The sequence below is a fragment of the Musca domestica genome, unplaced genomic scaffold, assembly GCF_030504385.1.
Source record: "Musca domestica strain aabys unplaced genomic scaffold, Musca_domestica.polishedcontigs.V.1.1 694, whole genome shotgun sequence".
NCBI lineage: Eukaryota > Metazoa > Arthropoda > Insecta > Diptera > Muscidae > Musca > Musca domestica.
The window spans coordinates 49,142-121,230 of NW_026712381.1; the positions used below are offsets into that span (position 1 = coordinate 49,142).

The following is a 72,089-nucleotide window of genomic DNA, read 5'->3' on the forward strand; positions in this document are numbered from 1 at the left end:
TTATATTTGGCTGGAAAACGACAAGTGGCTATCGTTAGAGCACTCCAGCATTTAAATGAGAATAAATTTTTTGTGTCTCGTACCATCGCTCGTTACCGTGATACTGGTTGGGTAGCCCGACGTCAAGGAAGTGGACGGAAGAAAACAGCAACATCAGCAGAAATGGTTCGAAAAGTAAAGAAGCGACTTGATGGAAACCCGCGTCGCTGTGGCTGAAAAATGGCTCGTGAGCTGAACATATCGCAATATTCCATTCGGCAAACATTGAAAAATGAGCTCGGGGTAAAGCCAAGCCAATAAAATTCCAAAAAGTGCAAAAACTTACACCGCAACAGGAGGAAAGAAAATAGACTCAAAAGAGCTAAAGAGTTTCTTCGCTTGGCCGAAAATGGTGAACTGCCGAATTTGATTTTATCCGATGAGAAAAGATTCGTTGTCTATCAGTTTATAAACAAACAAAATGATCGTGTTTACTTGGCAAAGAGGTCAGCTGAAAATGTGCACCTTCGGTTGGGCACTAGAACTCAAGTGCCGGCGCCAGCTGTGGGGATAGTGTGGGCTGCCATAACAGCCGATGATCACTCTCCGCACATGTTAATCGACAAAGGCATCAAAATAAATGCCGAATATTATCGCGAAAAATTCTGGAGGGTGTATTAAAGCCTTTAGCACGCGAACATTTTGGCCGCAGACCTTGGACATTCCAACAGAACTCAGCACCATGGCACTCAGCACGCGTCACCCAAGAATGGTTACAAAATGAGCTTCCTCGCTTCATTTCCAGCGCACAATGGCCACCAATCTCCAATATCCGGATACCAATCCGTTGCACTATTGTGTCTGGAGTATTTTGGAGAGCGAGGTTGGCACTAAAAAATACCGAAGTGTCGATCATCTCAAGCAAGCGCTTCGCCGGGAATGAGCCAAAATACCGCAGAGCAACATTCGGGCAGCGTTTGACAGTTTCATTGGCCGTTTGAAGGCCATAATTCGTGCCAAAGGTGACCAATTCGAACAAATCTAAACTTATTTAAAATTTGATTCTATTTCCGACATTTTAAGCTTTCATTCAAAAAAACTTAAAAAAATGTAAAAATTATGGCGTTTGACTTTGTTGCAGTTTTTTATCTCACCCTGTATTCTTGATCAGCGTAAAATTCTAAGCCGATTTAGTCCTATCCTTCAATCCGTCAGTTGTAATCGCGCTAGAGTTAAAGCAGGCAGGTCAAGTTTGAAGATGGGCTATATCGGTCCACGATATCGTATAGCGTCCATATAACGGTACCCCCCGATATTTGCCATTTTGATGGTTGTAGCCAAATTTTTCAATTAAATTTTCTGAAAATCCACAAAAGCTCCTGGAAGAGTGTTGTCTATACAGGTCCACGATATCGTATAGCTCCCATACAGGGTGCCACCCTATATTCGGCATTTTAATGATTTTAGCTATATTTTTCAATGGAATTGCCTAAAAATCAATACTAGAAGTTCTTTCTAAGCACCTTACCCCCTGGAATTGTAATGTCTATATAGGTCCACGATATCGTATAGCCCACATACAACGGTACCCCTCGATATTCGATATTTTGACGATTTTAGGTACATTATTCACCGGAGTTGAGTTCAAATTTCGTATTTAGAGTTCGTAATGGGTACTACAGCCTATGAAAAAAATTGCGTATGCAGGCCCAGGTCTTCGTATAGGCCCCATATTTCAGTACCTCCCTATATTCGGTATTTTGACGATTTAGGTACAATACTCACAGAAATTGTTTGGAATTTCGTAATTGAAGTTCCAAATAGGTACTACTGCCTATGACAGAAAATTGTCAGTCCTGGTCCAATTCTTCATATATCGCCCCCATAAAACGGTACCTCCCAATATTCGGTATTTTGATGATTTTAGTGGCATTATTCACCGGAGTACTTTCAAATTACGTATTTAAAGTTAGTAATGGGAAATACAGCCTATGACAAAAAATTGTGTATGCACGCCACGTCTTCGTATGGCGTCCATATAACGGTACCTCCCTATATTCGGAATTTTGATTATTTTGGCGAAATTATTTACCGAAGGTATTTCAAATTTCGCAATTGAAGTTCCTAATAGGTACTACATCCTATGACAGAAAAATGTCTATGCAGGTGCAGGTCTTCGTATAGCCTCCATATAACGGTACCTCTCAATATTCGGTATTTTGATGTTTTACCGACATTATTCACCGGAGTTGTTTCAAATTTCGTATTGAGACTTTGTATTGGAAACTACAGTCTATGTCAGAAAATTGTCTATGCTGGTCCAGGTCTTCGTATAGGCCCCATATATCAGTACCTCCCTATATTCGATATTTTGACAACTTTAGGTACAATATTCACCGAAATTGTTTGAAATTTCGTATTTGAAGTTCCTAATAGGTGCTACAGCCTGTGACAGAAAATTGCCTATGCAGATCCAAGTCTTCGTATAGCCCCGTTGTAACCGTACCTCCCTATAGTCGGTGTTTTGGTGATTTGAGCTAAATTTTTCACTGGATTTTTTTCAAGTTTTGTATTTGAATATTGTAATGGCTTATAACAAAAGCTGTCGTCCGCACAAATCCGATCCACATCGTCGTATAGACCCCAATATTACAGCTATATTTGCTATTTTTAAGATGTAAACAGAATTTTTAACGGATTTTTTTTAAATTGCCAAATTCGTTTCAATTGGTGGGGATATTCAAAGTTCGACCTGGCCGAACCTTATAAACCTTATTCAAAGACAGCCTCGATACCTTATTCAAAGATTTTTAATAGCTCGTCCAAAGGTTGAAAGTTAATCGTCAAAAGCTTGTCTTTTTCCTGTAGATTACTCGCCAGTAGCTACTCGATGGCTCGCATGTAGCTCGTTGATAACAAGTCAATACATCGCGATAGTTCAACAAAAACTTAGTTTGAGAGAGAAGAGGGCGAGAGAGAAAGAAAGTTGAGAGCTTTGACAACCGGACGTCGATAGTTCAGAAATTTAAATTTACAATCGTTTCAAATATTCTCCAAAACACTGCATTTTTAATAAAACACTCTGATCCTCGTTACAAAGTCTTTAATCGACAACAAATTTCCAACTACAATTCCCAGCCAACCCACCAAAGATTTGTGCGGACGACTAATTGTGCCAATGCCCAATAAATGTATTATTAGCCAAGATCCTTTGTTGACTTAACTGCAATGAAGGGAATTGCATATCCTCTTTATAATTATCCTGTACACAAATCCTCTCAACGCAGGCAGACACGTACACTAACACACACAACGCCATAATGCCACTAAGCGATTCCGAAGAATGAAAGAAGCAATTGTCTGTGCATCTCTCGACTAATAATAATGCCAAGGATTAACTGCGTAATAAGGCAATTCCTTGTTGCCATTTGCCGCATCGACTGCAGTCAGCATCTCTTTGTTAACAAATCCTCTAGTTATGATTACATCGATACGAACATCGGATTATTGCATTTAAATTAGCAGCAGTTATGAGAACAAAAAAGAGTATGAAACGAGTTTTATAAGTGTGCCGGTTGGGTGAGTGATACAAAAGTCGAGAATAGAGAACTGTGTAGCACTTAAAGTCGATTGCTGTGAAAGGCAATTAATTCTATGAAGGAAGCTAGTTAGAAAATATGTAGGGTGTAAACTGCAGAAAAAAAACAAGTAAGCAAAGGCTACAGTCGTGCGGGGCCGACCGTTGAATACCCTACAACACCATAATAACCGATACAGTTTATATAGGCGAGATACTCCAAAGAATTCCACAAGATATTCTGACAAATAATAAAAGAAAACCATCAGGTTTCGTTCTTTAATGTTCAAATAATAGCAACTTAAACTAATTTGCTCATATCCAATTTATTGGTAGATGTTGCACTTAAATGGTCTTCCTAGATTTGGAATCAATATTTCCCAAAGACCTATAATCTCTCAGAAGTGGCAAAAGATTAACATTTATTATTGGTTTTTGACTTAAACGCATCTATGTGAGATACAGACATTCGACTATATTCTTCAACGAAATCAGCGTTAACGAAATAGTCAGAAGTGCGTCTTTCCTGTATTTGTGAATTCTCCAAAAAGTCACTGGAATGGACATTTTCGTATTTTGTCTACAAAAGTTGGCAAACTGTTCACACATTGAATATTTTTGGATGGTCATCCAAAACTGCTTGGTTTTTGCAATGTCCGGTAACCCCCATTCAAATGTGCGTTTGGATCGGGCGATAATTACGACCTGCTGACAATTTTACAGTTTTTTTGGTCCATTTCAACCCCTAAATATATGGCGATTATCTCCAAAAAAAGTAGGCTTCTATTCTGACCCTCATCTTATCCCCATGCAAAATTTCGTAAGGATCGGGCCATAAATGCGATCTGTATATGATATCCTGATATTCTAACTACTTAGTTTTGTTAGCTGTAGAAATATTACCAAATGTTTAATTCAAAATGAAAATATGACAAAATTGAAAAAATATGAGAAAAAGTTACAAAATCAATATTTTCATCTTTAGAGAGATATTTTTATGCGATTTTTTAGACGTTTTTTCTTTCCTGCCAAGAGGCCATTCTGAATTAATGAGAACTGTCGAAATCAGTTAAGCCGTTCTCGACATATAAGAGATCTTTCAAGCATATCTCCTTTAATAGACATATATATCGCACATATTTTGCTATATATCCGATTTGTTGGATATTAACACCAATGTAAAGATCAGAAGTAACCTTGTCATGGCTTTGTGATTTCGCCGGGATTTAAAATATTCGCGGTTTAATGAAAATTTTTGAATTTTTTCAACACAAAATATATGGTCTATTTTACCCGCTAAATATTATCCGATGACCACCCAAATTGGTAGGCTTCTTCCCCGTCCTAAACTCTAGCTACATGCGAAATTCCGCGTCGATTGGTCTATAATTGCAACCTGTATAGCTACTGCAAAATCCAACATTTTTTCAGTATTTGGTCCATTTCAACACCTAAACATTTGGCGATCATCTCCAAAGAAATAGGCTTCTATTCTGACCCTAACCCCACCTTCGTGCAAAATTTCGTTAGGATCGGGCCATAATTGCGACCTGTAGCGTGATTACAAATTAACATGGACAGACGGACGGGCGGACATAGCTAGATCGACTCAGCTCGGCGAGCTAGGAAGATCCATATATACTTTCCTATATGGGAAACCAATATTTCGAGGTGTTACATAAATTCTGGCCCAATCAAACTTATAATACCCCCAACACATACTGTTGTAGGGTATAAAAATGATGTTAGGCTGATATTGAAAATTTTCTGATTTTCCCTATATTGGGTTATATCAGGATTTTCTGTGGATTAGAGTAAAAGAGAACGCTATATGTGAGAGTGCTTTCCTTATTTCGCCTGTAAGTTTTATTTGATTTTCGTGAACGATCACAGTTTTTAAGTACAAAATTGTAAAGCTAGTATAATATAGTGCCATATTGCAGGTTGGATTCCAAATCAGTTCATATATCTTAGAAGTAGGTAAAATCAAACCCATGCTTACAATTGCTTTAGAGCTTCATTGGTAATCCCCATGGCGCCCAACTGTTCTAATTAAATATGAGTCTCGACTTTAAAACAGACCCTGTAGCTTTTCGCACTTGGGCCATAGTGTGGGAACTTGATTGTTATATGGTTATTCCCATTTCATTGTTCATATCTGAATAATTATTCGAATATGTTTGTTGATTTTTATACCCGCCTCCATGGAAATATATATGATTCCGTTTTAACGCCTCACAATTTTGATCAACAAAATATTCTACATCGATTTTGTGATGCCCATCTGTATGTTTATTGGAATTACAATACAGGCCACTTTATTTGACATAGAAATTTGACAATTTGAAATTTGACAAAATAGTTTGTATTATTTTTACCGTGGTTGGAATGTCCACATTTCTGAAAATACTAACCGAAAACACCAGACATTAAAAGAGAGCTCAATATCAAATTTCGTGATTACAGCTCTATACATTTACTCAGTACTACATTTAGTAACATTTAGTACTTTTCGTATAATTCTAGTACACATTTGCAAAACCGTTCCATACCTCAATCCTAGGCACCAACACTTATCGCAATACAAAACTCCACGGTATTGGGCGAAGCAATACCAAATTTAGTTCAATTTAGTACTTTTCGAACAGTAAGCATTAAGTACCATTTAGTACTTTGCGTACTGTTATAGTACACATTTCCAAAATCACCTCCAAATCTCAAACACAGATACCAACCGAGACCTCAGCATCATATTTGAGGATTCCAGGTCTATCCCTTCATGCAAGACCACATTTAGTAAACTTTAGCACTATTCGAACAAGTATAGTACGCACTTCCTAATTTCAACTTCAGATACTAGCTCTGTCCCTTCAAATCAATTTAGTACTACTAAGTACTTTTCGAACAATTATAGCACACATTCCCAAAACCACCTCCATATCTTAACCACAGACACCAATATTGACATCTATATCAAATTTCAGAATTTTATCTCTATTACTTCACCCAATACTAAGTTAGTTAAATTCTTTAGCACTTTTCGAACAACTATTGTACACATTTCCGAAGCCACCTCCAAATTTCAACCTCAGATACCAACAGTTATCTAAAAATCAAATTTCAGAATTTTATCTCTACCCTTCAACTAAGGCCATATTTAGTACTTTTTGTACAATTATTGTTTACATTTCTGAAAACACCTTCAACGTCCAGGTTACATATGAACAGCGACCCTAATACCAAATGTCAGATTTCATGCACTATCAGTTCACCCAATGGCAAATTGTAACAAATTTAGTACTATTTAGTACCTTTTGTGCACTTGTAGTACACATTTCCAAAACCATTTCTTTATCACACACACCTACCACCAACAGGGAACCGAATACAAAATTTCAAAATATCACCTTTATCCGTTCACCCTAAACCAAACTATTCCAAATTCAGTACCATTGAGTACAGTTTGTATACATCTCCTAAACCACCTTTTATCTCTATCCCTTCACATAATACCAAATGATAGCATTTTAGAAGTTTTCGTAATCTTAAAGTTGGAATTTCTATTTAATACAGTTAAGTGCACTATTTCATAACTACCTACACCATAAAGTCCAATAGAAATCTTATTTTCAAATTTCAGGATTCTAACTCTACCGGTTCACGCAAAATTTAAATTGTACCAAATTCAGTACTATTTCGTACTCATAAGTACGTATATCCACAAACTACCTATATACCTCAGTAATACAATGCCATAGTAATCTTATTTCCAAATTTCAGGATTTCAACTTTATTGGATCTCTCAATATTTAAATTTTTCCAAATTTAGTACCACTTAGTACACATAAGTACGAATTTCCAAAACTCAGTCCTCCTCAGTCCTACTATGCAATAATAATCTTATTTTCAAATTTCAAGATTCCAACGATACCGGTTTACCCAAATTGAAATGGTACCAAATTTAGTACCACTTAGCACTTTTCGTGCACATAAGTACAAATTTCGATAACTACCTCCATATCCCAATTCTACCCATCCGACAGTAATGTTAATTTTAATTTTTCCAGCTAAATTCGTTACTCCAAATTCAAATTGTACTAAATTTAGTATAGTATAGTACTTAGTACTTTTCTACTCCTCAACCTCAAATCAAAATTTTCATATTTCAAATTTTTAACTCTAACCGTCCACGTGATACAAAATCTTACCAAATGTATTAAATTTTAGTACTTTTCGTACACTTATGATGCGAATTTCCAAAAACCCTTTTTTACATCTATCATGCACTACATCAGTGACCCTCATTCCAAATTTAAGAGATTTAGCCCTACTGCTTCCTCAAATATAATAGGTGCCATATTTATTATCTTTTTATACCATTCGTACTGAATTTCCAAAAACCCAGTTTTATTGATCCCTTCGGACCAAGAGTGATCCATACAAAAAAATTTCAAGATTCTAGCTTCAGTCACTGAATTACTTTACTGTTTTACAGGGTGAGATGAAAAAAATGCAACATTCGGCAAATATTGAAAAATGAGTTCGGGGTAAAACCATTGAAATTGCCAAAAGTGTAAGAACTTACACCGCAACAGAAAGAAAATAGAATCCAAAGAGCCAAAGAGTTGCTTTGCTTGGCCGAAAGTTGTTAACTGCCGAATTTGGTTTTCTCCGATGAGGATGAAACATTCGTTGTCCAGCAGTTTGTAAACAAACAAAGTGGTCGTGTTTACTTGCCAAAGAGGTCAGCTGAAAATGTGCACCTTCGGTTGGCCACCAGAACTCAAGTGCCGGCCATGGTGATGTCGTGGGCCTCCATAACAACATTTGGTCGCCCTCCGCTCGTATTAATCCACCGTGGCATCAGAATAAATGCCGAATATTATCGCGAAAATATTCTGGAGGGTGTATTAAAGCCTTGGACACGCAAACATTTTGGCCGCAAACCTTGAACATTCCAACAGGACTTAGCACTCAGCACCATCGCACTCAGCACGAGCCACCCATGAATGGTTACAAAATTAGGTACCTCGCTTCATTTCCAGCGCACAATGGCCAATAAAATCTCCACATACCAATCCGTTGGACTACTGTGTCTGGAGTATTTTGGCACTAAACAAGTTAAAAAGCAGGGCCGAACTTTGAATACCCCCCACCATTTGGAACGAATTTGGAAATTTTAGAAAAATAAAATCCTTAAAAAATTCTGTTAAAATTTTAAAATACCGAATATAGCCGTTATATTGGGGTCTATACGACGTGGACCTACATAGGTATTATTGCCATTAGCCATTACCATATTCAAATTCGAAACTTGAAATAAACGGTGAATAATGTAGCTAAAATCATCAAAATATTGTATATAGGGAGGTACCGTTATATCGGAGCTGTGCGAAGACCTGGATCAGCATAGACAATTTTCTGCTATATCCAACGTCAAATACGATATCTCAAACAATTGCGGTGGATATTGTACCTAAACTTGTCAAAATACTGAATATAGGGAGGTACTGATATATGGGGCATATACGAAGACCTGGACCTGCATAGACAATTTTCTGTCACAGACTGTAGTTCCCATTACGAAATCTAAATACGTAGTTTGAAACAATTCCGGTGAATAATGACGCTAAAATCATCAAAATACCGAATTTTGGGAGGTACCGTTATATGGGGGCTATACGAAGACGTGGACCTGCACAGACAAATTTCTGCCTTAGGCTGTAGCTTCTATTTCGAACTTCAAATACCTAATTTGAAACAATTCCGGTGAATAATGACGCTAAAATCATCAAAATACCGAATATTGGGAGGTACCGTTATATGGGTGCTATACGAAGACGTGAACCTACATAGCCCATTTTCAATACCAAAAGTCCTGCAGACATAATACATATTTGAGTAAATTTTTATCAACCTACTTCACTTCGTGCGGAAGCTAGAGTGATTTCCACAGGCGGACAGACGGACAGACAGACGGACATTTATAAATCGACATAGAATTTTATGCTGATCAAGAATATATATACTTTGTGGGGTCTAAAATGTATATTTCGAGGTCTTACAAACGGAATGACAAACTTAATTAATAAACTATGGTGGAGGGTATAAAAATGAGCTCGGGGTAAAGGTTTATTAAAGCCTTGCACACTCAAACATTTTGGCCACAGACCTTGGACATTCCAACAGGACTCAGCACCATCGCACTCAGCACGCGCCACCCAAGAATGGTTAAAAAATGAGGTTCTTCGCTTCATTTCCAGCGCACAATGGCCACCAAAATCTCCGGATACCAATCCGGTGGACTATTGTGTCTGAAGTATTTTGGGAAGCAAGGTTTGCACTAAAAAATACCAAAGTGTCGAATTCGCCTGGAATGGGCAGAAATACCGCAGAACAACATTCGGACAGCGTGTGACGGCTTCATTGGCCGTTTGAAGGAAATAATTCGTGCCAAAGGTGACCAATTCGAACAAATCTAAACTTATTCTAAAATTTGATTCTATTTCCGACATTTTTTACTTTCATTCAATACATTAAAAACGAAATGTAAAATTTATGGCGTAAAAATTATAGCCATATGGCTGAGGGTATAAAAAACGATCCCAAAAGACCCCTTTGTTGACTCGCTTGAGGGTTAACATTTTCTACCAAAATAATCCTCGTATTTGTTTATTTGTAATATTGCTGAAGACACTATATACCTAAAATGCACGGATTCCGAGGAATCTTAATCTGAAAATTTAAAGAAGTGTGGGAGAGGGGGAAACTCTCCCCCTGTTATTTAGGTTACTTTACGATATAAACTTTCAAAACGCTAATACATGTATCTTATATTTTTAACTCTACTTTCATAATTTGCTGGATTTCCCTGTAATTATTGGAAACTTGAAATTTGTCGCACAGTGTCATTGTACCTGGTGGCGTATGAAGAGTGACATAACACATACGTTCCATGGTCCCAATTACTAACATTTTCATTATAGGTTGAATATTTTCCAATAATTTTTTTTATACTCTCCACCATAGCATGGAGGGTATATTAAGTTTGTCATTCCATTTGTAACACCTCGAAATATACATTTTAGACCCCACAAAGAGGGGAGTCCATCTATCCGTCTGTCCTTCTGTGGAAATCACTCTAGCTCCCGAACGAATTGAAGTCAATAGATAAAATCTTACTCAAATGTATATTATGTCTGCAGGACTTTTGGTATTGAAAATGGGCCATTGGGGGTCCACGTTTTGGTATAGCCCCCATATAACGATACCTCCCTATTTTCGGTATTTTGATGATTTTAGCGACATTATTCACCGGAGTTCTTTAAAATTAGGTATTTGATGTTCGTAATGGATGCTACAGCCTATGACAGGAGATTGTCTGTGCAGGTCCACGTCTTCATATTGCCCCCATATGAAGGTACCTCACGATATTCAGTATTTTGATGATTTTAGCGACATTATTCACCGATTTTTTTTAGGTTTCTCATTTGAATATTGTAATGGCTTATGACCAAAAGCTACCTATGCAGGTCCACGTCGTCGTTTAGACTCTAATATGATGGCTACATTTGGTATTTTTATGATTTTAAAAGAATTTTTAACGGATTTTATTTTAAAAAAAAAAAGCCAAATCCGTTCCAAATGGTGAAGGGTATCAAAGTTCGGCCCGGCCGAACTTACTGCTTTTTAACTTGTTTCAGTTAGATTGTAGATCCTTTCTTCCTTACGTCCCCCAAGAAAATACCCCTCACTCACACTCAACATTTACGAGAAGTTTTTATTTTCCCAAAAAAAGTATTTCGACAACAATTTCCATTTGGTATGTATGTATGTAGGTCTATACTATGTAGATAGCTAGGTAGGTAGGTACATGTAGGTAAATGTGCAGATATTCCCAAAAAAGTTTATCTACATGAGATAAATTCGTTATATAAATCAGATAATCTCAAGAATTACAAACAGCTAAGTTTTAATCAGCTAACCAAAAGAAATGGCGAACTTCTTCCTCATTCGATGGCCGGCAATGGGGTGGAGTTTTATCTGGGGCACCGGCCGAGGTCAGGGACATACGTAGATCACGCATAGCCTTCATGTTACGTTCTGTGGCCAAGGTCAGATCAATCATGGGACTGGGATAATGGACACCGATGAGACATTCCGCCTTTTCCTGCTCCTCCAGGGGCATGCGCCAGGGTTCATGGCTGGGAATGGAAAAAATTTTAATTTCTTTTAAATAATTTTTGAATTTTCTACTCACATAAACAGTTGCGGAACCTTGGCCAATTCGGGTACATATTGTTTGATGTAGGTGCCCAAAGGATCCAAGCGTTTGGCCAGGGCCACGGGACAGGTGACCAGCGATGAATCCAATAGACGTTCAAATGCCGATGAACTAACCCACATCCAATTTCCGGCACAAACCGACCAATCGGCATCCAGAAGATGTTTGAGGAAATATCTCAAACCATGTTCCCAATTCTGCCAAAGACCTCCGCGTGTCAAAAATGTGGCAACTGTATTTCGCAGCGTATGATGTAGCCAACCCTCAGCCAACAACTGACGCATGGCAGCATCAATTAATGGAAACCCCGTTTGACCCTCCGTCCAACGATTTAATTGCTCAATATTTGTGGGTGCCCAGGGTATGGTTAAACAGATGGCATTACCTTCCATGCGATCGTAATAGGGATTATTGACTGACATTGTATAGAAATACTCCCGCCATATAAGTTGGCCGGTAATATGGGCACCACCAAACATTTGCATGCCGAACCCCTCCGCCTGCAGTTGTACCGTTCGAAAGAGATCATGGACATCCCAATAGAATTTCCTAACCGATAGGCAGCCGAAGCGCAAATGAGCACTCATCGATTTCGGAGATTCGAGTATATTCGGACTAGCTTGATTGGGTAGATAGCGGCCACAGCGAAAAGCATTCTCTTCGACATTGAGACGTTCGCGCAAGTGTAGTAGAGCTTGGGTCTCACCACCAATCCATTTGGTTTTGGCCAAATAACTGAGTTTTTCGGGAAAAATGTTAAATTGTTCCGGCGTTGGAAACTGTGGAGGGGGGGGGGGGGGGGGGGGGTAGTTTTGAAATCAATTTTAAATGGGTTTTATTCTCTGCCCTACTTACCTCCAGAAATCCTCTTAGTTCCTTAATGAGATTCTCCTCGATTTGTATGAATTCCACATTTGTCCAGTCGGGATCATCAGCTGGTCTGGGTGGCAGACCAATAACCTGAACCGTGTGCTATCAAGAGATAGAAATTCAAAAGCTTTTCATATGCACCAGAAAAAGTCTGCGGAGTCAGATTTTCGTCATGGAATCTTTACTATAACTATTCGAACATTTTTAAAGATATTTTTCGATTTTTTTCGAACAATGAATTCCCCTTGCTCTTATACAATAAAGCAAGGCAATAACTTAAGTCGGTAAAAAAAATTTAGGCAATCAAAATGGCGCCCAACGGTTTTTAATTTAATGCATCAGTTGATTTACAATTTCACCAGAACTAATTAACACTACACGAATCACATCACTTACCAAAAACATTTGATATGTCAACGGTGGTATACCACCATTGGTATCAATAACCGTCTGTGGATCCCATAGTGTGTGCGAGATTTTCTCCACAGCTTCTATACCCAAATCATGACAAAGTGCCTTCACCGAATTATCTCTTTCATTCCAAATTGGTTCACAATCCTGTTCGAAACACAACTTGTGAATACGGAATTTTTCATGTAGGCTACGAAATATTTGCACTGGATTTCCTTGAAAGAGATAGAGGCGGCCACCATTGCCACCGCTAATGGCACGAAATTGATCATCGAGATCTTTGAGTGAGTCCAAGAGAAACTTGAAACGATTATAGCCAACACATTTGGTGCCTGTAAAAGAGAGAAAAAAAATAATTAAAATCACTTTGAAATACTTATGTAATGCTGTTGGGTGCAAATGGCGCCCAAGATGAAAAATAACAAAGAGAGTTATTTTCAGTGTGGAACTAAGGGGCATCAAAGTCCTTATGGAAAAAAATTACTTCTAAAGGGTGATTTTTTAATAGCTATAAGAAAATTTTCAAAAGAAAAAACAAATAAACATTCAATTCGAAAAAATGTATGAAATTTTGAATAACCTGTACCATTTGGAATAAACTTACAAAATTTTTATAAAACTTCGCTGAAAAATTATTTAAATACAGAATATTTGGTAGAACACGTATTTATCTGTCAATGTAAATGGTGCCTATTGTGAACTGCAAATACCAATATTAAGTTAATTCCGTTGAAAATGTGGATAAAAAACCGCAAAATATCGAATATCGGATGGTATGGTTAAATGGCGTCTAAGAAGACGTGGATTTGTATAGGAAATTTTCTGTCATAGGAAGTGCTGATCAATTATACACTCTGTGGGGCTTAAAATTCTTATTTCGAGGAGTTACAAACGGAATGACAAAATTTAAATGTAGTTGGGTATAAAAACAATCGGCCATGTATATACCGGGTGAGATGAAAAAACTGCAACCAACTTCAGACGGCTGTCATTTCTAAGCTACTCGTCCGACAACTTTTAAAATTATTCCTTCGCCAGCTCATTACATTGTTTACAAGTGTACAAAAGCATTTTGGTGAGATTTTCCAGAAAAAAGTTATTCGTGATGGAATTCAAGCGTGATAGTGTGATTTCTTTATATTTGGCTGAAAAACCACAAGTGGCTATCGATAGAGCACTCCAGCATTTAATTTTCACTCCAGCGAATTTGGTTTTCTCCGATGAGAAAACATTCGTTGTCCAGCAGTTTGTAAACAAACAAAATTATCGGATTTACTTGCTAAAGAGGTCAGCTGAAAATGTGCACCTTCGGTTGGCCACCAGAACTCAAGTCACGGCTATGGTGATAATGTGTGCCGTCGTAACAGGCGATGGTCGCTGTCCGCTCGTATTAATCGACCGTGACATCAGAATGAATGCCGAATATTATCACGAAAATATTCTGGAGGGTGTATTAAAGCCTTGCGCACACAAACATTTTGACCTTGGACATTCCAACAGGACTCAGCACTATTGCACTCAGCACGAGCCACCCAAGAGTCGTTACAAAAGGAGGTTCCTCGCTTCATTTCCAGCGCACAATATCCACCAAATCTCCGGATACCAATCCGTTGGACTATTGTGTCTGGAGTATTTTGGAAAGCAAGGTTGTCACTAAAAAAATACCAAAGTGTCGATCACCTAATGCAAGCGCTTCGCCGGGTATGGACCAAAATGCCGCAGAGCAACATTCGAGCAACGTGTGTCGATTTCATTGGCGGCTTGAAGGCCATAATTCGTGCCAAAGGGGACCAATTCGAACAAATCTAAACTAATTCTTAATTTTGATGCTATTTCCGACATTTTTTGCTTTCATTCAATAAAATTAAAAAAAAATGTTAAAATTATGGCGTTTGACTTTGTTGCAGTTTTTTATCTCACCCTGTATATTCCTGATCAGAATAAAATTATAAGGCAATTTAGCGATGTCCGTCAGTCTTTTGAAATCCCGATAGAGTGCACATTATTTAATCTAGAGCTTTGCAATTTAGCAGGCTGATTGATATTGGAAATGGGATATATTAATCTACGTTTGGGTATAGCTCTCATCTAACGATATCTGCAGATTTTCAGTATTTTGAAGGTTTCTGCCACAATGTACAACCAAATCAGCTGAAACTTTATATTTAGGGTTCTTGTTGGTTGGTGGTTCACTCCTTGCAAAAAAAGTTTGTTTCAGCTCCACTGATTGGTATAGCCCCCATAAAACGATACCTTCACATTTTCAGTATTTTGAAGGTTTCTGCCACAATGTCCAATCAAATTTTACGACACTTGACAATTGGGAATCTCAGTAGGTCTGTTCTCTCTTTGCAAACAATTTTCGATTTAGGTCCACTAATTAGTATAGCTCCCATATAGCAGTATCTCCGATTTTCGTTATTTTGGTAGCTTCTGTCACCACTTTCAACCAAATCAACTAAAACTTGACATTTGGGGATATTAACCATTATTTGCTCAATAAACCTGAAATCAGATTAAGGATATATGTATATGGGAGCTATATCCAAATCTTAGGCAATCTCAATAAAATTTGGTAAAGGTATTTCCGAGCTCTATAAGATATCTGATACCAATTAAGATTGTTGTCGAATGCATATTACGAATGTGAGGGTCTTAAACACCAAATCGGATGAAACATATATATGGGAGCTATAGCTATATCTGAACCGATTTTCACCTAATTTTATGTACTTGTTTCCAGACTGAATTCGATCGGATGAGCCAAATTTCAGGTCATATTGACCGATATTTGACATTTGGTGCACATTAACCCCACAATCGGTTGATGATATATATGGAAGCTATGTCTAAATTTCAGCCGATTCTCACCAATTTCAATAGGGCCAAACAAATATTGTTTGGAAAATTTCACCTCAATCGGATAGAAAATGCGATCTGCATTTTGTTCACAAAAATACATGGACAGAAAGACGGACGGACTGACATGCATAAAGTGATTCTATGAAGATCATCAAAAGTAACTATGGGTCTATCTTGCTTCCTTCTCCATGTTACAAACAAATGCACAAAGACATAATACCCTGACCACTATGAGGTGTAGCGTATGCAAATCTTGGCGATGAGATTATTTATGCAATAATGGATATATTGGAGATATATTTCCTGAATTTTAAAAACCTACCTATTTCTTCTCAGAAACAATATATAAGTTCGAGTACCTAGTCTCAACAAAATTCATATTTTTCCCTAATTATGGAGATTACCAAAAGTTCGAACCCGTCGTTAATAGATTTTTACTTGCTGATGGTCCTTTCAGCTGTTTTAGTTTTTATTACCATAGTATGGAGGGTATATTAAGTTTGTCATTCCGTTTGTAACACCTCGAAATATACGTTTTAGACGCCACAAAGTATATATAATCTTGATCAGCATAAAATTCTATGTCGATTTAGCGGTGTCCGTCCGTCTATCCGTCAGCTTCCGAACGAATTGAAGTAGATTGATAAAATTTTACTCAAATGTACATTATGTTTGCAGGACTTTTGGTATTAAAAATGGGCCATGTAGGTCCACGTTTTGGTATAGCCCACATAAAGCGGTACCTCCCGATATTGGGTATATTGATGATTTTAGAAACACTATTCACGGGAATAGTTTCAAATTTGATATTTGAAGTTCGCAATGGATACTACAGCCTAAGCCAGAAAATTGTCTGTGCAGGTCCACGTCTTCGTATAGCCCCTTATATAGCGGTACCTCCCGATATTCGGTATTTTGATCATTTTAGCTACATTAATACCGATTTTTTTTTTGAATATTGTAATGGCTTATGACAAATGTTACCTATGCAGGTCCACGACGTCGTATAGACCCTAATATAACGGCTACATTCGGTATTTTTAAGATTTTAACAGAATTTTTAATGGATTTTATTGTTTTTGAGAATTGCCAAAGTCGTTTCAAATGATGGAGGGTAGTCAAAGTTCGACCCATTAGCTTTAAAATGATACGAAAATTGTCCATATAGGTTTAGTAGGTCTAGTACCCGAACTTTTGGGTCAAATATCCGGGTCCGTCTCCAAAGAAAAAATACTTTCTCGGATCGGGGTGCAAATCCCTACCTCTGAAAAAATCCGAGAGTTTTTACTAAAATAGAGTTAAGCCTAGAAGCCTATTTATAGTGGAGAATATCAAAAGTTCCAACCCGCTGATCTGAGCTAATTTTTTTGCTTCTTTATATTTTATTCAGCTGTTTAAGTGACAATTTTCCCCATTTACCATATCTATATGGCGCTTTAAAAACACTTACGTATATTGACAACACTGTTCACACTCATAACTTGTCAAATGCTTCTCTCTCACACACTCACACACCATTCAACACCTACCCGCACTTTCGCCATCAAATATGAAGACCGGCAACAGTTTGATGCCTCTGTTTTTATCCGAAATAGCTTCTAGCAAAGCGGGATTATCGTGCAAACGCAGGCCATGGCGGAACCAATGGATATTCACAGACATGCCTGTGTTCCAGTAAATCAACCAATCAATAAAAACAATTACAAATTCTAATTAAGTTTAATGTTTTTAATTTTTGTTTGACTTCTTTGTTGTTTGTTGATAGGTATTTTGTTTGGGTTTCCACTTGCGAATAGTTGGAGAAAATAAAAGTAAGAACTATTTTTTTTCACTTCCACTTGTCGATTAGAACTTGAGACGATTTGCCGTTGTCCGACTGGCCGCGATAACTGACGCTTGGCAAATGCACTCTCAGTTCGACTGGAAACGTTTGGGTAAACTATTTAATGCTTTGCTTCTGTTTTGTTCTGTTCTCAACTAAACTACAACTGCACAAACAACAACAACAATGCCATAACTATTTGCAGTTGTTGTTGGTGTTACACGTATAGCTAGCGAAGGGTGTTTAAAGGGGAGAGGGAATTCCTAGTTTGCAAAAATGCATTTAGCCGGCATCAATTTGTTTGAGTTCATAGCTGTGTGTGTTTAGGCAGACAACCCCTTGACTTCCTACCCAAGCGTGTGGCCTCCTCCCCTGAAGGATTGAACAAAGCTTGTTTCGCATAGTTTGCCATTGTATCGAGCAGTGGAGAGTGGATAGTTTTCTATTGTTTCATTTACCACTTGTTGTGAGACGTCGGTTAGGGTTTCTGCTGTGCGGTGTCTGTTTCAGAGATTTTTTGATTGGAATTTCTGTAGGTTTTGAATATTGTAACAATTTGTTTTAATATATTTAAATAAACATGTGTGCATATAGGCATGTGGGAATATTGAAATGTTTGTTTTTGACGCCGGCTATTGATTGATATGTTTGATAGATTTTTGACGCATGTTCGGAAATATTTAGAAAAATCACTAGGGGGTATTGTTTGAGGCTCTTACTTTAAAATATTTGAAATACCCCTTACTGTCAGTTAGTGAAAAGGATATAATTACACTGTACAACAAACTAAACCTCAAAGTGGTGAAAAACTCAGTTTGGAATTGAAAATTCGTATTGCGGGTGTTAAAAAATTATAACGACCTATAGGCTATGAGATCTATACAGTCGGGTAATGTATGTCTGACTTGAGGTCACACGGCCCCCATAGTGGGATTTTTGAGGCAATAAATCATACTCATCAGGTAAACCTTCGAAATAATATTATCAAACTTAAATCGAGTTCCGAGACGGGCAATATCGGCCCACTACTTTTGGTACCTCCCCCACAAAAGATAAATATTTTCAAAAAAAAAAAAATAAATAAATAAATAAATAAATAAATAATAATTTACCTCATAAAAATGGAAAGGATCATTCGATTTTGTGCAAACTTTTCAAATTCCAATATTCAATAAGGGTTAAAATTTTTTGAATAATTATAACTATAAAAAAATGTCAAGTAAGAGTCCGATTGCCTTTAAACTTCGCACATCTCAACATTTCAAGCAACACCACATCTGGTGTGAAGACGGAATATACAAGGTGAAATGCAAAAACTGCAACTAACATCAGACTGCTATAATTTCTAAGCTACTCGTCCGACAGCTGTTAAAATTACTCCAGAGACTGCTCATTATATTGTCTACAAGCGTACAAAAGGATTTTGATGAGAATTTTCAGAAAAAAAGTTATTTGTGATGGAATTCAAGCGTGATCAAGTGTGATTTCTTTATATTTGGCTGGAAAACCACAAGTGCCTATCGTTAGAGCACTCCAGCTCTCGTATCATCGCTCGTTACCGATATACTGAATGCGTAGCCCGACGTCAAGGAAGTAGACGGAAGACAGAAGAAACAGCAACATCAGCAGAAATGGTTCGAAAAGTAAAGAAGCGACTTGATCGAAACCCTCCTCGTAGTGGCCGAAAAAATGCCTCGTGAGCTGAACATATCGCAATATTCCATTCGGCAAATATTGAAAAATGAGCTCGGGGTAAAGCCATTGAAATTCCAAGAAGTGCAAGAACTTACACTGCAACGGAAAGAAAATAGACTCAAAAGAGCTAAAGAGTTGCTTCGCTTGGCCGAAAGTGGTGAACTGCCGAATTTGGTTTTCTCCGATGAGAAAACATTCGACGGGAATGGGCCAAAATACTGCGAGCAACATTTGAGAAGCGTGTGACGGTTTTATTTGCCATTTGAAGGCCATAATTTGTGCCAAAGGTGACCAATTCGAACAAATCTTAACTAATTTTAAAATTTAAAGAGACTATAAAGGTCGAGAGGTGCTGGAGACTCTTTAGACTATGATTCTTATGACTACAATAGGCCCGTCAAAATTGGTAAGCACATTTGTAGCATTCTGCATTACTAGTAATGAAAACAGAGGGTATTCTCTGCATTTCCAGTAAGTTAAAAAAGAATGACTTAGTGTGAGCACACTAAATAGAGGGTAGGGGCGCACAGAGTAGCACGCCCAACTACAAAATTTATGGTAGCGGGTTCGAATCTTTGGGACACCAAAGAAGTGACAAATAAAAATCCGAACCGAAAACCGGACGGGCCGAACTTTGAATGTCCTCCACCATCTGGAACGAATTTGGCAATTTTCAAAAAAATAAAATCCCTTAAAATTCTGTTCAAATTTTAAAATACCGAATGTAGCCGTATATTAGGGTCTACACGACGACGTGGACATAGGCAACTTTTGTCATAAGCTATTACAATTTTTAAATGCGAAACTTGAAAAAAATATGTTTATAATGTAGCTAAAATATCGAATATAGGGAGGTACTATGGGTGTTATAAAACGTGAAATAATTCCGGTGTATAATGTCGCTAAAATCATCAAAATACCGAATATGGTGAGGTACCGTTATATGGGGGCTATATGAAGGCGTGGACCTGCACGGACAATTTTCTGTCATAGGCTGTAGCATCCATTTCGAACTTCAAATAGCAAATTTGAAACAATTCCGATGAATATTGTCGCTAAAATCATCAAAATACCGAAAAAAGGGAGGTACCATTATATGGCGGCTATACCGAAACGTGGACCTACATCACCCATTTTCAATACCAAAAGTCCTGCAGACATAATACACATTTGAGTACAATTTTATCATTCTACTTCAATTCGTTCGGAAGCTAGAGTGGTTTTCACACACGGACAGACGAATAGACGGACGGATATTGATAAATCATTAGACATAGAATTTTATGCCGATCAAGAATATATATATCATTGTGGGGTCTAAAATATATATTTTGAGGTGTTACAAACGGAATGACAAACTTAATATACCCTCCATACTATGGTGGAGGCCATTAAAAATTGTTTAACTTTCGAGATATGGAAATAGTTTTGAAAATGTGTACTGAATTGTACTATATTTGGTATTGAGTGAATCTATAGAGATGGAATTCCGAAACTTCATATTAAGGTATCTTTCTTGGTATCTGGTGTTGAGATATGGAGGTAGTTTTGGAAACATGTACTATAGTTGTACTAAATGGTACTATATTTGGCAACGGAGGAGCAGAAATCCTGAAATTTGATATTAACATTACTATTGGTATCTTAGGTTGAGATATGGAGATTGTTTTGAAAATGTGTAAAATAATAGTTCGAAAATTACTACATTTGGTGTTGGTGAAGGGATCTGTCGGTATGTGGGGTTAAAATATAGATTGGGGTTGGATATGTGTTGTAAAATAGTACAAAAAGTGTTAAGTGGTACAAAATTGGGTAGAAATCCCGGTTCTGGATATGCAGACTAAATGTTACTAAATTGCTATTAAGATCACTGTTGGTTTCTTGGGTTTGAATATGGAGACATTGAAATAGTTTTGGACAGACAGTTATATGGGATCCATTTTGTAATGGTTTTACTAATATCCTCGGTCAAATTCAAAATTAAAGATTTTTGAAAATTAAAATAATTTGAAGAGAACCATATGCTTTTTTTGGATTTTATGATCGTTCAGGTTATTCAAAATTTCGACCATCTCTATAACAGATATTGTGTTTTGTGGAAATATTGAGATGTGCCAAGTCTGAATGGAATCGGATGTTAATTTCGTGTTTTATGAATTTAAAATGGTGACCCTTTGTGGAGGTACCAGAAGGAGTGGACCTATACATCCTATCTTCACACCAGACCTTAGGTTAATAAAAATAAGTCGGATTATCCTTCCTCTTTCTCTGCAGTAAAATATTTTTTTTGAAAATTTCGTGGGGGAGGTACCAGAAGTGGTAGATTAATATTGCCCATATCCGAACTCGATCTAAGTATGACAATAATATTACAATGTACCAAGATTGGACTAATTCGAATACTCCCTTCGGCAGTTATCGTGCGCCCCAGCCAGACAGTCAAACAGACGGAACGGACGGACATCGCTTAATCGGCTCCAAATGTCCTGAAATGGATTTGGTTCAAAGAGACCTAGGCTCTAAAACCGTTATTTCGATGTCGCAAGTTTTGGTCGTATCAAATGATCTACACTCCCTCCAGCCACGTGGCTGGGGATATAATCATAGTAATAATGCAGAATGTGTGTAAAAATTGCGTACAGATTTTGGAGGAAGAGAGGAGAAGCGTAAGGTTTTGGTACAGAGACATTATTGGACATTTTTTCTTCGATAAAGGAGGAAGTAGTGGCCGTTACGTTACCAGGCCATGCTGAACAATTTTTTGTTCACAAAAATAAAGGAGGATTATTTTGGCCATATTTGCTTTCTAGGATACTGCATGACCAGCCAAGGCCGCTATTTAAATATTTGTACGCCTCGAAATATACATTTTAGACCTCACAAAGTATATATAACCTTGATCAGCATAAAATTCTATGTCGATTTAGCGATGTCCGTCCGTCTGTGGAAATCACTCTAGCTTCCGAACGAAATGAAGTAGGTTGATAAAATTGTACTCAAATGTGAATTATGTTTGCAGGACTTTTGGCATTGGGTAATGGGTCATGTAGGTCCACGTTTTGGTAAAGCCCCCATTTAATGGTATCTCCCTTTTTTTCGGTATTTTGGTGATTTAATCGACATTATTCACCGGAATTGTTTCAAATTTGGTATTTGAAGTTCGTAATGAATACTACAGCCTATGACAGAAAATTGGCTGTGTAGGTCCAGGTCTTCGTATAGCCCCCATATAACGGTACCTCCCAATATTCGGTATTTTGATGATTTTAGCGACATTATTCACCGGAAATGTTTCAAATTACGTATTTAAAGTTCGTAATGGAAACTACAGTCTGTGACAGAAAATTGTCTATGCAGGTCCAGGTCTTCGTATAGGCTCCATATATCAGTACCTGCCTATATTCGATATTTTGACGTTTTTAGGCACAATACTCTCCGAAATTGTTTGAGATGTCGTATTTGAAGTTCGTAATGGATGCTACAGCCTGTGACAGAAAATTGTCTTTGCAGGTCCAGGTCTTCATATAGCTCCGATGTAACGGTATTTTGATGATTTTAGCTACATTATTCACCGTTTATTTCAATTTTCGAATTTGAATATGTAGGTCCACGTCGTATAGACCCCAATATATGGCTATATTCGGTATTTTTAAGATTTTAACAGAATTTTTAACGGATTTTATTTTTTGAAAATTTCTAAATTCTTTGCAAATGGTGGAGGGTATTTAAAGTTCGGCCCGGCCGAACTTACTGCTTTCAACTTGTTTTTCTTTCATAATTTACCGGAAGGAATATTGAACAGTTTCTTTTTTATGGCATCTGTTAATCTTGTTTTCTAAGATTTAGAAATATTCAGTAATTTGTTCGACTTTCACTTATTCCTTACAGACATTTTGCGTGTTATATCCTAGACCACCCCCCATTACAGCCCAGTCGAACTTAACCCATTTATCACGTGTTTTATCGTAGACCTCACACACTACATAGGGTAGCATGTAATGCTTACCAGGTGTCTGAGTCTTCCCGATATTTATTTTTACGGTCCTATTATACCAGGAATCCCTTTATGATGTTACTTAACACGAGCGAAAACCGTCCATAGTAGTTCTCTTTATTACCTTTTCCATGTAACCTTAATCCAGGAACTAAATGAAAAGCAATCACATCTCATTCGCACTAAGACTCCTTTTCAATTTCCCTGCCATTTACACAAGGATACGCAATTTAACTGAAAACTTATCCCAACTACGCATACATGTACACCCTCACCCACACACACATCGTCATCCAAGTATATCAATAATATGGAGGGGTAACAGGATGTCGTACAAGTCAATTGCGATTTTATAACTTTTTCAAATCTTTGCCATTTGTCTCACCCATCGCCGCCCCACCCCACCCTCCGATTTTACTCAATCATCTTCAAATTGAAATTCTTTGACAAAATTCTTCTCTCAGCTGACGTTAAATGTGACATGACGGCAAACGATAACGACAGCAACAGCAACAACAACTCCAACACCAATAGTTTAGAAAGATTCAAGAAACTGAAATTTGTCGGTTTTGTTGTTCTTGTTATAGTTGTTGTAGTTATGACGCCAATTGACGTGCCAATCCAAGCTCCTCGAAAAGCAAAGAAATCTTCAGCCAGCAACGGGAAGTAAAAGAAACCTTAACAATGTCAATAACACATATAGACGAACTCACACACACACACGTCGCTCGCACTTCTAATACAAGTGAAGTGTTTAAGTGCAATCATAGTTTGTGTGTGGGGGTGGTAGGGTGTCAGGGAGTACATGTTGGGGACGGGAACTACAATTTGAAATCACGTGCAAAATATTTCCATTTAAATGATGTCTCAACACAGCGTCATCATCAACAGGACTTCAGGAGAATTGATTTGCAGACTTGTGAGTGTGTGTGTGAGTGGATATTAGTGTGTATGGGAGAAGGAATTCTTCGCACAGAGAGAAAGCCACACAGGACTATTACTACTTCTTTCATATAAAGGAAGGTCTTTGTGCATAGAAGAAGGACTTCTTCTTCCTCTCTTCTCCCATAGAGGAGAAGAAGAAGAAGGACTTCTTCTTCCTCTCTTCTCCCATAGAGGAGAAGAAGAAGAAGGACTTCTTCTTCCTCTCTTCTCCCATAGAGGAGAAGAAGAAGAAGGACTTCTTCTTCCTCTCTTCTCCCATAGAGGAGAAGAAGAAGAAGGACTTCTTCTTCCTCTCTTCTCCCATAGAGGAGAAGAAGAAGAAGGACTTCTTCTTCCTCTCTTCTCCCATAGAGGAGAAGAAGAAGAAGAAGGACTTCTTCTTCTCTCTTCCTCCCATAGAGGAGAAGAAGAGAAGGACTTCTTCTTCCTCTCTTCTCCCATAGAGGAGAAGAAGAAGAAGAAGGACTTCTTCTTCCTCTCTTCTCCCATAGAGGAGAAGAGAAGAAGGACTTCTTCTTCCTCTCTTCTCCCATAGAGGAGAAGAAGAAGAGGACTTCTTCTTCCTCTCTTCTCCCATAGAGGAGAAGAAGAAGAAGGACTTCTTCTTCCCTCTTCTCCCATAGAGGAGAAGAAGAAGAAGGACTTCTTCTTCCTCTCTTCTCCATAGAGGAGAGAAGAAGAAGGACTTCTTCTCCTCTCTTCCCCATAGAGGAGAAGAAGAAGAAGGACTTCTTCTTCCTCTCTTCTCCCATAGAGGAGAAGAAGAAGAAGGACTTCTTCTTCCTCTCTTCTCCCATAGAGGAGAAGAAGAGAAGGACTTCTACTTCCTCTCTTCTCCCATAGAGGAGAAGAAGAAGAAGGACTTCTTCTTCCTCTCTTCTCCCATAGAGGAGAAGAAGAAGAAGGACTTCTTCTCCTCTCTTCTCCCATAGAGGAGAAGAAGAAGAAGGACTTCTTCTTCCTCTCTTCTCCCATAGAGGAGAAGAAGAAGAAGGACTTCTTCTTCCTCTCTTCTCCCATAGAGGAGAAGAAGAAGAAGGACTTCTTCTTCCTCTCTTCTCCCATAGAGGAGAAGGAGAAGAAGGACTTCTTCTTCCTCTCTTCTCCCATAGAGGGAGAAGAAGAAGAAGGACTTCTGCTTCCTCTCTTTCCCATAGAGGAGAAGAAGAAGAATGACTTCTTCTTCCTCTCTCTTTCTCCCATAGGGACAGAAGAAGAAGGACTTCTTCTTCCTCTCTTCTCCCATAGAGGAGCGAAGAAGAAAGAGCTTCTTCTTCCCTCGCCTTCTCCCAGTAGAGGAGCAGGAGAAGGGACGTCTTCTTCCTCTCTCTCCCATAGAGGAGCAGAAGAGAGGACTTCTTCTTCCTCTCTTCTCCCATAGATGAGCAGAGAAAGAAAGGACTTCTTCTTCCTCTCTTCTCCCATAGAGGAGCAGAAGAAGAAGGACTTCTTCTTCCTCTCTTCTCCCATAGAGGAGCAGAAGAAGAAGGACTTCTTCTTCCTCTCTTCTCCCATAGAGGAGCAGAAGAAGAAGGACTTCTTCTTCCTCTCTTCTCCATAGAGGAGCAGAAGAAGAAGGACTTCTTCTTCCTCTCTTCTCCCATAGAGGAGCAGAAGAAGAAGGACTTCTTCTCCTCTCTTCTCCCATAGAGGAGGCAGAAGAAGAAGGACTTCTTCTTCCTCTCTTCTCCCATAGAGGAGCAGAAGAAGAAGGACTTCTTCTTCCTCTCTTCTCCCATAGAGGAGCAGAAGAAGAAGGACTTCTTCTTCCTCTCTTCTCCCATAGAGGAGCAGAAGAAGAAAGACTTCTTCATCCTCTCTTCTCCCATAGAGGAGCAGAAGAAGAAGGACTTCTTCTTCCTCTCTTCTACCATAGAGGAGAAGGAGAAGAAGAAGAAGGACTTCTTCTTCCTGTCTTCTCCTATAGAGGAGAAGGAGAAGAAGAAGAATGACTTCTTCTTCCTCTCTTCTCCCATGGAGGAGCAGAAGAAGAAGGACTTCTTCTTCCTCTCTTCTCCCATGGAGGAGCAGAAGAAGAAGGACTTCTTCTTCATCTATTATCCCATGGAGGAACAGAAGAAGAAGGACTTCTTCTTCCTCTCTTTTCCCATGGAGGAGCAGAAGAAGAAGGACTTCTCCTTCCTCTCTTCTCCCATGGAGGAGAAGAAGAAGAAGAAGGACTTCTTCTTCCTCTCTTCTCCCATAGAGGAGAAGAAGAAGAAGAAGGACTTCTTCTTCCTCTCTTCTCCCATAGAGGAGAAGAAGAAGGACTTCTTCTTCCTCTCTTCTCCCATAGAGGAGAAGAAGAAGGACTTCTTCTTCCTCTCTTCTCCCATAGAGGAGAAGAAGAAGAAGAAGGACTTCTTCTTCCTCTCTTCTCCCATAGAGGAGAGAAGAAGAGGACTTCTTCTTCTCTCTTCTCCCATAGAGGAGAAGAAGAAGAAGAAGGACTTCTTCTTCCTCTCTCTCCCATAGAGGAGAAGAAGAAGAAGAAGGACTTCTTCTTCCTCTCTTCTCCCATAGAGGAGAAGAAGAAGAAGAAGGAACTTCTTCTTCCTCTCTTCTCCCATAGAGGAGGAGGAGAAGAAGGACTTCTTCTTCCTCTCTTCCCCCATAGAGGAGAAGAAGAAGAAGGACTTCTTCTTCCTCTCTCCCCCATAGAGGAGAAGAAGAAGAAGGACTTCTTCTTCCTCTCTTCCCCCATAGGGGAGAAGAAGAAGGACTTCTTCTTACTCTCTTCTCCCATAGAGGAGAAGAAGGAGAAGGACTTCTTCTTCCTCTCTTCTCCCATAGAGGAGAAGAAGAAGAAGGATTTCTTCTTCCTCTCTTCCCCTCATAGAGGAGAAGAAGAAGAAGAAGGACTTCTTCTTCCTCTCTTCCCCCCATAGAGGAAAAGAAGAAGAAGAAGGACTTCTTCTTCCTCTCTTCCCCCCATAGAGGAAAGAAGAAGAAGAAGGACTTCTTCTTCCTCTCTTCCCCCCATAGAGGAGAAGAAGAAGAAGAAGGACTTCTTCTTCCTCTCTTCCCCCCATAGAGGAGAAGAAAAAGAAGGACTTCTTCTTCCTCTCTTCCCCCCATAGAGGAGAAGAAGAAGAAGAAGGACTTCTTCTTCCTCTCTTCTCCCATAGAGGAGAAGAAGAAGGACTTCTTCTTACTCTCTTCTCCCATAGAGGAGAAGAAGGAGAAGGACTTCTTCTTCCTCTCTTCTCCCATAGAGGAGAAGAAGAAGAAGGATTTCTTCTTCCTCTCTTCCCCCCAAAGAGGAGAAGAAGAAGAAGGACTTCTTCTTCCTCTCTTCCCCCCATAGAGGAGAAGGAGAAGAAGAAGGACTTCTTCTTCCTCTCTTCCCCCATAGGGGAGAAGAAGAAGAAGGACTTCTTCTTCCTCTCTTCCCCCATAGAGGAGAAGAAGAAGAAGGACTTCTTCTTCCTCTCTTCCCCCATAGAGGAGAAGAAGAAGAAGGACTTCTTCTTCCTCTCTTCCTCCATAGAGGAGAAGAAGAAGAAGGACTTCTTCTGACTCTCTTCTCCCATAGAGGAGAAGAAGGAGAAGGACTTCTTCTTCCTCTCTTCCTCCATAGAGGAGAAGAAGAAGAAGGACTTCTTCTTCCTCTCTTCTCTCATAGAGGAGAAGAAGAAGAAGAAGGACTTCTTCTTCCTCTCTTCCCCCCAAAGAGGAGAAGAAGAAGAAGAAGGACTTCTTCTTCCTCTCTTCCCCCCATAGAGGAGAAGAAGAAGAAGGACTTCTTCTTCCTCTCTTCCCCCCATAGAGGAGAAGGAGAAGAAGAAGAAGAAGGACTTCTTCTTCCTCTCTTCCCCCATAGGGGAGAAGAAGAAGAAGGACTTCTTCTTCCTCTCTTCCCCCATAGAGGAGAAGAAGAAGAAGGACTTCTTCTTCCTCTCTTCCCCCATAGAGGAGAAGAAGAAGAAGGACTTCTTCTTCCTCTCTTCCCCCATAGAGGAGAAGAAGAAGAAGGACTTCTTCTGACTCTCTTCTCCCATAGAGGAGAAGAAGGAGAAGGACTTCTTCTTCCTCTCTTCTCCCATAGAGGAGAAGAAGAAGAAGGACTTCTTCTTCCCCACTTCTCCCATAGAGGAGAAGAAGAAGAAGGACTTCTTCTTCCCCACTTCTCCCATAGAGGAGAAGAAGAAGAAGGACTTCTTCTTCCCCACTTCTCCCATAGAGGAGAAGAAGAAGAAGGACTTCTTCTTCCCCAATTCTCCCATAGAGGAGAAGAAGAAGGACTTCTTCTTCCTCACTTCTCCCATAGAGGAGAAGAAGAAGAAGGACTTCTTATTCCTCACTTCTCCCATAGAGGAGAAGAAGAAGAAGGACTTCTTCTTCCTCGTCTCTTCTCCCATAGAGGATAAGAAGAAAAAGGACTTCTTCTTCCTCGTCTCTTCTCCCATAGAGGATAAGAAGGACTTTTTCTTCCTCGTCTCTTCTCCCATAGAGGAGAAGAAGAGGAAGAGCTTCTTCCTCGTCTCTTCTCCCATAGAGGAGAGGAAGAAGAAGGACTTTTTCCTCTCTTCTCCATCCTATTACTCACACTTCTCATTTATTGTTGTTAAGTTTTGTTTTTTTGTTCTTGTTTTCTAAATTTCTACTTCTCAAAGGGGGCGTATGGTTGCTCGAATGGAGAGGCGATGAAAACTTTTCTGCTCAACTTAAAACGTGAGGTTTCATAAACATTTATGAGTTTCGCAGCAGCAGCAGCTCTGAAGAACATAGTTTGAAGTTCATTACCAAAGGATTACACGTTTATAAAAGGACCACGTAACAAGCTATTGCGCATTTCAATGCAGGCGTGTTTTCAACATTTTCATTACAATGCCAGTGAAGATGAATCTCTTTGAAGGATGTGTGTTCGCAGAGGAGAACTGCGAAAGGGGAGTTGTTAAATATTTCTAATGCTTGTTTGTTGTTGATGTGTGTGTGTTTTTTGTTTGTTTCAATCTAAAGTGTGTTTTGCGTAGTTTCCTAAGTGGAGGGGGTGTTATCTGAAAATGGTTTGGGGGATGTGTAGTGTTAGAAAAAAATGGGAGTCATGTAAGAGCTTAGATGAGGTTATTATGACATTTATTTACATCCATTCATAAATCTGTTGGGGAATTATCTTAATCATAGATATTAACTTGAGATGTGATCATAGAACGAAAGTATTGGGAAATTGAGGAGTTTTTAAGCGAGGATGTCTAAGGACGAACAGAACATGCAAGAGGCTGTTAATGTGCTTTATGGGTCTTCCACATGAGTTATGTGGTTGGAAAGTGAGGAAATTTAGATTTTGGATTATTATGGAAGCCATTTACTAGGGATTTTACCAAGCAAGATAAAGCATGTCTCGAGACCACATGGGGATAGTATCTTGAAATTGAAATATTCAATGCAGGAGGGTGTTTTAAATATTTATTCCCAATTTTATGCGAATAATTGTTAATCAAAATGTCAACCTTTTATGGGGGTGGTACCAGAAGTAGAGATCCAATATATTTTATCTTCACACCAGATCTTATGTTGATAGTAAAATTGGATTGTGTGACATTTGAAGAGGATTGGTTGCCATTTAGCGTTTTATAAGCATTTAGCGTTTCATGGTTATTCAAATTTTGGACCCATTTTGTGTGAGGTACCAGAAGGAGTGGTCCGATATATTCCAGATTTGCATCAGATCTTGTATTAGCAGAAATATTGGGATGTGTGAGATTTAAAAAGATTCGGATGCTCAACTCGCATTCTATGATCGTTTTGATTATTCCTCCCTCCCTTTGTGAGGAGGTACCAGAAGGAGTGGTTCGATATATTACATCTTCACACTAGATCTTGTGTTGATAGAAATATTGAGATGTGATGAATCGGTTGATCTTATCGAGGATTATGACCTTTATGGTTAATGCAAATTTGGACCCTTTGTGGGGCAGGGCTCCATACCATATCTTGTGTTGGTGGAAATATACGGATATGCCACTTATGTAAAAAATCGGATGCTTATTTCGCCTTATGGTTTTTCGAAATGTTTACACATTGTGGGGGAGTACCAGAAGGAGTCGTCCGTTCTATCCGGCGTAACATATATCTAAGTTAAATTTTATCAATCTCCTTCATTTCGTTTCGAATCTACAGTGATTTCCTCCGACGAACATACAAACAAACGGACGGGCATGGCTAAATCTACATAGAATTTTATGCTGATCAAGATAATATATAAACTTTGAAGGGTCTAAAATGTATGTTTCTAGGTACTACAAACGGAATGACCTTCGTAGTATAGTGGAAGGTACGTTTATACGTTTACAACCATGGTGGAATTAAAAAGGTATTCTCGCGCTATCATGGGTAATTTAAATATCAAATTTCAAAATTTTATCTACATCCCTTCACTCAATACCAAATACAGTACTTTTCAGTACTTTTTGTAATATTATAGTAAACATTTCCTAATCCACCTATATACTCACCCACAAACATTAACAGTGACATCATCTATCTTTCAGCCCTATTCCTTCTCACAATACTTAATTTAGTACTTTTCGTACAACTATAGTACACATTTTCAAAATCAGCTCCTTCTCTAAACAACAGACTCTAACAATTACATACATATCAAATTTGAGGATTCTACATTAAATTTCAGGATTCCAGCCCTATCTCTTCGCCCAATTCCAAATTAAGTACCATTTAGTACTTTTCACACAATTTTAGTACACACATCCAAAACCACCGCAATATCTTAATCGCAAATATTAAAAGTGACATCTGAATCAAATTTCGGGATTCCACCTCTATACATTCACTCAATACAAAATTTAGTACCATTTAGTACTTCTTTACCAATTATAGAACACAAATCCAAAACCACCTCCATATCTCAATTCTAGATACCAACAGAGACCTCAATATTAAATTTGAGGTTTCCAGCCCTATCCCTCACCCAATAACAAATTTAGTACCATTTAGTACTTTTCATACAAATAAAGAACGCATTTCCAAAACACCGCCAAATCTCAAACACAGATATCATCTGTAAATTTCAGAATTTTATCTCTAACCCTTCAGCAACCCTAATAGCAAATTCCGCAACAACCTTCCTAGATCAAACTTACATTCCAACCTGTGTTTCTCATACCAAATTTCCAGTTTTTATCTCTATTCCTTCGCATAATACCAAATCGTACAATGGAACGAGGGGATTTCTCCCCTTGGGCTGGAATAGCTCGCCGGGTTCCAGTGGTTCGTACAGAAATTTTATTTGTTGAGACAGAATGAAAAAGACAGTGGTTTGAGTTTGATATTAAATTTTTATTATACTGTAAATAAAAACAAGTAAAAAGTATCGGTCGGCTTTGCCGACAGATGTATACCCTCAGCCCTCTTCACCCTCTATGGAGTGGGTTTTTAAAGAGTGGGTCAATATTGTCAATTTCGTATCGGACCTACATAAATATGATATAAATATTATTATAGCAGATGGACATAGCAATTGTAAAGAATCACTGAGTTGTTTCGCAATTTATGACAGATAAAAATATTGAAAAATGTGTCTCTTTGTGGGTGAGGTACCAGAAGGTGTTCGCAGATATATAGGATCATCTTCAAAACAGATCTGGTGTTAGCAAAAATAATTTGTATGTGTGAAATTTGAAAAGAGTTGAATCCTTATTTCGCTTCCTTTGAGCATTATGTTTTTCAAAATTAGATTATTGCTTCCTTTCTGTGCAGAAAATATATATCTCAAATTTTCGACCATTTGTGGGGGAGGTACCATAAGATGTGGACCGATATACTTATCTCCAGTTAACACCAGAGCTTGGGTTAATATAAATATTGGGATGTGCGCCATTCGAAGACAATCGGACTCATACATCACATTTTATGAGAGTTGTAATTATTCAAAATTTTGACCATTTGTGGGGGAGGTACTTGAAGGAGTGAACCGATATTTTCCATTTTTACATCTAACGTAGAACTGATGCAAATATTAGGATTTGCAAAGTGAGAGCAAAATCGGATTATCCTTTCTCTTTTTGTGCAAAAAATATATTTTTTGCAAATTTCGACCTTTTGTGGGGGAGGTACCAGAAGGAGTGGACCGATATATTCCATCTTAACATCAGCTCTTGGGTTAATATAAATATTGGGATGGGTGAAATTTCAAGACAATCAGACTCTTACATCACATTTTATGAGAGTTGTGATTATTTAAAGTTTTGACCCTTTGTGGGGGAGGTACCAGAAGGAGTGGACCGATATTCTCCATTTTCGCACCAGACCTAGTAATGATGCAAATATTAGGATTTGCAAAGTAGCAGAATAATCGAATTATTCTTTCTCTTTCTGTGCAAAAAAAAATATTTTTTTTTTGAAAATTTCGACCTTTTGTGGGGGAGGTACCAGAAGGAGTGGACCGATATATTCCATCTTAAAACCAGACCTTGGGTTAATATAAATATTGGGATGTGTAAAATTTTAAGACAATCGGACACTTACATCAAATTTTATGAGAGTTGTAATTATTCAAAATTTTTACCATTTGTGGGGGAGGTACTTGATGGAGTGGGCCGATATTTTCCATTTTCACACCCGACCTCACACTGACGCAAATATTAAGATTTGCAAAGTTGGAGCAAAATCGGACTATAATTTCTCTTTCTGTGCAAAAATTAAATTTTTTGAAAATTTCGAACTTTTGTGGGGGAGGTACCAGAAGGAGTGGACAGGTATTGCCCATCTCCGAACTCGATCTAAGTTTGACAAAAATATTACGATGTACCAAGTTTGGACCAAATTGGATACTCCCTTCGAGAGTTATCGTGCGCACCAGCCAGACAGACAGACAGACAGACGGACGGACGGACGGACGGACATCGCTAGATCGACTCCAAATGTTCTGAAACGGATTTGGTCCAAAGAGACCTAGGGTCTAAAACCGTTATTTCGACTAGGCACGTTTTGGCCGTATCAAATGATATATACCCTCTGTAGCCATATGGCTGAGGGTATAATGACCCTAATCGTCTTCGATCCGGGATTGGAAGTGGTTTTTCAACTTGAGACCTGGATAAGTATTCAGGAAACGGGACAAGGACACAGGATTTGGTTTTTCAGGATTCGGGATGGATTCAGTGCAAGAGACCTGGATAAGTACTCAAGTAGGCTACAGGATATTGAAGGATACGTTTGCAAGATACCTTAAGAAGTACTCAAGCACTAAAAGGATATAGGATACGGTTGCAAGATATCTTAATAAGTACTCAAGCAGTGCAGGATATTCAAGCATACGGTTGCAAGAGTCTTTAATAAGTATCCAAGCACTACAAGGATATGCAAGGATGATAAAAAGACTCACAAAGGATGTCTAAGGACTCCCACAGTATCCTTCAAGGACGTCGCCAGGATGGACAAAGATATTTTCAGGATGCACAAGGATGTCCGAGGCTTCGATGTGATGTTGGTTTACTTACCGAGGTCGATGTTGTCCCTTCTTGCATTGACTGTCTTGAATTTGCTATCGATGTGTTCGCAGTGGAGTAACGGGAACTTGTTTACAACAATTTGGTTATCACAACAACATCACATGTGCTCATCACCGTCAATGGTGGTGATGAGAGGACACTGATCTGTTGTTGTGATAACGGTTCACGTACTATGAGTATTTTTGTAATTTGTATAGGCAAAAATGACTGGAAAGATTTCTGCCGTCAAAAAGTTTAGCACCACTATAGAACTTTTGGTAATCTTAAAGTTCGAATTTCCAAAAACCCAATGGTATACCTATCCTGCACTGCATCAGTGACTGTCATTCCAAATTTGAGAATCCTAGCTCATTCTGTGTGTCCAATACAAAGTATTGAATTTTTTGTACATTTTAGTACTTTCTTTCAATAACATAAAGGGAAATCGGTTATCGTAGTAAAAACTTTTACATTCTTGCAGTTCTGACCAATATATATGTGTATATGCACAAATCAGAGATGCGAACTTGGTTTGAATGACATTAAGGTTGACAATATATGCCTATATGAAGACGAGGACCAACATAGCCCGTTTAATTCTATGTCGATTTAGCGATGTCTGTCCGTCTCTCCGTCTGTGAAAATCACTGTAGCTTCCGAACGAATTGAAGTAGATTGATAAAATTTTACTCAAATGTATATTATGTTTGCAGGACTTTTGATATTGAAAATGGTTTATGTAGGTCCACGTTTTGGCCTAGCCCCCCCTATATAGTGGTACCTCTCAATATTCGGCATTTTGATGATTTTAGCGACAATATTCATCGGAATTGTATCAAATTTGGTATTTGAAGTTCGTAATGGATACTACAGCATATGACAGGAGATTGTCTGTGCAGGTCAACGTCTTCGTATAGCCCCCATATAACGGTACCTCCCGATATCCGGTATTTTAATGATTTTAGCGACATTATTCACCGGAATTGTTTCAAATTTGATATTTAAAGTTCGAAATGGATTCTACAGCCTAAGACAGAAAATTGTCCGTGCAGGTCTACGTCTTCGTAGAGTCCCCATATAACGGAACCTCCCGATATTCGATATCTTAATGATTTTAGCCAAATTTTTCACCGGAATCGTTTCAAATTTGATATTTGAAGTTCGAAATGGATACTACAGCCCAAGACAGAAAATTGTCTGTACAGGTCTACGTTTTATAACCCCCATAGTACTTCCTACATTCGGTATTAAGATGATTTTAGCTACAATTTAAACATATTTTTTTTTCAAGTTTCGCATTTGAATATTGTAATAGCTTATGACAAATGTTGTCTACACAGGTCCACGTTTTCGTATAGACTCTAAAATACGGAATGGAATTTTTAAGATTTTAACAGAATTTTTAAAGGACTTTATTTTTTTGAAAATTGCAAAATTTGTACCAAATGGTGGAGGGTATTCAAAGTTCGGCCCGGCCGAACTTACATCTTTTTTGCTTGTTTAATTTCAGAACTTTAGCTTATTCCGTTTTTCCAAGACAAAGTATTAAATTCTTTAGTAAATTTTAGTACTTTTTTAAATTTACTATTTGTGAATTTTAGTCCGAATTTCGAGAAAACCCAGTTTCTTTTATATGTGTAGATTTTATATGCTCAAATCTGAGATGGGAACTTGTGTAAAATTTTAAAATAGAAATAGCTATGTTCGACCTTGTCGAACTTTTAATACCCTCCAACATTTGGAAGGAACTTGAAAATTTTCAAAAGATATCCGTCGAAAAAAACGCTATGTGGAAGTTTTACGAAAATGTGGACTTGTATAATAAACAACCTTAGGCTGTAGTGCCGATTCCGAACTTCAAATACGAAATTTGAATCAATTCCGGGGAAAATTTTCGCTAATATGATCAAAAGGCAAGCACCGTTTTATGGGGGATATATGAAGACGAACTTTTTTTAGCCTTCAATCTCAATTCATTTTCTGTGCTACTCTACCGAATTGGCCTTGGTTTAAATTTAAAAATTTGAAGATTACTTTCGAATATATCACTTACGATACGGTCTGTACCTTTGGCATGTGTGGTTAACTTTTCTCAAACTAGAATTTTCCTCCCCTGGTCGCCTGCCATCTTCATTTAAATTAGAGGAAATTTCAAATTTAGTTCCAAGTTTAATATCAAAACTAAATTATGTTCCTTTAGATAACAATTTCCTTTCGACTGTATCCTTTTTGCTACGCAAAAGAATATTTTCAAGGTTTTATCCTTCTGCCTTTTTTCTTCTAGAATATTTACGCATCCATCCGCACACACACTTACACGTACACATTTATGGCATTTGTGTTGTTGTCCTGCCCCATATGAGAAATCGACGTAAACGTTTACATAACCCAACTGCTGCTTCTTCTTTCCTCTTTTTTTTTTTTTTTTTTGAATGTGAAATTCATGTAAATTTCAAATTATTTTTGGGGTTTCTGTTGATTATCTCTCGGGTTTGATACTGGATACTGATGACTATGCGAAACATAATGATGATGATGACGACGGAGGAAATGATGATGATGATGATGATTATATGTCTTTTATCGATAATTTATATGACTTGCGAGGGAGGGGAGGGGGTGAAAGAGAGAAAACTTTTCATTTGCTAACCGAAATTCTTGTTAAGGTTCTGAGTTTGAACCACATAAAGAAATCCGAACTATGTATGCCTGCGGTAAAAGTTAAGATAATAATAACAATAAAAATATATTTTTTTTATGGAAATTACTTTCTCATTCTTGTTCTCTTGTTCATATTTTTTTCTTTTGACCACACATATAAAATAAACAAATAATAATCAGGATAATGGAAAGGACTAGAGTCTCTTTTGTCGAGTCTATTTTTTGGTTATAAATTGTGTGTGATTTATTGAGTTGAAGGCTGTTGAATGTTTATTGTTTATGTTCAGTGTGGGGAGGAATTTATTTTAGTTTCAGATTAAGGATTTTTAAATCTTCTTCAAATGGAATGAGCCAGAATTCTGAAATTTGGAATGAGAGTCACCGATGGAGTGCAGGATAGATGTGCCAAAGGGATATTTGGAAATTCGAACTTTGAGAATACGAAAAGTTCTAAAATGGTACCATTTGGTATTAAACGAACGGAAGTAAAATAGTATTAGTCAGTTTTACCAACAGATGCAGTTGGCCTATATTGTCCACCTCGAATCTAATCTAAGACTGACAAAATATTACAACGAGGGTGTGGGTGAGGTACCAAAAGCGGTTGGCAGATATACAGGGCGAGATAAAAAAGAGCGAGATAAACAAAGTCAAACGCGAAGATTTTTATATATTTTTTAAAATTTTATTGAATGAAAGCAAACAAGTTAAAAAACAGAAAGTTCGGCTGGGCGGAACTTTGAATACCCTCCACCATTTGGACCATTACGAACTCTAAATAAGTAATTTGAAACTACTCCGGCGAGTAATGTCGTTTAAATCATCAAAATACCGAATATGGGGAGGAACCCTAATATGGGGGCTATACGAAGACGTGGACCCGCACAAACAATTTTCTATCTTAGGCTGTAGCTTCCATGACGAACTTCATATTCGACATCTCAAAGAATTTCGATGAGTAGTGTACCTAAAATCATCAAAATATCGAATATAGGGAGGTACTGATATATAGGGCCTATACGAAGACCTTGACCTGCATAGAAAATTTTGTGTCACAGACTGTAGTTCCCATTACGAACTTTAAATACGTAATTTGAAACTATTCCGGTGAATTATGTCGCTAAAATCGTCAAAATACCGTATAAAGGGAGGTACCATTATATGGGGGGTATATCAAAACGTGGACCTGCACAGACAATTTTCTGTCATAGGATGTTGTATCCAGTACGAACTTCAAATGCGAAACTTGAAATAATTACGGTAAATAATGACGCTAAAATAATTAAAATACGGAATATCGAAAGGTACTGCTATATGGGTATAGTCCCCAAAGACATGTCCCGAAGACATGGACCTAATTAGCCTGTTTCCTGTGTTAGGCTGTAGTATCTACTACGAACTTCAAATACCGAATTTGATAGAATTCCGGTCAATAATGTCGCTAAAATCAACGAAATACCGAATATCCGGAGGTACCGTTATATGGGGGCTATACGAAGACGTGGACCTGCACAGACAATTTTCTGTCTTTGGCTGTAGTATCCACTTCGAACTTTAAATACCATTCACAATTCCGGTGATTAATGTCGCTAAAATCATCAAAATAATGTCGCTAAAAAATCAAAACGAGGACCTGTATGGCCCATTTACGAATCTAACCTGCCTACTGGCAAAATAAACATGTGTGCAAAATTTTAGCCTTCTATCACAATTCGTTCGAAAGATAGCGTGATTACAACAGACAGACAGACGGACATCGCTAAATAGACTTAGAATTTTACTCTGATCAAGAATATACATACTTTGTTGGGTCTGACATATGTATTTCGAGGAGGGCATGATTTTAACCTTTTTTTAAATTTTATTGAATGAAAGCAAAAAATGTCGGAAATAGCATCAAATTTTAGAATAAGTTTAGATTTGTTCGAATTTGTCACCTTTGGCACGAATTATGGCCTTCAAGCGGCCAATGGAACCGTCACACGCTGCCCGAATGTTGCTCTGCGGTACTTTGGCCCATTTCCGGCGAAGCGCTTGCTTGAGGTGATCGACACTTTGGTATTTCTTAGTGCCAACCGTGCTTTCCAAAATACTCCAGACACAATAGTCCAACGGATTGGTATCCGGAGATTGTGCGCTGGAAATGAAGCGAGGAACCTCATTTTGTAACCATTCATGGGTTGCGCTGAGTGCGATGGTGCTGAGTCCTGTTGGAATGCCTAAGGTCTGCGGCCAAAATGTTTGCATGCCCAAGGCTTTGACACATCCTCCAGAATATTTTAGCGACAATGTTCAGCATTTATTCTGATGCCACGGTCGATTTATACGAGCGGAAAACGACCATCGGCTGTTATGTTGGCCCAAACCATCACCATGGCCGGCAATTGAGTTCTGGTGGCCAACCAAAGGTGCACATTTTCAGCTGACCCTTTGGCCAGTATACACGATCATTTTGTTTGTTTACAAACTGCTGGACAACGAATGTTTTCTCATCGGAGAAAACCAAATTCGATTCGGCATTTCACCACTTTCGTCCAAACGAAGCAACTCTTTAGCCATTTTGAGTCTATTTTCTTTTTGGAATTTCAATGGCTTTACCCCGAGCTCATTTTTCAATATTTGCTGAATGGAATATTGCGATATGTTCAACGAGCCAATTTTCGGCCACTGCGACGCGGATTTCGATCCAGTCGCTTCTTTACTTTTCGAACCATTTCTGCTGATGTTGCTGTTTTCTTTCGTCCACTTCCTTTACGTCGGGCTATGCTGTCAATATTACGGTAACGAGCGATGGTACGAGACACAAAAGATTTATTCACATTTAAATGCTGGAGTGCTCTAACGATAGCCACTTGTGGTTTTCCAGCCAAATTTAAAGAAATCATACAATCACGCTTGAAATCCATCACGAGTAAGTTTTTTCTTGGAAAATTCTAACCAAAATGCTTTTGTACGCTTGTAAAAAATATAATGAGCTGTCACTGGAATAATTTTAACAGCTGTCGGACGAGTGGCTTAGAAATGACAGCAGTCTGAAGTTGGATGCAGTTTTTTTTCATCTCACCCTTTATTTGGATGTGAGAAATTTTAATTTTGTTGTTTGAAAATCTTGAACCCTTTGTGGGGAGTTACCAGAAGGAATTGTCCGATTTCTACCATATTTGCAACAGATCTTGTCTTGATTTAAATATTGAGATGTGCCAAGTCTGAATGGAATCGGATGTTAATTTCGCGTATTATGAGCTTCATGGATATTGAAAATTTTAACAATTTGTGGGGGAGGTACCAGAAGTGGAGTGGACCATATTCACACCAGACCTTGGGCTAATAAACATATTATGATGTGTGCCATTCGAAGACAATCGGATACTTACATCCCATTTTATAAGAGTTTTAATTATTCAAAATGTTGACTCTTTGTGGGGGAGGTACTTGATGGAGTAGACCGATATTGTCTATTTTCGCACCTGACCTAGCACTGAGGCAAATATTAGAATTTGTAAAGGTAGAGCTAAATCGGATTATCCTTTATCTTTTTGTACAGTAAATTATTTTCTTTGTAAATGTTGACATTTTTTGGGGGAGGTACCGGAAGGAGTGGACCAATATTTCCCATCTCCGAATTCGATTTAAGTCCATATGGCTGAAATTGAAATTTGGTATGAGAATCAAGATTGAAAATTTCTGCGAACTATACTAAATGGTACTAAATTTGGAACAGTTTGGTTTAGTGTGAATTTTGAATTGCGCGTTTGTAATAAAAAGGTTGTTTTGAAAATGTGTACAATGCACAAAATGTACTAAAAGTACTAAATTTGGTACAATTTGGTTTTGGATAAATAAGATAGTGCTTGAAATCTGAAATTTGGTTTTAGGATCTCTGTTTATGTTTAGCCTGGACATATGGACATGGGTTTGGAAATGTGTACTATAATTGTACGAAAAGTACCGAATGGTACTATATTAGGTATTGTGTGAAGGGATAGAGCTGAAATATTGACATTTTATATTTAGGTCACTGCTGAAGGGGATAGAGATAAAATTCTGAAATTTGACATTTAGATTACTGATGGCATCTCTATTTGAGATTTAGAAGTGGTGTGGAAATGCGTCCTATATATATTTACGAAAAGTACAAATTTGTACTAAATTTGGCATTGGGTAAAGCGATGGGACTGGAATCCTCAAATTTGATATTTAAATCAATATTGGTATCTGGAATTGAGATATGAAGGTAGTTTTGGAAATGTGTACTATAATTGCAGAAAAAGTACTAAATAGTACTAAACTTGGTGTTGGGTGAAGGCATAAAGCTGGAATCCTAAAATTTGATATTTAGGTCTCTGTTGGGATCTTGAATTGAGATATGGAGTTGGTTTTGGAAATGTGTACTATAAGTGCACGAAAAGTACTAAATAATACTATATTTGGTACAATTTGGTATTGAGTGAGCAGATAGGGTTTGTAATCTGAAATTCTGTATTAAGATCGCTTTTTATTTGTAGCCTGGACATATGGAGGTGATTTCGAAAATGTATACGATAAGAGTACAAAACGTACTAAATTGTACTATATTAGCTCTAGGATGAAGAGATAGAGCTGGAATTCCGAAATTTGATATGAGGGCACAGGTTGAGACTTGAAAGTGGGTTGGGAAATATGTACTGTAATACGTACTAAGTACTAAGTTTGGCATTGGATGTGTACTAAAATTGTACGAAAAGTTATAAAAAGTACTAAATTTGGTACCTGGTGACAGATTAAAGCTGAAGTCCGGCAATTTGATATAAATGTCACATATTGTTAAGACATGGAGATGATTATGGAAATGTGCACTATAAGTGCACGAAAAGTACTAAATAGTACTAAATTTTGTAACGTGCTGACTCTCATCCAAAATATAATTTAGTTGACATCACTATAGCTTTATTTAATTTATCATATTAAATTGAAATGAAATTACTTTAATTATATCACTGCTATTTTTATGCTCATGATTGTTATTATTTCCATTATACTCATTTGACAAAATCTCATTTTGCTATAATTATAGTTTCACTCAATTTATTAATGAAACACTCAATTCATAATTTTGCAACAACAAATCAACATGTAATCCATTTATGTTTTCTCTTTGTCTTATTTTGATCCCGTTAACTTTATTTTGTTACATTGTAATATTCCTATAAGTAACGATGATCTGTCGATATTCTGGCATTCTGCTTGCGAATCTTGTTCAATAAAGACATAATAAAATAAACATACCCGCTTTTAATTGGTGATAAGTGGGGAAGTAATTATAAAATTATATTCCTTAATAAATAATATTACGTTTGGAAGATATTCAGATTTGACGTATAACGTCTGTCAAGAATTCTTTCACATAAATATAAGTAGGCGAATTTGACGGAAAACGTCTGTTCAGCCTCTTCATAAAAGTAATTGTAATAAGCCGAAAGCAGAACCATCTCATGCTCATCCCCTCATATTACATTGGCGCCCAACTATAAAAATCCACATAATTTGAAGACGTTGTTACAGTTTGTAGTTGTTGTTTGGAGATTTGTTTGTTTTATTTGTTTGTGGGTACAAAAGAATTACATCGAGATGATTCGTCGCAGCCCCAGAAACACGCCAAACACTTCAGGCAATAATCATGCATCGCCTTCAAATGGTGATTTATCAAATCCACCTAGGAGAAGTCCACGTACCACCACAAATACTTCTAATGTAGCTCCTTTAAGTCAATTTTCTGCTCCAATCCGATCAAATAGTGACCCTAATTCTGCGCAAAATGTGGATGTTGCACAAAACCCTGGTAATGACATACCGAATCCGCTATTGCGTAACGAAAATGTTTCGCCGAATGTCATATTGTCAGCTCAATCTTCTATGTCACAAACTAGCACAATTGTCGATAATAGTAGCCTTTCTAACAACAACCCCGTAAACGTTACACTTACCCAGGACCAATTTCATCAACTTATGAATAACGTTAATGCAAAAACAGAACCAAAAACCACTTTTGTTAACTGTAGTGCAAGATTTAACGGTGGCCGTAACACGACGAAAGTGGAAGGTTTCATAGCCACAATACTCGTTTATAAAGAGGCCCAAAATGTATCGGATTATTTAGCATTAACAAGTTTTCCGCTGTTATTGGAAGGTTATGCATCCACATGGTGGCAAGGAGTCCAACATGAGGCTAAAAATTTTGATATGGCTATTGATTTTTTGCGCAAAGCATTTTCTCCCCCAAAGCCCGATTGGCGTATATTTGCAGAAATAACGCAGGATAAGCAGAAAATTCTTGAATCCACCGACTCATTTATATGTCGAAAACGTCGACTTTTTGCTCAACTGTCTGATAGATTGTCAGAAAAGACTATGATCAACATAATCTTCTCTCAACTTAATGTGTTCATAAGGGAAAAATTATCTAGAGATGATGTAAAAACGTTTCAAGATTTGCTTCATAAGGCTAGAGATATTGAAATGTTTCGTGAAGAAAATAATATGCCTAAACCGAGGCCCGAATCGTTTGAAAGACCTAATATTCGATGCTCCTTTTGCCGAAAGAAAAATCATACAATTGATACATGCTACAAAAAGATAGAATCGGACAGGAGAGGTAATACCAAAGAACGAGAACAGGCAATAAATTGCTACGGTTGCGGTGCAGCTGGCTACTTTAGAGCGAATTGCCCAAACTGCAACAAAAACAAAAACACAATAAATAGTCCAGAAAAATTGGATTTTAATTCCCTTTCCACTACCATTGTGGGCAGAAACGTACCAACAGTTGTGATCAATATAGATGGTATGGACGGCGAAGCGTATTTTGATACGGCAGCCCGAACCAGTGTAGCAGGATATAAACTTTTTCAAAAGCTTAAGGAAAGAAAGGTCGAATTTCAAAGTGTTTCGGCAGAAATTATTTTAGCTGATGGAATACCTCGGCAGGAAACAGTATTTTCCACAATAGTCAAAATTCTCATTGGAAAACGTTTCAGGAAAATACGCTTTATATGTTTACCCAAAGCTAAAGATAACCGAACACTGATTGGAATAGATTTTATGGAACAAGCTAATATTGTTTTGGACCTGGCAGATAGATGTTGGCATTTCAAAGATGAGCCCAATAAAAATTTCGAGTTTAAAATGAATAACCCTTGTGAAATACGTTCGATACCAATAACACATACCAACATAAAGGATCAAAATGCAGTAAATAGTTATTTATCACTGATCGAACAAAACAATGCAACCACCTCTAACAACGTCACAGATTACTCGCCTAGATCTATAAATCGAATTTTTGAAGACTCTGTTCCCCAAAACTATCAGCCACAAATTGATTCCAAATTATTTCCTCCCATGAAACGAAGAAGGGATTCAGTTGACATTTTTGAACTAAATGCGTTTGATTTCGTTCTGAAGGATGATGAAGGAACAAACTTGTCCTTACAAGAGAAAGAAGTCATTGAAAAATTGTTAACAAATGTAAAGGAAATTTTTGAAGACAAAATGGATACGGTCCCATATATTGAACATTATATAAATACGGGTAATAATGCTCCCATATCATGTCCTCCTTACAGAATTTCCCCAGCCATGAAAGAAAAACTAAAAATAGAGATTGATGACATGTTGCAAAAGGACATTATTGTAGAAGGGGAATCGCCATGGGCTTTTCCTGTCGTCATTGTTCCAAAGAAAACTGGAGGAATCCGAGTATGCGTAGATTACAGAAAATTAAATGCCATCACAGTAACTGATAAATATCCTTTGCCTCGTATGGATGACTTATTACATGCAGCTAAAGCCACGTCGTACATGTCAACCCTAGATCTAAAATCAGGTTACTGGCAGATAAAATTGGCTGAGCGAGACATGGTCAAAACTGCGTTTACTACACCGTTTGGGATTTATATTTTCAAAAGAATGCCGTTCGGACTCAAAAATGCTCCGGCAACTTTTCAAAGACTTATTGATAAACTCAGAAACAGTCTGCCACAAGTTTTAATTTTGGCTTACATAGACGATATTATTATATGCTCTAAAACTTTTGAGAGTCATATAAAGGATTTAAAATTGGTTTTCGAGAAAATACAGAAATTCAAGTTCCAACTTAACCGTAGTAAGTCTTTCTTCTGCAGGTCAGAAGTTAAGTATCTTGGTCACATTTTAACGGCCGAAGGACTGATGCCAGATCCGAATAAAACTAGCGCTATTATGCAAAGACCACGCCCGAAAAATATAAAGCAAGTGTTGTCTTTTCTTCAAACTTGTTCGTGGTTCCGACGTTTTATCCCAAACTTTGCTAATATATCGAAACCAATATCTAAATTAACAAAGAAAGACGCAAAATTTATTTGGGGGGAAGACCAGCAAAAATCTTTTGAGACATTAAAGATGATGTTGTCGTCTCCTCCAATCCTGAAACAAGTCAGTGAAGATAAGCCATTCAATTTAAAAACCGATGCTAGCGATTATGCGCTTGGAGCAGTTCTGATGCAGGGGGAGAAAGAAGATGAACACCCCATAGAATATGCCAGCCGTTTGTTGCAGCCTGCCGAGCGTAACTATTCGACTACGGAGAGAGAAGCCTTAGCGGTTGTTTGGGCTGTGAAGAAATTTCGGGGATACATTGAAGGTTCCACTATAAATGTTCTTACAGACCACCAACCTCTAAGATGGCTGTTCTCACTAAAATCACCAACAGGGCGTTTAGCAAGGTGGGCTCTAGAGCTACAATCATTTAATATAAAATTTGGATATACCCCTGGAAAAGAAAATGTTGTAGCCGATACTCTCTCTCGTCCTCCCTGTCCGGTAGAAACTCACACTGATGTTAAATGTGAATGTTTTTCCATATCAGTAGATTTCCCCACAAAAGGTGCTGCAAATGTACGAAACCTACAATTGCAAGACGGCGATATAAAACATATTATAGACTCATTCGAAACCAATGATGATAACGTGTTGCGACACACAGGCCGTGGATACATTCTGGTGGATGGTGTACTATACAGATACTGTTCTGATCAGGATTCTGAATTAGGACAGTTGGTTATTCCAAAATCTATGCGTTCGGATATATTAAAAAGATGTCATGACGACCCATTGGCAGGTCATTACGGAATTGAGCGTACAATTAACAGGATTACGCAAAATTACTATTGGCCGAGAATGCGATCTGAAATAACCAAATACGTCAAAGAATGCCCGCAATGTCAGCGTTATAAACCATCAAACTTAAAACCGGTAGGTCTCCTTCAAACTGTATCAAGTAGACAACGATTCGAAACTATTGCCATTGATCTCGTTGGTCCATTGCCACGTACACAAAAAGGGAATCAGTGGATTCTCGTAGTAGAAGATATTTGCAGTCGTTGGGTGGAATTGTTTGCAATCAGAGAGGCTACTGCTGAAATTTGCTCAAAAATCATATTAAATGACATTATATTGCGTTACGGAGTCCCAAGACGGATACATACAGATAATGGTCCACAGTTCATATCAGCGATCATGCAGAAACTGACATATTGCTTAAATATACAACAATCCTTCACCCCTGTGTATCACCCGGAAGCTAATCCTGTTGAGAGGAAAAATCGTGACCTAAAAACACAACTTGCTATATATGTAGGCACAGATCATACATCCTGGGATTCCAAACTTTCTTCGATTCGTTTTGCTATGAACACTGCTAATTGCGAGAGCACAGGATATTCTGCAGCTTATTTAACATTTGGTCGTGAATTAAGGAGTCCATTAGAAGTAAACCTCGATTTAAAAGCTGTTATTCTATCCGAAAATTTTATACCTCAAATAACTCCTTTTTTGTTGAAAATGGCAACTGTTATGGAAAAGGCTAACGAATCGGTTGAAAAATTGCAAGACAGAAACAAAGCTTATGTGGATTCAAAGCGTAGAAAAGGTCAAGATTTGGAAATTGGAGACAAAGTTTTAGTGGCGACACACGTTTTAAGTAATGCTGATAAAAATGTAGCTTCGAAGTTCGTACCCCGAAGAGACGGTCCATATTTAATAACCGATAAAAAAGGTTCCTCATGTTTCATTATTTCATCCATCGAACATCCTGAAATCCCTATGGGAACGTACCATATATCTCAATTAACGAAGTATGACGGTAAAACTGATAAACCAATATACCCACTAAGAAAGAGAGGTCGCCCAGCTTCGAAAACAACAAATCCAAACAATAATATACAAATCTTCAAAGACAAACAACAAGACTGTAACACTACAAATAGTGCAACAAACAATGAGGAAACTAAAAGTCGTTCTGAAACCATTGACTGCACTAGAAGAGTACTCCGCCCACGGAAAAGATGACTTAGATCCTGCCACATCGTCGGGACGACTTCTATGGCAGAGGGGGAGGTTGTAACGTGCTGACTCTCATCCAAAATATAATTTAGTTGACATCACTATAGCTTTATTTAATTTATCATATTAAATTGAAATGAAATTACTTTAATTATATCACTGCTATTTTTATGCTCATGATTGTTATTATTTCCATTATACTCATTTGACAAAATCTCATTTTGCTATAATTATAGTTTCACTCAATTTATTAATGAAACACTCAATTCATAATTTTGCAACAACAAATCAACATGTAATCCATTTATGTTTTCTCTTTGTCTTATTTTGATCCCGTTAACTTTATTTTGTTACATTGTAATATTCCTATAAGTAACGATGATCTGTCGATATTCTGGCATTCTGCTTGCGAATCTTGTTCAATAAAGACATAATAAAATAAACATACCCGCTTTTAATTGGTGATAAGTGGGGAAGTAATTATAAAATTATATTCCTTAATAAATAATATTACGTTTGGAAGATATTCAGATTTGACGTATAACGTCTGTCAAGAATTCTTTCACATAAATATAAGTAGGCGAATTTGACGGAAAACGTCTGTTCAGCCTCTTCATAAAAGTAATTGTAATAAGCCGAAAGCAGAACCATCTCATGCTCATCCCCTCATATTACAATTTGGTATTGGGTGAAGGCATAGAGCTGGAATCCTTAAATTTGATATTTAGGTCTCTGTTGGTATCTGCAATTGAGATATGGAAGTGGTTTTGGAAAAGTGTACTATAATTGTTCGAAAAGTACAAAATTGTACTTAATTGGGATTTTTGGTGAATGATAGAGCTGGAACTGTGAAATTATGTATTGAGGTCTCTGTTGGTATCTGGGATTGAGATATGGAGGCGGTTTTGGAAGTGTGTACTATAATTATACGAAAGGTACTAAATGGCACCAAATTTGGAATTTGGGTAAAGGAATAGAGCTGGAATCCTGAAAACTGATATTTAGGTCACTGTTGCTATCTGAGATTTAAAATTGGAGTTGGCTTCGGAAATGTGAACTATAGTTCTACGAAAAGTTCTACGTTTTACTAAATTGGGAATTGGATGAAAGGATACACCTGGAATCCCGAAATTTGATATTGAGCTGGCTTCGGAAATGTAAAGGAATAGAGCTGGAATCCAGGTTTTACATATGGAAACTATATCTCTTAGAAGGAAGTATTTCCCTTGCTCTTTTAAAGATTTCCAAGATTTAATTGTGGTTGAAAAACGTGAACATTTTTTCTCCATTCGAAAATGGTTATGAAATAAAAACTATTCCAATTACATACCTTTACCTGGGGATTTCTCAAGTAATGGAGGTTAGAAAACAAAGCAAAACACCAACAATAACCAATGCCATTCCGCAATGCCAATTAAAAACATGACTTAACAGATATCCAAGTACATCTATACACCAGGTTTTTGCCATGGCAGCCACAAAGAAAAAACGAGATTTCTGTTTGCAGTGGTCACATAACTTTATGACCCCTCAGTTCTGGATGTGCTTGCTTTTCCAGGTTCTCCTTTTTTGTTTTACTGCACTCAGTTATATTTTGCAGATATCAGCTAAAAGGTACCGTCAGTCACATGAATGTGCAATGAAACGTGAGGGCAATGCATATTGGCACATTGACTTTAGCGAAGGATAGGGGGGTGGATGGGGGGAGGGTGTGGATCAATATTCTCTTAACGTTTTTTTTTTTTCCTGTACTCCATGTCAGAATGGTCATTGTGTATTTAGAAATGCTGGCTTTGTTTTCTTCACCTTTCATATGTATCCTTGAAATGTCAGCGTATCTTTAATTTCGAAAGCAACTCGAGGGGTTACAAAAGGGGAGAAGACATAATAAAATATTTTGAAACTATGTCGGAGATAAAATCGCGGATTTTTAAAGAGTAAATTATAAGGATAATTATTTTTTATACCCTCAGCCATATTGCTAGAGAGGGTATACTGGGTGAGATGCAAAAACTGCAACCAATTTCAGACTGCTGTCATTTCTAAGTCACTCAACCGACATCTGCTAAAATTATTTCAGTGACAGGTCATTATATTGTTTACAAGCGTACATAGCATTTTGGTGAGAATTTTCCAAAAAAAAGTTAGTTATTTGGTATTCAAGCGTGATAGTTGGATTTCTTTATATTTGGCTGGAAAACGACAAGTGGCTATCGTTAGAGCACTCCAGCATTTAAATGAGAATAAATTTTTTGTGTCTCGTACCATCGCTCGTTACCGTGATACTGGTTGGGTAGCCCGACGTCAAGGAAGTGGACGGAAGAAAACAGCAACATCAGCAGAAATGGTTGGAAAAGTAAAGAAGCGACTTGATCAAAACCTGCGTCGCAGTGGCCGCAAAATGGCTTATGAGCTGAACATATCGCAATATTCCATTCGCCAAATATTGAAAAATGAGCTCAGGGTAAAGCCAAGCCATTAAAATTCCAAAAAGTGCAAAAACTTACACCGCAACAGGAGGAAAGAAAATAGACTCAAAAGAGCTAAAGAGTTTCTTCGCTTGGCCGAAAATGGTGAACTGCCGAATTTGATTTTATCCGATGAGAAAAGATTCGTTGTCTATCAGTTTATAATCAAACAAAATGATCGTGTTTACTTGGCAAAGAGGTCAGCTGAAAATGTGCACCTTCGGTTGGGCACTAGAATTCAAGTGCCGGCGCCAGCTATGGGGATAGTGTGGGCTGCCATAACAGCCGATGATCACTCTCCGCACATGTTAATCGACAAAGGCATCAAAATAAATGCCGAATATTATCGCGAAAAATTCTGGAGGGTGTATTAAAGCCTTTAGCACGCGAACATTTTGGCCGCAGACCTTGGACATTCCAACAGAACTCAGCACCATGGCACTCAGCACGCGTCACCCAAGAATGGTTACAAAATGAGCTTCCTCGCTTCATTTCCAGCGCACAATGGCCACCAATCTCCAATATCCGGATACCAATCCGTTGCACTATTGTGTCTGGAGTATTTTGGAAAGCGAGGTTGGCACTAAAAAATACCGAAGTGTCGATCATCTCAAGCAAGCGCTTCGCCGGGAATGAGCCAAAATACCGCAGAGCAACATTCGGGCAGCGTGTGACGGTTTCATTGGCCGTTTAAAGGCCATAATTCGTGCCAAAGGTGACCAATTCGAACAAATGTAAACTTATTCTAAAATCTGATGCTGTTTCCGACATTTTTTCTTTCATTCAATAAAATTTAAAAAATGTAAAAATTATGGCGTTTGACTTTGTTGCAAATTTTTTTACTTCACCCTGTATATTCTTGATCAGCGTAAAATTCTAAACTGGTTTCGAATCTTCGAATCCGTCAATTGTAATCACGCTAGAGTTAAAGCGGATAAAGATAGAAAGCTAAAATTTTGCACAGATCAGTCTTTTGTTTGCAGGCAGGGCAAGTTCGAAGATGAGCTATATCGGTCCACGATATCGTATAGCCCCCATATAACAGTACTCTCCGATATTAGGTATTTTGATGATTTTAGTCAAATTTTTCTATGAAATTGTCTGAAAATCCACAAAGGAGTTCCTTCCTTCCTTCTTTACCCCCTGGAAGAGTATTGTCTATATAGGTCCACGATATCGAATATCCCCCATTTAATGGTACCTCCCTATATTCCGTGTTTTGATGATTTTAGCTACATTTTCCAATGGAATTGTCTTAAAATCCAAACTAGAAGTTCTTTCTAAGCACTTTACCCCTTAAAAGGGATATGTCTATATAGGTCTACGATATCGTATAGCCCACATACAAAGATATTCCCCGATATTAGATATATTGACAATTTGGGAACATTATTCACTGGAGTTGTTTCAAATTTCGTAATTGAAGTTCCTAATAGGTACTACAGCCTATGACAGAAAATTGTCTATGCAGGTCCAAGTCTTTGTATAGGCCCCATATATCGGTACCTCCCAATATTCAGTATTTTGATGATTTTAGCGACATTATTCACCGAAGTAGTTTTAAATTTCGTGTTTAGAGTTCGTAATGAGTACTACGGCCAGAAAATTGTCTATGCATATATCAGTACCTCCCTATATTCGGTATTTTGACGACTTTAGGTAAAATATTCACCGAAATTGTTTGAAATTTCGTAATTGAAGTTCTTAATAGGTACTACAGCCTGTGACGGAAAATTGTCTATGCAGGTCCAGTTCTTCGTATAGCCCCGATATAACCGTGCCTTCCTATAGTCGGTATTTTGTGGTTTTAGCTACATTTTTTACCGTATTTCGTATTTGAATCCGGTCCACGTCTACGTATAGACCCCAATATAACAGCTGTATTCAGTATTTTTAAGATTTTAACAGAATTTTTAATGGATTTTATTTTATTTATTTATTTGTTTATTTTTTTTAGAAAATTTCCAAATTTGTTTCAAAAGTTCGGTATGGCCGAACCGAACTTGTAAACTTGAAAGTTAATCGTCAAAAGCTTGTCATTACCCTGCAGATTACACGCTAGTAGCTACTCGATGGCTGATTACAAGTCAATACATCGCGATAGCTCAACAAAAACTCGTTAATAGTTAGTAGTCGAGAGAGAGAGAGCGAGAGAGAAAGAAAGTGGAGAGCTATGATAACCGGACGTCCATATTTCAGAAATTTAAATTTGCAATAATTTCAAAAATCCTCCAAAACACTGCATTTAATCAAGCTTCCTGAACCTTGTTACAAAGTCTTTAATCGACAACTAATTTTCAACTACAATATCCAGCCAACCAACCCAAGATTTGTGCGGATGACTAATTGTGCCAATGCTCAATAAATGTATTATTAGCCAAGATCCTTTGTTGACTTAACTGCAATGAAAGGAATTGCATATCCTCTTTATAATTATCCTGTACACAAATCCTCTCAACGCAGACAGACACACACACGCACACTAACACACAATGCCATAATGCCACTAAGCGATTCCGAAAAATGAAAGAAGCAATTGTCTGTGTATCTCTCGACTAATAATAATGCCAAGGATTAACTGCGTAATAAGGCAATTCCTTGTTGCCATTTGCCGCATCGACTGCAGTCAGCATCTCTTTGTTAACAAATCCTCCAGTTACGATTACATCGATACGAACATCGGATTATTGCATTTAAATTAGCAGCATTATGAGAACAAAAAAGTATGAAACGAGTTTTATAAGTGTGCCGGTTGGGTGAGTGATACAAAAGCCGAAACAGAGAATCGGGTAGCACTTAAAGCCGATTGCTGTCATAGGCAATGCATTGTATTGGGGAATAAAGATAGTTAGAAGATCCATATGTAGTTCTATCGTGTAAACAAGAGAATGGAATTAAGGTTTTTATAAAGAATTAATATCTGTTTGCATTATATTCAACTGCAGATATATCATTGAAGCTGCAAATTTCTATTTCAGGACATTTTGTTACATAACCAGAAAAAAAAGTTGTTGCTATTCTAGGGCACAATTATTCAATAAGGAAATATTAATTGACTTTATAACCAAAAGATAATTATGCCCTCAGCTATATAGGGAGGGTATATATCAGATGTACACTCTCAGCCAATTATTAAAATATTGACCCTCTTTGGAGTAGGTTCCGAGGGAAATCGAACACTTATATCCAATTTTATGCAAAACCATAAATAACATATTCATCTCAGGTTTATGGTTGAGGGAAATATTTACATACAACAAGTTGTGAGGAATCGCTGACTTGTATTGAAAATTGTGAACATATGTGAATGAGGAGTCAAAAGAGGTTCGCAGATGTACATATGGTACATATATACGTATGATGAATAAAAATCGGATGAAGTTGTATATCGAAGGTATATAAAAAATCTGGACCGATCTCGATAAAATTTGGCAGAGGTATTTTCGAGCTGTATATGATGTTCGGTATGTGAGGGACTTAAAAACCAAATCGGATGAAACATATATATGGGAGTTATAGCTATATCTGAACCGATTTTGTCCAAATTTGATGTACTTGCTTCTAAACTACATTCGGTCGGATTTGCCAACATTTGGGCTGATATTAGCCACTTGGTGCACAATAAACCTGTAATCATGTGCTATATCCAAATCTGATCCGATCTTGATAAAATTTGCCAGAAGTGTTTCTGGGCTGTATCTGATATCTGGTACCAAATATTACTCTTGAGGAGTGCATATTACGCATGTGTGTAAAACAACAAATCGGATGAAACACATGTATGGGAGCTATAGTTATAGTTAGAACCGATTTTCTCTAAATTTGATGTATTTGCTTCTAGACTGCTTTCGGTCGGATGTGCTGAAATTCCAGTTATTTGGACTGATATTTGGTGCACAAATAACCCGAAATCGGCTTAAGAATACATGGTGAGATGAAAAAACTGCAACCTGCAATTTCAGACTGCTGTCATTTCTAAGCCTCTCGACCGACAGCTGTTAAAATTATTCCAGTGACAGCTCAATCGTACAAAAGCATTTGGTGAGAATTTTCCAGAAAAAAAAATTATTCGTGATGGAATTCAAGCGTGATAGTGTAATTTCTTTATATTCGGCTGGAAAACCACAAGTGGCTATCGTTAGAGCACTCCATAAATCTTTTATGTCTCGCTCGTTATCATGATACTGTAGCGTAGCCCGAGTAAAGAAGCGACTTGATCGAAATCCGCGTCGCAGTGGCCGAAAAAATGGCTCGTGCGCTGAAAATATCGCAATATTCCATTCGGCAAATATTGATAAATGATCTCGGGGTAAAGCCATTGAAATTCCAAAAAGTGCAAGAACTTACACCACAACAGAAGGAAAGAAAATAGACTCAAAAGAGCTAAAGGGTTGATTCGCTTGGCCGAAAGTGGTAAACTGCCGAATTTGGTTTTCTCCGATGAGAAAACATTGGTTGTCCAGCAGTTTGTGAACAAACAAAATGATCGTGTTTACTTGCCCAAGGAGGTCAGCTGAAAATGTGCACCTTCGGTTGGCCACCAGAACTCAAGCGCCAGCGCCGGCCATGGTGATGGTGTGGGCCGCCATAACAGCCGATGGTCGCTCTGCGCTCGTATTAATCGACCATGGCATCAGAATAAATACCGAATATTATCGCGAAAATATTCTGGAGGGTGTATTAAAGCCTTGGGCACGCAAACGTTTTGGCCGCAGACCTTCAACAGGACTCAGCACATTTCAACAGGACTCAGCACCATCGCACTCAGCATGCGTCATCCAAGAATGGTTACAAAATGAGGTTCCTCGCTCCATTTCCAACGCACAATGGCCACCAAAATCTCCGGATATCAATCCGTTGGACTATTGTGTCTGGAGTATTTTGGAAAGCAAGGTTGACACTAAAAAATACCAAAGTAGGGATCACCTCAAGCAAGCGCTTCGCCGGGAATGGGGCAAAATACCGCAGAGCAATATTCGGGCAGCGTGTGACGATTTCATTGTCCGTTTGTAGGCCATAGTTCGTGCCAAAGGTGACCAATTCGAACAAATCAAATATTATTCTAAAATTTGATGCTATTTCCGACATGTTTTGCTTTAATTCAATAAAATTTAAAAACAAAATGTAGAAATTATGGTATTTGACATTGTTGCAGTTTTTTTATCTCACACTGTATTTTCTCAGTAGGCAGGTTAAATTCGTAAACGGGCGACGTTTTCGTATAGCCCCCATATAACGGTAGCTCCCGATTTTCGATATTTTCATGAATTTAGCGACATTATTTACAGGAATTATTTCAAATTTCGTATTTGATGTTCGGAATTATGCAGGCCCACGTCTTCGTATAGTTTCATTTAAGTGGTAGCTTTCGGAATTTTTTTAGCTTCTTTTTTACTTGTTAGTTATATGGCTGAATAAAAGGTCAAAAAACTTAATTCTGAACAAATGAAAAAGCAGTAAATTCGACTGGGACGAACTTTGAATGCCCTCCACCATATGGAACGAATTAGGAAATTTTCAAAAAAAAAAAAATCCATTGAAAATTCTGTTGAAATCTTAAAAATACAGAATATCGGTAGGTGCAAATATATGGGGGATATTGTGGACCTATATATCAAAATACCGAATATCGGGGGGTTATACAATATCGGGAACCTATATAAAAATTCTCTTTTAGAGGCTAAAGTACTCACAAGGAACTAATCACAAGGAATCATTAAAATACCGAAAATCGGGGGTACCGTTATACGAGGGCTATACGATATCGAGGACCTATACATATACAAATTTTCTTCTAGGCGGTAAAGTACTCACAAGGAACTAATTGTGTGGAATTTCAGACAATTCCGTTGAAAAATGTGGCTAAAATCATCAAAATACCGAATATCGCGGGGTACCGTTATATGGGGGCTATACGATATCGTGGACCTATGTAGCCCATCTTCGAACTTGACCTGCCTGCAGACAAAAGACAGATCTGTGCAAAACTTTAGCTTCCTATCTTAATTCCTTTTGACTGTAGCGTGATTACAACATGCGGACAGACGGACGGGTGGACAGGGCCAAATCGTTTTAGAATTTTGAGCTGATCAAGAATATACATTCTTTGTTGGATCTCAAATTATGTCGATGATTTACAAACGGAATGTCGAACTTAATATACGGATATAATACTATGCATGGTGGTGGGTAATAAAGTATAATTCCACTTTAAGTCATTTGCCTAATATCGATCGTCCGAGCATCGACTTATTTGTTGAACGTAAAAATCGAAAAGCTTAGGTTTTTTCTTCTAGCTGTCCTGTTTCTTTTTTTCATTGCTGGTTTCCTAATCAGTTTTATGCATATGGGGTAAGTTTGCTAAAAAATAGGCCTCATTGTGATGTTGACTGGAGAATAGATTGCCTCTATTGTTCTAGGCATTATCTCATCCCAGAATCCCAAATTTTGAGGTTCCTTAAGGCTCCCCCCATTTTCAACTTAAATTGTATGCTTTTTGCAAAATCCTGAGTATTTGCAAATATATCTAAATTATTTTCAAATCTCACATGTTATCAAAATACACCTGCTAATAATAATGTCATGTTTTCGAATGTGTCCAATCGAAATTCCCATCAATTCCGATCAGGAGTCAAGTAACAAGTTGTCCATTAATTATGTTTTCCCAGAAAATATCCTTTTAGCAAAAATCCATCAGAGATTCAACATTGATCGGACAAACATTTCATTAGTTTGGCAGATTTTTGAGATTAATTAATATTGGATACACAAGGTGCACGTGTTCACACACACACACACACACACACACACACATACACACACACACATGCAACCAATACACATATATCGACATATTATAAACAAACGATAATTTCACTCAAGCGTCAAAGATTCTACAATGAAATGCATCATGACTCCCCAGTTCTCCCTCTATATCATCCGACATGCAAATACACACAAGGCATGCAATCCATATCGAACTTATCCGACTTGTCAGCTATAAATGAATGAGCGAATGAATGAACGAACGAATGAAAGAATGCATGAATGTGAGGCTCAAAAGCATTTGCTGTCAATCTGGTGAAATGGAATTAATATCACAGAGAGCACAGAGGGTGACAGAGAAGAGAGGTGAGGTGAGGGAGAGCGGAGGGGAGGGGAGAACATGAGAGTTTGGTTTTCAATTTTGTACACATTTCCAAATACCAATCCAATTGCATTTGTCATTTGGGTAGACACAACCAACCAACCAACCACCTCCTCTCCCTCCGCTTTGGCTTCCGCTTTATTCGAAATACAAATGTATGCATATCCTGATAAACAGACACACACACGCACACACTCACACATCAACACACTGACACAAAACTTTTAATTTTACATTTCCTGATTTCTATGCAAACATCCGCTGGCACATAACATTTGAACATTTGCAGTTCCAAGGCAGATTGATAGGCGCCAACAATGCATCCAAAAACAAAAGATAACTGTACGTGGGAATCGGACGTGTATCCATAATCATTATCAAGGATAAACACAATTTGTCGTTGGCATTCAAGCGCATAATAATATTTTGGAGGTCGCATTCGATTTGTAAACAAAATCAACGGCGAAGGTCCTCGGAACAAAGCGAAAGGCTTTTGCGATATTAGATATTGTTATGTATATGACATTCTGCGAAAGGATCGAGCCAGAGGTGAATGATTCAAATTGTTATGGGATGACGTTGTTCAGTGTAGGCCTATCTCATCGGATCTTGACTCTTGTCGCTCATGACATATATATGGAATAATAGTTTAGACTAATCTGGTGGGAATCTTCAAAGCACTATGAATATTTGCTCACTTCCTCGATAATAGGAAAGTCCATGATGTGCATTAAAGATTCTCTCCGGCAGCACCAGATTATTCTTAACTGTTATCCCAAATATACCGTGAGCCACTAGAGTCAAGATCCGAAAAAGAGCTGGCAGAAGAGGTTAATAGTTTTTTTTTTTTTTCACGATGCATGATTACACTTGTCACGAGCTTCAGATTTCTTTTATACCAGGAAAAGTCTCCTGGCGGACTAGGCTTTATATTTAAAAATGTCTACAGATCACATATCTTTTGAATTTCCTTTGGTTACGTTTCCTTATCCAGGAGAATATTCCAGAGGTTATTTTTGAGTCGCAGAGAGAAATTGCCAGCGAGTGTTTATTTGATTTTATTGAAAAAAAAATCGACCATTTAATGAGTATTCTGTTAAGGATATTCACAATACCCAAATTTGAAGGGGTGAGATCCTCAAAAAATCTGAGACTAATTCAGGGAAGCATTCTATCGCTTTAAAATTTTTCTCAGACATTTATATTACCACTTACATGTTTGGTATTAAAAAAGGGACGTATCTGTCCATGTTTCGGTATGGTCCCCCATATAGCGTTACATCTTCATTTTCTGTATTTTGAATATTTTGACCACAATTTTAAACCAAATCAAGTATAATTTGCCATTTAAAGTTCTGAGTAGATATAATTTCTCCATTTTAAACAAATTTTAAGATTGCTTCACTATTTGGTATAGGCCTCGTTTTACGGTATCTCCTAATTTTCGGTATTTTAAAGGCTTCGACCACAATTTTGAACCCAATCATGAGTAACTTAAAAATTTGAGTTCTGAGCAGAGACTGCAAATTTTAATTTGAAAATAGGTCTACTATTATTTATCGACCACACAAAACGGCACTTCCGAATTTCAGATATTTTTAGAATCTCTCCCTGCTCTATTTTATGTAGGCCTATACAGGGTGAGATAAAAGAACTGCAACAAAGTCAAACGCCATAATGTTTACATTTTTTTTAATTTTATTGAATGAAAGCAAAAAATGTCGGAAATAGAATCAAATTTTAGCATAAGTTTAGATTTGTTTGAATTGGTCACCTTTGGCACGAATTATGGGCTTTAAACGGCCAATGAAATCGTTACACGCTGCCCGAATGTTGCTCTGCGGTATTTTGGCCCATTCCCGGTGAAGTGCTTGCTTTGGTATTTTTTAGTGCCAACCTTGCTTTCCAAAATACTCCAGACACAATAGTCCAACGGATTGGTATGCGGAGATTTTGGTGGCCATTGTGCGTTGGAAATGAACCTCATTTTGTAACCAGTTTTGGGTGGCGCGTGTTGAGTGCGATGGTGCTGAGTCCTGTTTGAATGTCTAAGGTCTGCGGCCAAAATGTTTGCGTGCCCAAGGCTTTAATACACCCTCCAGAATATTTTCGCGATAATATTCGACATTTATTCTGATGCCACGGTCGATTAATACGAGCGCAGAGCGACCATCGGCTGTTATGGCGGCCCACGCCATCACCATGGCCGGCGCTTGAGTTCTGGTAGCCAACAGAAGATGCACATTTTCAGCTGACCTCTTTGGCAAGGTGATTTGGCACGATCATTTTGTTTGTTTACAAACTGCTGGACAACGAATGTTTTCTCATCGGAGAAAACCAAATTCGGCGATCCACCACTCCCACTTTCGGCCAAGCGAAGCAACTCTTTAGCTCTTTCGAGTCTATTTTCTTTCTGTTGCGGTGTAAGTTTGGTGAACTTTTTTTTAATTTCATGCCTTATCCCGTGCTCGTTTTTCAATATTTGCCAAATGAAATATTGCGATATGTCCAGCTTACGGGCCATTTTTCGGCCACTGTGACGCGGGTTTCGATCAAGTCGCTTCTTTACTTTTCGAACCATTTCTACTGATGTTGCTGTTTTCTTCCGTCCACTTCCTTGACGTCAAGCTACGCTACCAGTATCACGGTAACGAGCGATGGTACGAGACACAAAAGATTTATTCACATTTTAATGCTGAAGTGCTCTAACGATAGCCACTTGTGGTTTTCTAGCCAAATATAAAGAAATCACACTATCACCCTTGAATTCCATCACGAATAACTTTTTTTCTGGAAAATTCTCACCAAAATGCTTTTGGACGCTTGTAAATAATAAAATGAGTTGTCACTGGAATAATTTTAACAGCTGTCGAAGGAGTGGCTTAGAAGTGACAAGAGCCTGAAATTGGTTGCAGTTTTTTCATCTCACAGTGTATAATGGTACTTCCTAATTTTAGGTATTGAGGGCTTAAGAAAAACCTTTTTACAATCTTGTTTTCTGATATATTGTTTCTCAGAGAATAAAAACTACAAAAATTGCAAATATAAAACCACCTGTGACGTAGGTCTCTGCAGGGCCCAATGGGGTTAGATCCCCACAATCAAAGATAAATGTTAAACCACAAAGAATTCAACATTTTGAAAGACAAAACGCTCACAAAACGCGAAATAAACATCCAAATCTTTTCAAAATCAGATGAGAGATTTCTGCCAACCTCTTGTGGAACCTTAACCACAAAGGGTCACAATTTCCAATACTTTTATCTGTCATAACTTGCGAAACAAGTCGGCGATCCTATACAACTTTCTATATCTAAATATTTCTCTTAACCAGAAACCTCAGCAGAATATGGAGTTTATCGGAATTTCGCAAAAAATGGATATAAATCTTCGACTTTCTTGTTATTTTGCCCATACCAATATTTTTGTCTGCATTAGATTAAGTATGAAAATGAAATACTTGTGTCGACGATATCTGGTACCTCACGCACACTTTAACATTTTCTAAAACTTATCACATATCTCATATAAGGTGAAGGAAGTAATCAATATAGTCCAAACCTGGCACGTCGCAATATTTATATCATATTTATTTAGGTCCGATACGAAATGGACAATATTGGATCAATCCTTTGGAATCTACTCCATAGAGGGTCAACAATTTGAATAATCATAACAGAAGTCAACAAATATTTAAAAAATCAAACATTGGCTGAGGGTATAAATATTTCGCCAAAGCCGACTGATACTTTTTAAAATGTTTTTAAGAACATTTTAATCTTCTTTAAGTACTATTTTCCATATATCGGTACCTGCAGATTTTAAATATTGTAATAGGCTACATTATTTTTTAAATTCCACTTGGATATAGCGTCAGAGGTAATTCCAGAAAAGTTTGTTTTTGAATGAATATCCATTGAATGGTTATATACAGATACAGTCTCTAAATTCAAAATGCATAACGGAATCGGTACAAAAAAAAAAAAAAAAAAAAATTACCAAATTATATTGAAATCGGTTCAAATTTCCATAAAGCTCCTATACATATTTTCGGCCGATTTCATTTATTTGATGCTCTAAACACGATATGTACGTCGGATTCCAATAAAGTTTGGAATGAGTGACGGAATTTTAACAGAAAATAATTTCGCCAAATTATATTTAAATCTGTTCCGATTTGATTAAAGCTAAAAAACCCCTTGAGTATTTTTAGCAAAAATTGTTTGCCTTATCCCAGCCACAGATTACCAAACACCTACATACATGGCATTTATATCCTACACCACCATTTTTATATCCTACACAACTTAGTGGTAAGGGTATTACGTTTTTCTGCATTTGTTTGTAAAAGGGAGAAGGAAGCGAGATAGACCCACAGTTACTTTTGAGGATCCACATAGAATCACTTTCTGAGTCGATTTATGTCTGTCAGTCCCTCTGTTCATCCAATGGCTAATATCAGCCCAAATGGACTGAATTTTGACACTCCCGACGAAATATTTATATTTGGTGAAACTCGGTCCGGTATATCTATTGCTCCAATTTTTAATATAATTCTTATCGAAGTCATGTCATGCACATACGCCAATGTTTTTTGGTGCTAGAGGTATAAAGCCCTCAGTCAAATTTGTTGAAAAAACCATTCAGAATTTGATATAGTTCCCAAATTGTGACTACTATAAAGCCATGATAGGCATTCGAATAAGGTTCGGTTTTGTAACGGGAGCTCTGCTAAATACGCATAGTGATATAGAGTATCACATAGTACCATACTTTTTACCTTTTCCTACTGGTTATACATAGATTTTATTGTTTAACCAGTAAAGAAAGTCTTAAAGTCGGGCGGGGCCGACTTTATGATACCCTACACCACTTTGCTTTACATTTGTATCGTTTAAATTCGGACTTGTATTGCCGATTTGATGTAGAATTAATTTGAAATCGGATAAAGATATATATGGGAGCTATATGAAGGGCTCACAGCTATACCGAACTAAGTCATAAAAACATAATTCGAAGATATTAAGAGGTAAAGTAAATGCACTGACATTAATTTCTGGAAGGAATATTTTAATCTACCAAAAGAAAATGTAAAAGTCTATATTCAAAATTAACTAATGACATTAGTTTAAAATAAAAATAATTTAAATATATTACAAAAAGAATATTCAAAAACAAAAAAATCTATTTTGGTTCATTATTACTCTGAATAAAATTTCAAGGTTTCACAGCTAAAGCGAACCAAGTCAAAAAAAAAAAAAAAAAAAAAGTGTTCGTTATATGACTAAATATAGTTAATTTTAGCGATTAATTTTCCACTAGTTTCGGAGTTTTATTTTAAGTCATGTCTTGGTTTGGCGGCTGGCAGCTGGGGGTGCTTCTATTGTAATTGACAATCATTGTGATTTTTAAGAAAATAAAAAAATCATTTTTTTTAAATAAATTAATGTTAACAGGGATAAAGGAAAATTTAAGGTTTCAACTATGGTAGAAATAAGAAGGTAAAGTCATGCAATTATATGTTTACATTTTTATACCCTTCACCATAGTATGGAGGGTATATTACGTTTGTAATTTCGTTTGTAACACCTCGAAATATACATTTTAGAACCCATAATATATTCTTGATCAGCATAAAATTCTATGTCGATTTAGCGAGGTACGTCCGGCTGTCCGTCTGTGGAAATCACTCTAGCATCCGAACGAAATGAAGTAAGTTGATAAAAAGTTACTCAAATGTGTATTATGACTGCAGGACTTTTGGTATTGAAAATGGGCCATGTAGGTCCACGTCTTCGTTTTTTGAAAATTGCCAAATTTGGACCAATTGGTGGAGGGTATTCAAAGTTCGGCCCGGCCAAACTTAGTTTTTTACTTGTTTTTTTTTTTTCAAAGTTATGCATTTGACAACATCTCATTGTCACAATATATATTTATAAATCCATACAAGTCAGAGATGGGAACCTGCTTTCTAACCAGGGGAATATGACAGACTTTGAAATGACTTTACTTTCTTAATTCTACCATGGTTTCAACAAATATTTACACATAAAAAAATCGTCATTTCCGTCTTCATCATTTTTGGGGCTGGCAAATATTCCTCACTTCATTACTGGAAAAATCACTAGCACTGCTATTATTACTATCCATTTATAGAAATACTAATTTTTTAATATTGCTGAAAACTGAACGACAATAAACACGTGCTCACTAATAGTACTGATTCAAAGTGAAACAGACTGACTTGGTTCATTTTTGATTTGAAAAAAGTCGAAAATTACAGTCGTTGACTTAGGTTTTTACCGTCATCTTTGGAACGAAACACTTTTTGACATTGTGCTTTACAGGGTAAACAGAGTTTTCATATACGGGGACATTGGCACTAATTTCGGCATTTTTTATATTTCATGACTTGGTTCGGTATAGTAGTGAGCCCTCCATATCAAAATCGGAACCGATCTCGATTAAATTTGACAAAGATATTTCTGAGCTGTATTTGATATATTTCCCTGAATATCGTTGTTACGGAGTGCACATTACGGTTGTGGGTAACAAATATAACAAATCGGATAAACAGTATATATGGGAGCTATAGCTATAAAAAGGTAAATCGGGCGAAGTTATATATGGGGGCTATATCCAAATTTGAACCGATGTGGATAAATTTAGCAAAGGTATTTCTGAGCTGCATTTGATATATTTCCCCAAATATTGTTGTTACAGAGTGCATATTATGGCTGCGGAGGACAAAAATAACAAATCGGATGAACAATATATATGGGAGCTATAGCTATATCTGAACCAATTTCGATCAAATTTGGCATACTTATTTTCAGGCCTAATTTGGTTGTATGTGCAAAATTCCATACTATTCGGGCTGATATTACACGTTAAAGGTAAATCGGACCAAGATATATATGGGAGCTATATCTACATTTTGACCGATTACCTCCAATTTCAATAGGGTTCGTCCTTGGGCCAAACAAATGATTTGTGCAAAATTTCATCTGGATAGGGTAATAAGGGCGAACTGTTCTTTGTTTACAAAAATGCAGACGGACAGACGGACGGACGGACATGCACAAATCGACTCAGAATGTGATTCTATGCAGATCATCAAAAGCAACTATGGGTCTATCTCGTTTCCTTTTGCCTGTTACAAACAAATGCACAAAGACGTAATACCCTGACCACCTTGTGGTGTAGGGTTTACAAATGCAGCATAGCATAAAAAACAGCATTTGAGAACTTTTTAGTAAAAATTACTTATCTTAGCCCTTGCTTACCAAACACATACATACCTACATACACCTTTAAATTTTATGAGACTAATTTTTGGATGTTTTCTAACTTAAATACGGGTTTGGGAATAGTACTAAGATTTCAGGTCGATATCCTTCCACATTTCCCTGAGTGAATATTTCATTTAAATTTTTTTCAGGATTTTTTTTTGCATAAATGTATGAAATTTTATTTATTTCTTTATATCGTTTTATACAAATACACTTAACTACAATTTATATATATTTTCCTGCGTTTTTATTAAAAAAGAGTATTGTGTTTTATTTTAATTTCTATTGTTCCGTTTTGTGTGTTTGAATTATTTTATTTTTTCATTTTTTTTTTTTTTTTTTGAAAAACAACTTAAAAATAATATCACTATTATAATTTCACAATATTTTTTTATTAATATTTTTTATTATTTGCATTCATCACTACTATAATTGTCTAATTTTGTAAATTTTGTTTAAAGGTCCAAAGAACTGTTTAGAAAACAAATATTTAAAAAAAAAACAAGCAAACTTAACAAAGACAGAATGTTAAAAAATATATAAATTTTATAATATTTTTTTAAATATATTTACATTAAATATAAATTACAAGTGTAAGACAATTTAATGATGGGAGGTCAATGGCAAGGACATACATTGTGTCGTCGTTCATTATGTATTTATAAGGATAACGAATTGTTGCAGTTTTGATATTTGAACATTAAATAAATGTAAAGCTCCCATTCTTCGCAATAGGCAATGTTATAAAAATCACTACTCGTTTTGGATACATATAATGGGATCTTTATAGAATTATTATTTTTTTTTTTTTTTGAAATTTCCTTAAAATTGTCTATGTAGCCTCCTCCAATGACCTTCCAATTTTATAATATTTTTTTTTTTTTTCAAAAAAAAAAAAACTACAATTTACTTCAGAATGGATATGTTCGAGTCACAGAGAGAGATAGTAGTTTCTTTTTGTAGTACGTTTTAACAATAGTATTCTAGAGAGAATAGTTTGATCTACAGCATAAAAAATTCAAAATTCGGTATGGAAACTCTGTGCGGTATCAATCATTTTAGAGGTGAGAAAGATTTCAGCATTCGAGAGGATCTGAAAGAGAGAGAAAAAATAAATGTTAAATTGAGAGTAGTTATAAAAATATATAAATCCTGGAAACTAACGGTGGCATCAATATCAAATTTCAGGATATCAGTTCTTTTCCTTTGCCCAATAACGAATTTAGTACTAATTAGTACTTTTCGTACAATTATAGTATACATTTCCAAACCACTTTCTTCTCAACAAAAAATTGGATATAAATGTTTCTGTTGATGTCTGAACAGTAACATTTAGGATTTTAGGATTTTTCAGCCAATATTCAATTAATTGTAACTCAGTACTTTTTGTACAATTATGGTACAAATTCAATTCAATTCAATTCAAATTCTAGGATTCCAGCCCTTGAATTTCTCCCAATACCCAATTTAGTACCACTTAGTACTTTTCGAACAATTATAGTACATTATTCTAAATTTACCTCCATATCTCAATTCCAGACATCAACAGAGACATAAATATCAAATTTGAGTATTCCAGTCCCATTACTTCTCCCAATACCAAATTATGTACCATTTAGTACTTTTCGTACAATTATAGGACGCATTTTCAAACCACCGACAAATCTTAAGTACAGATTTCATCAGAAATTTAAATATCAAATTTCAGAATTCTATCCCTATCTCTTCATCTAATACCACATATAGTACCATTCAGTACTTTTGGTACAATTACAGTACACTTTTCCGAAACCACCTTAATATGTCCAGACCACACATAAACACCGATCCTCATACCAAATTTCTTATTTCACGCACCATATGTTCGCCGAATACAAAATTGTACAAAATGCAGTACCATTAAGTACTTTTCGAGCACTTGTAGTACACCTGTTCAAAACCGCCTCCATTTTTCAATTTCAGATAAAAACAGGGACCTCAATATCGAATCTCAGGATTTCAGTTCTATTCCTTCCCAATATCCAGTTTGGGACCACTTAGTAATTTCGAACAATTACAGTACACATTTCCTAAGCTACCTCCATATCGCAATTCCAGATACCAACAGAGACCACAATATCAAATTTGATTCCAGTCCTATCCCTTCACCCAATTCCAAATATAGCACCATCCAGTATTTTTCGTACAACTATAGTATTCAAAAAAACAATCCCATATCTCAATTCCAGATACCAACAGAGATCTCAAATCAAAATTCAGCATTTCAACTCTATCCTTTCACTCAATATCAAATTTAGTGCTATTTGGTACTTTTTTACAATTGTTGTACACATTTCCGAAACCACCGCTATATCTCACCCACAGACACCAACAGTAAACTCAATATCAAATTTGACGATTTCAGCCATATCCCTTCGCCCAATTTCAAATTAAGTACCATATTGTACTTTTCGTACAATTACTGTACACATTTCCAAAACCACCTACATATCTCAATTCCAGATACCAACAAAGACATCAATACCAAATTTTAGGATTCTAGCCCTGTCCCTTCGCCCATTTCCTAATTTAGTACCATTTGGTACTTTTCGTACAAATGGATGTATTTACAATTACAATCATTATACAAACATTATACAATCATTACAATCAGTAATACCAAATTGTACCAAATATAGTACTATTTAGTACTTTTAATGCATTTGTAAAGGGTGTTTGTTTCAGTATACTCTGACAAATCATCATGAATAGACTCACGCTTGAACAACGCTACGAAATTATCCAAATTTACTTTGAAAATCAGGCTATAGAGCAGTTGGCGAATGACCCGTTGTTTTATCGCAAGATTGTGTTCAGCGATGAGGCGCATTTTTGGCTTAACGGGTTTGTTAATTAGTAAGGCCAATCCACAAGAGACCCTACAGACTCCATTACATCCAGAAAAATGTACCGTATGGTGCGGTTTTCACGCTGGTGGCATCATCGGACCTTATTTCTTCAAAAATGAGACCGGAGCTCGCGTTACGGTCAATGGAGATCGTTACCGCACCATGATTAATGATTTTTTGTTAAAAAATATGGATGACATTGATCCGGAGGAGATGTGGTTTCAACAGGATGGCGCTACGTGCCATACGGCGAACGCAACCATCCACTTATTGAAATCAAAATTTGATCGATAAGTTGATTTCGAGAAGTGGACCTGTCAATTGGCCTCCAAGGTCTTGCGATTTGACACCTCTCGATTATTTCCTTTGGGGCTACGTGAAGTCACTGGTTTATGCTGATAAACCAGCAACAATTGACGCCTTGGAGGCCAGCATTGTTCGTGTTATTCGTGACATACGGCCAGCAGTGCTCGAAAAAGTGGCCAAAAATTGCACGTCCAGAATGCACTTCGTCAAGAACAGCCGCGACGCCCATATGCCCGAAATCATTTTCAAATGTTAATGTCACGTATTGAACTTTCGAATAAAAAAAATTGATTAAAATTTAATTTATTGTGTTATTTTTTACAATTTAAAGTTCTATCGAGCTTAAAAAAACACCCTTTAGTACACATTTGCAAAACCTACTTTTTTACAACCCTATCGCCAACAGGAACTCCAATACGAAATATCAAAAATCCGTTCACCCTAACCAAACTGTTCCAAATTTAGTACCATTTGGTACAATTTGCACCCATTACAATTATAATTATAGTACACCTTTCCAAAACCAAATATCAAATTATCTTTCCAACCTTGATTCTCATACCAAATTTCAAGTTTTTATCTCTATCCCTTCACATAATACCAAATGGTACGATTTAAGAAGTTTAGTACCATTTTAGAACTTTTCATAACCTTAAAGATCGAATTTCCAAAGTACATCTTTCCTGCACTCCATCAGTGACTCTCATTTCAAATTTCAGATTTCAGCTCCTATCTGTTCACTCAATACAGAATTTTACGAAATATAGTACTATTTAGTACTTTTCGTGCACTTGTTGTACACATTTTCGAAACAATATCTTTATTACAAACCTATGCCAATAGGAGCCCCAATATAAAATGTCAAAATTCCAGCTTCATCCGTTCACCTCAAACCAAACTGTTACAAATTTAGTACCATTAGTACACATCTCCACAACCACCTTCACATATCAAACTTAATTTCCAACCTTAATTCTCATACCAAATTTCAAGTTTTAAGCTCTATCCGTTTAAACGATACCAAATGATACCATTTTTGAGATTTAGTACTATATTAGAACTTTTCGTAACCCTAAATGTTGGAGTCTCCAAAACAATTTGGTATATCTATCCTGCACTCCATATGTAACTTTTATTCCATATTCCAAAAATTCTAGCTTATTTCGTTTGTCCAATACAAGGTATTCAATTTTTGGTACATTATAGTATGAATTTCCAAAAAACCCAACCTTTTCAGACGCCTACGCACCAACACTGAGCCTCGTGCAAAATTTCAAGATTCTAACTTCAGCCGTTTTGTCTGGGCTTTGATTCTCGATCAGTCAGTCAGTCAGTTATTTTACTACTCTCTTATGTATATAGATTTAGTACATTTTAGTACTTTTCGTACCCTTTTGGTGCAATTTCCAAAAAACCTATTCAAACATCATTTTCTTTGTCAAAAACTCAGACAAATATTTCAAAACTTCTAGGTACAATGTTCAGTACCTTTTGGTACTTTTTGTACACTTCTATATCAAACCTCTGAAATGTCCTTTCAGTACTTATTTTTGTTCTTTTCGTACATTTTTAGTTCAAATCTCCATATATCCCTTCATATTGAACCCCTTTTCCCGAAAAGCCCCTCTCATTAAAATTCCCTAACATAAGTCCCACAAAATTTCACACCTTACCTCTCTTACCTCCCTTCCCCCTACCTTCTCACTCACCTCTTTCAGCGTCAGCTTGCCATTACGATCTTCATCACACAAACTGAAAAGGGTTGCCGCTTCCTGCAGGGCATAACGTGGCGTCTTGGGGTTCACATAGTTCAACAACTCTCCGCGATCAGCTTTGCCATCTTGATTTTATCAATGATTCTCTTAAATTCTTCTCTCCTCTCCACCACAGTTTTCGATATCAACGATTTTCGTATCAGATCATCATCATCGGCCACATTCACCTCCGAAAACTCTTCTATGCTCAACTGATCGTCACCATCCTGATCAAATTGCCTTAGCAAATCATCGACAAGCTCCAAGAGATTACTTATACTCGATTCGGGATGACGAAATGAGAGATACTCATCAATGGTGAGCGTGAAGAGATCGGTGCGTGCTGCCTCCGACCAGCGGGCCTTGTCGCGCATCATATCTTCGCGAGCCTTACGATTCAAGGCGGTGTGCTTGATTTCGTTGTGCTCATCGATGTCGGCCTCGGTCATGCCATGCTCTTTGAGAAAATAGCGATGATATTCTTCCCAGGTGACGAGGCCGTCAGCGGGGGATATGTCAACACGACGAAATTCTCGGGGATTCAGTTGTATGGCCTCATCAATGTGATCCACAATGTTCTTGTTGATATATTGTCCCAACTCCTTGATGGTCAAGAAGTTGTCGTGGTTGCGATCCGCTCTGCAAGAAAGGGGAAATTGAAAAATTAAATTAACGAAAATAATTCAGAAAATGAAAGATAATACGTCTTCGGTCCATGTTTTTTGATGGGCATGAAAATTGAAAAACACATTTTATGGTCTCAGAACAAATTATAGGTGAAATCAGATATGTTTGGGGCCCCAGGGGGTCACCTCATATGTGGATATAACGGTACACATGTGCGACAACTTTTTTCAAATCATCAATTAGTAAATATGCCCAATACCCTTGCGATAACCAAAATCAGGGGGTGCCTTTATATAGAGGTTGAAGATTACATCGAAAAGTAATCAAAAAAGAGGGGCAAATTACCCCCCTCTTCCACACGTTTGGAATTTTTGAGATTTTGGGCAATGTGGCAGATAAAAATACGAAGAATATTTTATTCATAGAAGAGATGCATAGAATCACATTCTGTGTCGGCTTATGCATGTCCGTCCGTCCACGTATTCTTGTGAACAAAATACAGGTCGCATTTATTATCCGATTGAGATGAAATTTTGCAAACAATATTTGTTTGGCTCAAGGACAACCCCTATTGAAATAGGCGAAAGAAATCGGATCAGATTTAGATATAGCTCCCATATATATATTCCATCGATTCCGGTTTAATTGTGCACCAAATGGCCAATATCAGTCCAAATTACCTGAATTTTGATACATCCGACGGAATTCAGATATAGCTATAGCTTCCATATATATGTTTCATCGCATTTGGTATTTAAATCCCTCAAATTCGTAATATGCATTCGACAACAATGATATTTGGTACCAGACATCTTATAAAGCTCTGAACTATCTCTGCTGCATTTCATCAAGATCGGATCAGATTTGTATGTAGGTCCCTTATATATCTTCAACCGATTACGGGTTAATTATGCACCAAATGCCATTATCAGTCCAAAAGTCCTGAGTTTATTACAGTCTAGAAGTAAGTGGATCGAATTCGGAGAAAATCGGTTCAGACATAGCTATAGCTCCCATATACAGGGTGAGATAAAAAATTGTTACATTTTTTTTAAATTTTATTGAATGAAAGCAAAAAATATCGGAAATAGCATCAAATTATAGAATTTATTTAGATTTGTTCGAATTGGTCACCTTTGGCACGAATTATGGCCTTCAAACGGCCAAGGAAACCGTCACACGCTGCCCGAATATTGGTCTGCGGTATTTTGGCCCATTCCCGGTGAAGCGCTTGCTTAAGGTGATCGACACTTTGGTATTTTTTAGTGCCAACCTTGCTTTCCAAAATACTCCAGACACAGTAGTTCAACGGATTAGAATCTGAAGATTTCGGTGGCCATTGTGCGCTAGAAATGAAGCGAGGAACCTCATTTTGTAACCATTCTTGGGTGGCGCGTGCTGAGTGCGATGGTGCTGAGTTCTGTGGGAATGTCCAAGGTCTGCGGCCCAAATGTTTGCGTGCCCAAGCTTTAATACACCCTCCAGAATATTTTTTATTCTGATGCCAAAGTCGATTAATACGACCGGAGAGCGACCATCGGCTGTTATGGCGGCCCACACCATCACCATGGCCAGCGCTTGAGTTCTGGTGGCCAACCGAAGGTACACATTTTCAAAACAAACAAACTGCTGGACAACGAATGTTTTCTTATCGGAGAAACCCATATTCGGAAGTTCACCACTTTCGGCCAAGCGAAGTAACTTTTTAGCTCTTTGAGTCTATTTCTTTCTGATGAGGTGTAAGTTCTTGCACTGTTTGGAATTTCAATGGCTTTACCCCGAGCTCATTTTAAATATTTGCCGAATGGAATATTGCGAAATGTTCAGTTCACGAACCATTTTTCGGCCACTGCGACGCTGGTTTCGATCAAGTCGCTTTTTTACTTTTCGAACTATTTCTGCTGATGTTGTTGTTTTCTTCCGTCCACTTCCTTGACGTCGGGCTACGCTACCAGTATCACGGTAACGAACGATGGTACGAGACACAAAAGATTTATTCACATTTAAATGCTTGAGTCCTCTAACGATAGCCACTTGCGATTTTCCAGCCAAATATAAAAAAAACACACTATCACGCTTGAACTCCATCACGAATAACTTTTTTTCTGGAAAATTCTCACCAAAATGCTTTTGTACGCTTGTAAACAATATAATGAGCTATCACTGGAAACAATTTAACAGATGTTGCACGAGTGGCTTAGAAAGTTTCTGAAGTTTCCAAAAGTGTCCCCTCTATTCAGGTTACTTTGCGATGTATATTTTTCAAGCACCGATATACGTTTCTACTTTCATAATCTGCTAGATTCAGGGAGATTTGTAATGATTTTTATGTTTTCCACGGCGTAATCTATATTCCTTGACCATCTAATACTTTCCAGCACAATCGATCGTTATATTTCTATCAAATTTCAATCTAGTTTGAAAATGGACTAACTTGTTTGATACCTCTACAACGAACGTCATGCATCGAGGGAGTATATTCTTCGGGAAAAATACACAGATTCTTATTTTCATATTTTAACTAAAATTCATTAACTTATGTTTCCGGATAATGTTCTCCCCGTTTGCTCTCATATACTCCGACGGAAATTCAACACCAAACAACCTTCAGATTATTAACCATCATTTGCAACACACAAAAATCCTTATCCTTAAATAAAAAAAACCTCAAAAACTAAAAACTCAACCAAAAAAAAAAA

At 37.3% G+C, this 72,089-nt stretch overlaps 2 protein-coding genes across 2 annotated transcripts; both read right to left on the reverse strand.

Annotated features, from left to right (window-relative positions):
* Nucleotides 1-11,310: 11,310 nt before the first annotated feature.
* LOC131806015 (cryptochrome-1-like) lies at nucleotides 11,311-17,897 on the reverse strand. The gene is made up of 5 exons (XM_059129876.1): nucleotides 17,513-17,897; nucleotides 13,107-13,453; nucleotides 12,696-12,812; nucleotides 11,817-12,619; nucleotides 11,311-11,760 (listed from the first exon to the last, which is right to left on the reverse strand). Exons 1-5 carry the CDS (start codon nucleotides 17,643-17,645, stop codon nucleotides 11,529-11,531), a joined length of 1,632 nt encoding a protein of 543 aa, XP_058985859.1. The 5' UTR covers nucleotides 17,646-17,897; the 3' UTR covers nucleotides 11,311-11,528.
* Nucleotides 17,898-64,706: 46,809 nt separating this feature from the next.
* Nucleotides 64,707-69,402, reverse strand: LOC101892374 (45 kDa calcium-binding protein; the record flags this gene model as incomplete). Its single annotated transcript, XM_059129875.1, is given in 3 exon segments — nucleotides 64,707-64,908; nucleotides 68,719-68,858; nucleotides 68,861-69,402. Coding segments are annotated over 3 exon segments (757 nt in total), but the record flags the coding sequence as incomplete, so codon positions are not given.
* Between the last annotated feature and the right edge of the window lie 2,687 nt (nucleotides 69,403-72,089).

Coding starts and splice junctions, on each gene's coding strand:
- LOC131806015 (XM_059129876.1), bottom strand. CDS start 17,645: ATGTCTGTGAATATCCATTGGTTCCGCCATGGCCTGCGTTTGCACGAT. Junction 13,454..17,512: donor ATTTGATGGCGAAAGTGCGG/GTAGGTGTTGAA, acceptor TCTCTTTTACAG/GCACCAAATGTGTTGGCTAT. Junction 11,761..11,816: donor AAGGTTCCGCAACTGTTTAT/GTGAGTAGAAAA, acceptor TTCCATTCCCAG/CCATGAACCCTGGCGCATGC.